The following is a 72,089-nucleotide window of genomic DNA, read 5'->3' as shown; positions in this document are numbered from 1 at the left end:
AGCCCGAGAGTCAATTTCAATTTAGTATTTATTGTCCATTTCTGGATATTCGATTTTCACTGGTGTAACATATACAGATTAACATTTACTAATGAATTTACAAAAATGTAGACTTTAACAGTAAATAAACAAGGTTTAACATATGATTAAGCACAAATTAACAGAGGATCGAATGTTGTTTTATAAACACTAATTCAGAACAATAGTTAGCATAGTAATTGAAGCAAAGCAAGAGGAGGCGTCAAACGAATTAACAGGTGAGATAAATACTGAGGAGGTTTGGTACCCATACATGTATTTGCGTCCTAAACCAATTTGGGAATTATTAATTAGATTAAATATAATATTAAGAAAGAAAAAATATATAATATTAATATTAAGGCCTTGTAATATTAATATAATATTAAGGCCTTGTCAAAAGGCTAGGAGATAACATGCTACACCACTCGAACTGTATGCACAGACTTGAGAACGAACGTTCCATACGTGCAGATACGCAGAAGGTGGAACCATTAACCTAATAAAGGTTGGATCCAGCCTGTTCAAAGTAACAATCTACCATTTTGAAAGAGTTGTCACTCCTCGGCCCTTTTAAATGGTGATTTAACATTTCAGTTTTAAGAGTGTACACATGGCATACAGTGCATGTATTATACTCTCTTGTTTCAACACTTAGTATCTACACTTGATCATACACATTAACGCAATGGCACTGTTGCAAAGTATATACACTATTCACCTAATTTGCAATTAGAGTAAGTTCTGAAAGATATATTGTAAATCTGGAAAGTACCATTGATGGTATAAGATTTACCTGTTCTTTATCAACTCTAGACAAACTTTTATATCTACATGCTCTAATACTTAATGGAGGATAAACTACCATATGTATGTATAGTTCTGTACTTCATTCTATGAGAACCTTACAGACATAAACATTCAAAGTTTATGGTTTGACATACTATTCTTTGCATCAGAAAGTTCAACCCACCATGGAACTACATAATGTTCAATTAATAATACTCTTCCAATGTACTTCTTTTCTGACATAAAAATCACAGTCAATCAACATCACTCTTCAACAATTAATACTTCTTATAACTCCTTCTACATCATATAGTCACACACATAATCAATAACTTTTAACTGGCATTAGTTAATATTCAACATCCAATCACACTCAACAATGTATAATGATTATAATAACATGAGAGATGAACCAAGCTTACCTTTAAATGAAGAGAAAAGACAGACACGTGTTATTTCTTGGTAAAAGTAACAGTAGAATGCTCTTCTCACAAAGTGTGGTCAAACTCCTGCAGTATCTGGACTCTCCGATTATGTTGAGGGGTAACCATCATCCTTACCAATAGAGGGACTGCCAGGTGTGCTAATTAAAGGCCTGTATGTACCTTTGTGTACTTTGTGGGCCTGCCCACATTATAATGATGTAACAAGCGGCAGTCTTTCGCTATAGAAATAGACTTCAGCTTTCGACTGTAAATTGTTTTAAATATTTTACGCGCGCTAGCTTTTTAGCTAGTTTGAATAAACGCTTAAAAAATGTATACGTATTGTTTCCATTTTGTTTAAAGCCCCAATGTTCTCTCGTGAATCACAGTAAAAAAAAAAGTCAAGACTTAGATTTTGGGATGTTTGTCACAGGCGCGGATCCAGGATTTCTTAGGGGAGGGGGCCCAACTTTTTTTTTTTGTTGCTTTGATCCTCAAAAAAATTTCAATTTGCACCCCCCCCCCCCTTGAGCGCCAGGGGGGGGGCCCAACCCCCAAAAAAGGTAAAAATCACGTGATTTTACATGATTTTTTTCTCAAGGGGGGGGGGGCCGGGCCCCCCGGCCCCCCCCCCCTGGATCCGCCACTGGTTTGTCATAATGATCAACATGATTGTGTTGTCTTTTGTTAACAGTTGTTAATGGCACTGGCCGACGGACACAAAACGTATGCATAAAGGACACAGCGGACGAGCAAAATTTCGGGGATGGCTCCATCCGTTTTCATCCGCTCCAGAAATGGACAAAATTTGCGAAAATTTGCGAAAACAGAACGGAAAATAACGGACGTGGGTAGTATGTAGCGGGGATGTTAAACGGATGTTCATCGGAGGCCTAGCGGATGAAAGCGGATGGAAGTGGATGACAGCTTTGAATCCTTTATAATATACGAGATGCATACGCTTACATCCTTTCTATTTCCGTGCTACTAACGATGTATATACGTTCCATGTACCTTATCTTTCCTCCCTCTTTCCGTTTTCAGCTGCAGCGGATGTGAGTTGCGAGGATGCCCAGAGGATGCAGAGAGGATACAGCGGACGTTTAACGGATGATAACGGACATAGAACGTTTGTTGCTCGTATTTGTCGCGGATTTACATCGTACACGGCGGAAGTTCATCCGTTCTAAAAGTTTTGTGCAGCTCAAAACTTTTTGCGCGGATGAAATCACAGTGGACGGATGCTCGACGGATAGAGCGTATGAAACACGTATGTAATGAGTACACAACGGATGCATAGCGTTTTCCAACGGATGGCAAGATTTTTTTACGTTTTACATCCTCTTTGCATCCGTAAGTGCAGTGGGACCGGGCCTTTACGAGAGAAGTGGCTGAACCTCGAGAAAATGGATAATTGTGTTGGAAGTGAACTTCATGCCAGTCATTTTTGTTTCTACTTTGATCAGCATGCTCTTTCAAAGTTAAATAATCAAGGCAGATTTTGTGAGGAATACTGTGTTGAAAATGATTAAGGTAGTAGATTTTTAAATGATAACAACAAAAAATCAATCACGCAATGTAATCAATACTCAACAACAGGTCAGAATAGAGCTCCAACTCAACGTCAAATGTCCTATGCCGATGCCGTTGCAGGGGCGGATCTAGCTTTTTGCTAAGGGGGGGGGGGGTTGACCAAAATAATGACGATGCGGAGCATCGTCCACGAGCCGCAAAGCGGCGAGCCGATTTTTTTGGAGGGTGTTTATTTGAACCCCGTAAGTGATGTTTTCCTGGCATCTATTAACACAATGGAGACCATAAAAAGCAGTGCATGATAACGTCTTTTTAAATCAAGTAACAGTTAAATACACAGTTATATCCAGAGTTATCATGTGTTTGGTTAAGTTACCAGATGAGTTGAAAATCTTCTCACAATATTTGCACTTGAAAGGGTTTCTCTCCAGCGTGCGTTCTTTTTTCTTTCTTTTTTTTTCTCACTTCGGCGGTGGCCCGTGTCCTCAAAAAAGCTGATGGGGGGGGGGGGGGAAAGGGACTCTGTGACATTTGTTCGCCCAACCCCCCCCCCCTCCCCCAAAAAAGAAATAATAATAATAATAATAATAATAATAATAATAATAATAATAATAATAATAATAATAATAATAATAATAATAATAATAATAATAATAAATGAAATAAATACATAGAAATAGAATAAAATAAAATTACAAGTTTAAAAAAAAAGATAAGATTTTAAAAAATGGTCCCCGGATTTTTTTTTTTTGGGGGGGGTTGCAACCCCCCAAATTCGAATTCGACATCAGACTATTTTGAGAAGCTTGATATAATGCCTTGCAAAATCAATGTCTGAAAACATCAGCTGTGCTATTTTTGGAGACTTTAACTGTAACTTCATGAGTGTTAACAGAGATACAAATGTAGATAAATTACACTTCCTATTCGAGTTATATGGTCTTAAGCAATTGGTTAACCTGCCTACTCGTATCACTCAAAATACATGCTCAATTATTGACTTGGTTTTTGTCACTGATCCAGAGTTGTACTCTGAGACTGGCGTCTTTAAGACTAGCATTGGTGACCATTACCTAATTTATACTGTGAGAGGTTTCAATAACAACCAAAAATCCGCTACGGGCAAATCTACTAAATTTCGTTCATTTAAAAACCTCGTTGTGAATGACTTTTTATTAGATCTACAAAGAATTCCACGGAGATCATGCATAAATTGTAATGATATTGACAGAGCATGGGAGACGTGGCTTAGATTATTCATGGCGTTGTCGCTCTGTGAGAAAAGAATTCGAAATAATGCGTGCACCTGGACTAATGAGGAGATTATTGAAACGATGCGCGAAGGAGATCATGCCCACGATGTGGCGTTGAAGAGAGTTGACGATGCATCATGGAATTGAATTAATAATGGTTTTATTGAGAATAAAAGAACAATGCATCGCGGCCTACAAGGCCGAATTGGGCAATGTTTTACAAATGTAAAATACAATATATATTCATATTAAATGCTATCAAATTAATGAACTGAACTTGAATGAGTAATTGTTAAAAATAATCTTTAACTTTAAAATTCTTATTTCTTTTTATTATTTGATCTCCCTAACTCATTTTTATATAAAAAGGAGATAAAGAAAAGTGAAGAAGAACATGATGGTGTTGTAGAGTAAAGAAAGCAAAGAAAAGAGGATGGTAAGATTAAGAAGAGGGAGAAGAAGAGAAAAGTAGAAGAGAAGGAGGAAAAAGAAGAAGATTCAAGTGGGGATAGTAAGATGATAGACAGCGGGTATTGCGAATAATAACACTATCATAATGTATCGATATCAAAATTCAAGCATTACACATTATCAAACTACTAATGAAAGAGGCGAAGTTATGTAGAAAATAAATACTTAGTATATGAAAAATTGTACGAATTAAAAATTTACTCTAGGTAATAGCTACTCTAAGTAACAGGTAATAATGTTTCAACCAGACTATAAAAAAGGAGAACAATAAGAAGAAGCAAAAGCAGAAGGAGAAAGAGGGAAAAGAGGATTGAGCAGGAAGGACAAGGGTGAGATGAAGAGAGGAGATGGGAAAGTAGAAGTGGTAGAGGAAGAAGAGACAACTGTGACATTGGCCATGGAAGATTATTTCAGTCATTTAAACAATTGAAAATAAATGGTTAACACAGATTTTTAACTTTGGTACAGCAAATGTAGTGATTCTATTATACAGGTACAAAGATTAGACACCAGTATAAATATAAAATTGGTATATGTGCATGTATAAGTATTTTTAAAAATCTGCTTAAAAACTTGATTTCATACATTGTGTGTATCAGTAATTGTAACCATAGTTTGGCTTCAAGTATTGCACTTTAATATGGGATTAAATCACAACTATAATATTGGTATTATTACAAAATAAATAAAAAATTCTTGTTAAGTAGAATTGTAGATGCGTATAAGTGATGGTATGAGGCTGTTTTTCACTCTGTTTGTTTGGCAACGTAGTTGAGGTAATTTCTTAGTATGTCTAAGGACTCTTTTCTGGGGTAAGATGTTTATTGATTGGTTCCTGGAAACACTTTTTCCAAGAAAGATGGAGAAGGTACAAAGAACTAAAGAACAAGGTAAATCATCTTTTGAGAAAAGAAAAAAGAAATTATCACAGTGCTCAGATAGATGACAGTAAAGGAAAAAGCAAAAAAATGTGGCAGAGTGTCAAACATAATTATTCCTAAATCTAATCAGGTCTTACCCTGCAGCATTGAAGTGAATGGGGCTAAAATTACAGATGATAAAGGTATTGCCCAATTTTTAATGAATATTTTGTTACATGTGCTCAAAATATAACAAGTGGTATCCCAAAATATTATGAAATAATTTTAGCTGACACTGAGGTTATTAATACAGAAGGCAAATTTGAGCTACAGCAAGTCACGAGCGCATTTGTTTTAAAAGAAATTGAAAACATGAGTGATGATAAAGCAACCGGGGATGATGGAATAAGTTGCCGTCTTTTAAAAATGTCAAAGCAAATCATTGTGGACTCCTCAACACAGGCGCGGGTCCAGGATTTATTAAGGGTGGGGGCCCAAATTTGAAATCAATTGAGTGTGCTGAAATTTGAAAATCGTGCCGGCCAATATTTCGCTCAGTGGGGGGGGGGGGGGGGGGGGGGGTAGTGAGCACTAATACAAAAATTTAGCCCCTCGAAAATTTGAAAAATCGCACCTTCTCCCCGTTAAGCGCCAGGGGGGGGGGGCTATCTCCAAAAGAAAAGGTAAAATTAACGTGTTTTTACACGTTTTTTCCAAGGGCGGGGCCCTCAGAAGCTCAGGGGTTTTATACATCAAATTATTGTCAAATGAGCATAATTTTATACCTTATTTGTGACACTGGCAGGTCACGAATTGGCGTGGGGTCCAGGGGGCGGAGCCCCCGGAAGCTCAGGGGTTTGGGGAAATAAATAACAGTCAGATGAGCTTATTTTTATACCTTATTTGTGACACTGGTAGGACACAAATTGGTGTTGGGTCCAGGGTGCGGAGACCCCGAAAGCTCAGGGGTTTGGGGCAATAAAATAAGGGTCAGATGAGCATATTTTAATACCTTATTTGTGACACTGGCAGGACACAATTTGGTGTTCGGTCCAGGGGGCGGAACCCCCAGAAGCTCAGGGTTTTTTTTACATTAAATTATAGTCAGATGAGCATAATTTGATACCTTATTTGTGACACTGACAGGTCACGAATTGGCGTGGGGTCCAGGAGGCGGAGCCCCGGAAGCTCAGGGGTTTGGGGAAATAAATAACAGTCAGATGAGCTTATTTTTATACCTTATTTGTGACACTGGTAGGACACAAATTGGTGTTGGGTCCAGGGTGCGGAGACCCCGAAAGCTCAGGGGTTTTGGGCAATAAAATAAGGGTCAGATGAGCATATTTTAATACCTTATTTGTGACACTGGCAGGACACAATTTGGTGTTCGGTCCAGGGGGCGGAACCCCCAGAAGCTCAGGGTTTTTTTTACATTAAATTATAGTCAGATGAGCATAATTTGATACCTTATTTGTGACACTGACAGGTCACGAATTGGCGTGGGGTCCAGGAGGCGGAGCCCCGGAGGCTCAGGGGTGTTAGGCAATAGATTACGGTCAGATGACCATCCAGGGGCCCGCCTTAGGGCCATTGGTTGGGTTTGGGGGGAAGAGCCCCGGAAGCTCAGGGCTTTAGGCATTTAATAACGGTCAGATGAGCATATTTTGATACCTTTGATATCTTTCCCCTTTTTTTCCTTCTTTTTTTTTTGCCAGGAGGGGGGGGGGGGGGGGGCGGGCCCCCCCCCCCCCCCCCCCCCTGGATCCGCCACTGTGCTTACCTGCTACATGATATCGTAGTTTCGATTTGAAATTAATAAACAGACTTTTACTATATATTATACTCTTTACCATCATACCGAATTAGGATATACAATATGTATACTACGAATTGGCCTAAAGTTAAAGGTATAGACCACTTGTGGTCATGCGATTGCATTGTGAAAGGAACGTTGTGGAATCCATCTGAAAAGGTTGATAATCTAGCATATAAGTATTGGTGTGTACTGCAAGGTTCTGGAATCATCAAAATGATAAGAAATTTGGCCCATTCTTGGTAAAGTTACAAGCACTGTACACATTGTATATGGAACTACCCTATATCTATCCAGTCCGGATATATATAATAATCATCACGCATTAGTCAAAACATATTCTTTCACATTAATGGTATGCTTCCATTTCATTTGTTGAGAGGGGGGGGGGGGGGTGTTTCCAAAACTGGTCTTTCCTTTAACATCAAGTTTATCACAAAGTTTTCTTATTCTTCAATATAATAATCTAGGCCTTTATTAATATCTATTTGCTCATGAAAGTAATTATAGAATAAGTTTTCAATAATTTTTCAAAAAACTCGAATCTTATTACATTTTAACAAGTAGTTTGTGTTTCTTTACATAATTATATCATTGTCCATTATACGCGTTCATATCCCCTAAAGATACAGCTGGTAGCATAAATGACAAATGCCTCACACGAAATTCTTGAAAAAATAAACGAGGGGAGGAGGGAGCAAGGGGAAGCAAGGGGAAGCAAGATAAAGAAGTGGGCGTGGTTCCCAGCTGGATCTCTGGTCCGACATCGGGCTGCGAGGCAGATAGGCCAGCTCGTAAACCATCATTCAATATTTTGATAATTTTATATAATTTATCATTAGTACTATTCGATGAATCTTTGAATAGATCAGTATACCATTAAAAAAAAGGCCTAAATGCACCACTTGTGTTCTCTTTAATACCAGTGTTAGCTAGCTAGCTCAGCGCCATCTCGCTGCAGCACCGGTGTGACGGCGTTTAGTGTGACTGGCGGATCGTGTTCGCGGAACAAAATCCGCCGGCAGATATTGTTCCCGTCACAAAATCTGCCGGCAGATATTGTAACCCACCACGCAGAGTGGCTGGCAGATAGTGTTCCGTTTTGCAGCTATCGTTCCATTCTGAAGGTATCGTTTTATGAGTGGTATACGGTCTCCGCTTGCTGCATGCATGCATGCTGGCTAGGCTGCGTGCGATTGCAATTGCATGTGTACCGTAGTACTATACTGTATACCACCATGGATGCTGAGTGCGAGTACGAGTTCGAGCAAGAGGCCGCTCTTATTAAGAGTTTTCTCTTAAAAGAGGAATTAAGCCACCTAAGCGTAGTGTTTTCTTTGCTTTTTATGGATGGAGTGAGGGCCAAACAAAGTGCCTATCTTAAAGCAACCTATTTCTCCATTGTTGTGTAAAATTGCTTGGAGGACCCCTTCGACCATTGATCGAGTAGTATTAATAACCTTCCACAACAGGCATGTGTTTAAGTGTGTTTGCACCCGTTTGTTGTGGACTTGTGTAGTGAAAGAATGTGTGACTTCAAGTTTTAGTTAAGAGGTGTTGTACGGGAAGTTAAGCACCAACACTAGGTTTAACACCGTATTTAAAGGTAATATCTTAGTTAAGGGAAAGGAATATATCATCTCTAGTTATACTTATTTCATTCAAGCACTATTTATTTTCATTGTATTTATCACCAGGATCTTCATTGTAACAGTATATTCCAGACAATGATGATATTTGTTATCACTATTTCAAAAAGTCAATCTATATATGAATAAAAAATATCTCTGGATATAAAAACAAGCGTTCTATGACGAAGTTTAAAAAAAAAATCCAGATCACTCGCTTGCTCACAAAGTATGTTCTCGATTATTATCATAATCCAAGTTCCTTTCTGATAAAGATGGTAATCCATTGTGATAGAAAGGCGACCAACATGTATATTACACTTTGTGTCTTATGAAGGAAAGTAAACAATAATCCTCCTCCATAATCGCCAATTTGTACACCCCTCCTTGACAATAGAATTATGCTGGATGAAAAAGAAGAAAAAACATTTCTGTGAAAAAAACTTCATTATTTTGGCTTGCTCGCTCGCTCGCAAATATTTTTCTCTTTCTGTATCAGAATTGCTATATCTTCACTATTTGTGCTGATAGAAAGCGAGGGCAGGTGTACCAGAATTTCAAGGTTTATTTTCCCAAAACGCTACACCGTTAGTTTTAATGAAAGGACGATGACTGTGAGGGAATTTGCGCTATAATTATTTTGAAATAAAAATTCCAATGATTCCAAAAATTCGCTATCCACATCAGCTCGCCCGTGTCCTACACTGTCTTTACAGTATTGAACAATAACTATACTGATGAAACCCATTACAATTAAGAAAATAGTTTATGATATTTAAAATCTGTTTTTCTATCATGTAGAGTGACCTTAAAGTTCACTCCCCCCCCCCAAAAAAATGAAGGGAGGATATGGGATGATGCAAAGAGCCTCGATCACCCCCCCCCCCCCCGGCCCCACAATTCAAGTTTCGTAATCAGTACAACCGAATAAAAAAAAATGTTATAAATCTGTAAGGGATGCACAGTAATGGCAAATTTTAAATTGATAAAGAAATACAATATAATCCTTTTCGTCTATTGGATGCGGACAACTTCTAAAGGTGGCAAAATAACCTGAATTATACTCTGTAAGGATTCGAGAATAGTTTGAAAATAGGGGTAAAACAAATTTAAGTTTATTAGGTCTATATTGTTTTATTAGCTTATAAATCTATTTTTAAATAAATGATCGAAGCCGTTGATAATTTCTATTTCTTGCAATTTATCATATAAAATCAAAGGAATCTGTTTTTTTTTTTTTTTTTGGGGGGGGGGGGGGGCTTACCAATGTTTAAAACGCTACTATGGGAGTCAGGTTGTTTTATTCTAAAAGGTTTTCTTGGCTAACAAATGCAGTAATACAAAAGTTTGAAAGATTCCAAACAAACACGTCAATTTGCTCTGACCAATCATGACCCTTCCCATATCTGCCTTCATTTTAGTTATAAATGAAAAGAAAGAAAATGAAAAAGCACAGAGACTGGATCACAGGAAAAATGTTTAATGAAATGAAATAAATACGTAATTAAATTATGATTTATTTTTGTTAAAACAGCAGTTGGGGAGGAGGTCTTATGTATAGGCCTCTAGAGGCCATTAGACCCACTCGGGCATAAATAAAACAAAAATGCCAAAATGTCAATTATGCTGGTTTTAACATAAAATTAGAACGATGGACAAGAAGAATGGACAAGAAGAAAGAGAGACAACAAGGCTTTGTCGCCTGTGGGCGTCAATGCAATAAAGGGGGGATGCTTTTCGGAATAGCCTACAGATTCGATGTCCAATACGAACAAATCAGACAATTTAAGTCTAGCAATCCGCCATGTTATTCACGATAGAATTATCAGACCATGTCCTGTAGCCACTAGCGTACCTATGGGGGGGGGGAAGGGGCCGGATTGCCCCCCCCCCCCGACGAAAAAGAAAGAGAAAGAAAAGAAGAAAAGAGAAAAGGGAAAAGAAAGGAAGGAAAAAGAAAAAGAAAGAAAAGAAGAAAAGAGAAAAGGGAAACGAAAGGAAAGAAAAAGAAAAAGAAAGAAAAGAAGAAAAAAGGGAAAGAAAGGAAAGAAAAAGAGAAAGAAAAAAGGAGAGAGAGAGAGAGAGAGAGAGAGAGAGAGAGAGAAAAAAATGAAAGAAGTAGGGAAGGAAAGAGGAAAAGAGTGACGCATTTGCCGACAGAAATTTTGAAGGGCTTCAGAAAACTCAGTTCGTAATGTCTCGCGCTCGCATGATTATTTTTTATCACTGATATGTGGATTCAGATACAAAAAGGGGGCTAATTACTTTTTTGTATTTGTTTTCAGGTCGATCACGATGTAGAAACAAATTAGTTGCATGTTTCAATATTATAGGGGGTAATGATTACTTCAAAAGGTTTTTTAATTTGATAAGAGCCTAATTAAACCATGGAATAATTAACATTTAGGATAGGGAAGGACGGTGGTAGATGCTATGCATTTGTTAATCGGCAAATTTGGATGACGTCGCACCCTTAAAAGTTGGCAGCACATTTGGGTGTCACACCCCTAACCCAACCCCCCCCCCTCCCAATAAAACAATCTTTTTCGAATTATGAAGACTTTTCAAATCAACAAAACATAAGTAAGGTACGGGTATGCATGAAATCGCGCGATCGCAAACATCAAAATACCGTGGGAGGGGGGAAAACCCTCCCCCCCCAAAAAAAAAAAAACACCCTCCCCCCCCCAAACCCCCCCCCCCCCCCCCCTGACGCGGTATGCCAGGTTCGCCACAGGCGCCTGTAGCTATATAGGAACAAAATCCGCCAATGCACATTATCCGCCGTGTTCACTAACGGCAGATTTGGTTGTAGCGGGTACGATATCCGCTGCTGATCACGATATCTGCTAGGCAGATTTTGTTCCGAGAACACGATCCGCCAAGGTAACAAGATCTGCCGTCACACCGGCCGTACCAGCGCAGCGCAAAGCACCGCAATAATTCGCTTGCAGTGCTAGTAATGCATGTGTAACCTGACTGTATGTGAGGAGCCGGTAGCCAGCCCCATCTCAATCGTTTACTGGTAAGCGTGTTGAAAAACAAGATAATGTATATTATATTCTGTTCAAATATATCGTATACTTTGAATTTAATATATCTTATGTGTAATTGTATGGTTATTATTGCTTGTAATGTGTATGGAAAATTATATGAATTGTAATGCTTGGTCCCATGTACTCAAAATTTTTAGTGGTTAAAAATGTAAATCTTCATCCAGATTCTTCCACACATAGGACCATCACTATCCTGGCTGTGTAGTAAAAGCTTTGCTTTTGATTCTCAACATTTCAAATACCACTGTGCAAAACTCAACTGATTTCACTCAAAATCGGTACTTTAGTGACAATTGATGACTCCTGAATAGCAGTAAAATACATTTTTTTCAACTTACAGATGTTAAAAAGAATAATTGAAAAATTCAAAGTGTAGAAGTCTAGAAAGTCTAGTGTCAAACTTTGCTTACAGCTGCACCGACATGATTGTGTACAGTCTATGCAATGTTGTGTGGTGTGTGTATTTGTGTATAGGTCTAATAATACCTGCCTAACAGCAAGCATGCAGTGCTAGAGGTCAATACGCATCGACTCTCTATGCTTTGCTGGAGTGGATTCTTCCACACACAGATGCAGATATCATGAGTGATATTTGTCTTCCTTGTGAGTGATACACTAAACGCCTTAAAATTAAAAGTGACTATAAACATGCAGGCTTTCCATCATCCAATTGCATTCTATTACATTTTAGCCATTCAATTTGCTCCCAAACAAATCTGAGTTTACAGGTTTATAATTATATCCACTCCAGCAATGCTAAAATGCGTACTTCTTCTACTTCTAGTTCTACTTCTACGACGATACTCAGCAGGATCCATAAGTCAGGATGTAGTGCTGAGGAATCAACTTAGGTGCTCATTTGCAGTGCATGCCTGTTGGTGCATTTGAAAGGTTGTGCAAGTAAAAATCTAGTTGTTAGTCTAGATGCTGGGTGCAAGCGCTCCCTTGAAGCCCTCCAGTGAAGTAGCGTCAAGGGTGATCTTCGAAAGTGCATTCCATGCAGTAACTGTCCGAGGGAAAAATGATTTCGGTAGAGTTGGGTGCGGGATGGGATAGCCAGCAACTTCTTTGGGTGATACTGTTGTGTGTTGCTGGCAATCATGGGTGCTGTGTAATGGTGTGCATTGATGGCTACCGTGTTGTGTTGGATCTTGTACATGAGGTGGAGGCTTGCAGCATTTCTTCTCCTCTCCAGGCTCTCCCATTTCAGATGTTGAATCAAGGCCGAGACACTGGCCATACGACGATATCTCTGGAGGGCGAATCTTGCTGCTCGCCTTTGTACTACCTCGATTTGGGATATATGCTTGTTTGTGTGAGGGTTCCAGACCTCTAGCAATGCATAGGGCCTACTTGCTGATAGGCAGGTATTACACACAAGTATGCACACCACACACTATTGCATAGACTGCACACAAAAGTCAATAGGACCTACATATTGAATTTTCAAATAATTCTTTTTAATATCAGTAAGTTGAACAAATTGTATTTTACTGCTATTTAGGTGTCATCAATTGTCACTAAAGTACCAATTTTTTAGTGAAATCAGTTGAGTTTTGTACAGTGATGTTTGAAATGTTGAGAATCAATAGCACAGCTTTTAATACACAGCCAGGATGGTAATGCAGCTATGTGTGATTTAGAAGTAGAAGTAGAAAAAATGAAGAGAGGTATCTTGAATCTTCAGTCAGATTTGTATACATGTTGAGCCTGTGTAAGAATATGAAGGAAACCACCAAAGAGACAGTCAAGGTTCTTTCTGGTTATTAATCATATATATCTGAGAATGAGAGTGCTGACTCAACTGTTGTTTATTTATTTATTTGTTATTTATTCTTTACTTGGATCTCCAGGTTGCAGTATTCATGATAATAAAATGACAGAATTCTGTGATTTTTCACACTTGATTCTCAACACAATGCCCTGAATGGTTAAAATGATGATTAATCAGGAAAAATATTTATTTAAATGATAAATGAAGTAATAATCACAACAAACAAACAGAAAAAAGAGCCAAGTATTGAGGTAGCAAGCTGATTTGGAAAGTCCTTGTATTTTGATTCAAAAGTTATTGGGGCAATGGATCTATCAATTCATAATGGTTTGGGACATTTAAGATAGATGCAGATGCATTGAAGTATACACATCAGCAAGTCTGGCCAGGTTACCTAAGGCTATGCTCCAAGTTTTCATGTATCAGTCAAATTACTTGAATGATTTATTAATAATGTCTGTATGTGGAAATCATTGGCTGGCAGGTGTTGGGTAGTGGTATTGCAATACCTGCTTCATAACAGCTGCCCCTGTAACAACATTTCTGAAAATGCTAATATTTATGTACCGGTAGTTATTGAGATTTTATGCCTCCGCCCACCAAAAGTGGTTTTAGGGTTGTCCGTCCGTCCGTCCGTCCCTTTGTCCATCCTGCTTTCTCGTTAAATCGCGATACCTCAAGAAACACCAGAGATATAAGGCTCAAACTTGTTTGTAAAATGTATCACCATAGAAAGATGATCTGATTAGAGTTTAGGTTAATAGGTCAAAGGTCACAGGTCAATTTCTGAAATTCTAGGGGTCATTCCATGTCAAATCACCCAATGGTTTTAACCCGACCATTTTTGATTTTGATGAAACTTAGTGTACTTGTTGAGTGTGATCTCACAGCACCTAATCCCAAATTTTAGGTCAATCGGGTGAGGGGTTTGGGAGATACGGCCCACCAAATTTTGAGATTTTTTCAAAAATGGGGGTGGCGGGCCTACCTTTGAACCCTTGTATCTCGGGACCTAATGGGTCAATCTTCACAAAATTTGTATTGTTGGAAAGGGAATTCAATAAGGATTCCAAATCTGCCGCCATTTTGAAGATTCGTACATGTTGGGGTACTTTGACCTCTTGACCTCAGATTTGACCTTGAAATTGACCTTGTGGATCACGGAACTTTGACAACATTTTTCATGAAATGTAATCTCTGACATGTTCACTAAAACATATAAAAGTTTCAGAGATATAATATTTTTTGTTTTGGAGCAATAAGGATTGAAAGTATCCATGCTCACAGATATTCACAATAAGCCCTATTATAATGTATACAATACATGCAATATGCATGTAGTACAACATACATCTTCCACATGCTTTTTTGTTTTAGGCATATCCATCCTAAATGTCAGTAGTACTTGAATAGAAATAAAATGACAAGTTCATGTAGGCCTAAAGGGTTAACAGGATGTATGGCTTTAGGCCTCTGAGTCGGTTCTAGGATAATTACCCCCCTGGAAAATTAACCCTCAGGAAATGTCCCTCCCCCCCCCCCCCGAGGACAATTACCCCCCAAGGACTATCACACCCAGAGGATTATTACCCCCCAGAAAATTACCTCCTAGGACAATCTGTCCCCCCCCCCCAAGGACAATTAACCCCCGGACAATTTCCCCTAGGACAATTACCTCCCCCCCCCCCCCCCGGGAAAATTACCCCTCAAGAATATTATACCCCCCCCCAAAAAAAAATCTGCTTTGATTAAAACCACTTTATTATCAGGATGGACTTCCCCTTTAACAAATAGGGGGGGGGGGGTAATTGTCCTCTGGGGTAATTGTCCTTAGAGGGTAGTTTTCCGGGGGGGGGGAATTTTCCTAGAACTGACTCGGAGGTCTAAAGCCATACATCCTGTTAACCCTTTAGGCCTATATGAACTTGTCATTTTATTTCTATTCAAGTACTGCTGACATTTAGGATGGATATGACTAAAACAAAAAAGCATGTGGAAGATGTATGTTGTACTGTGCATATTGCATGTATTGTATACATTATAATAGGGCTTGTTGTGAATATCTGTGAGCATGGATACTTTCAATCCTTATTGCTCCAAAACAAAAAATATTATATCTCTGAAACTTTTATATGTTTTAGTGAACATGTCAGAGATTACATTTCATGAAAAATGTTGTCAAAGTTCCGTGATCCACAAGGTCAATTTCAAGGTCAAATCTGAGGTCAAGAGGTCAAAGTACCCCAACATGTACGAATCTTCAAAATGGCGGCAGATTTGGAATCCTTATTGAATACCCTTTCCAACAATACAAATTTTGAGAAGATTGACCCATTAGGTCCCGAGATACAAGGGTTCAAAGGTAGGCCCGCCACCCCCATTTTTGAAAAAATCTCAAAATTTGGTGGGCCGTATCTCCCAAACCCCTCACCCGATTGACCTAAAATTTGGGATTTGGTGCTGTGAGATCACACTCAACAAGTTCACCAAGTTTCATCAAAATCAAAAATGGTCGGGTTAAGATTTTCAGATTTTTTGGGTGATTTGACATGGAATGACCCCTAGATATTAGCCTTGTTATTGCCATATCTCAAGAACCACTAGAGATGTGAAGCTCAAACTCATTTATTTTGTCCTCTTTAGCTACGATTCAGGTGATGTTTCAGGAGTGCAATTTGCAAAAGTTAATGAGTTGATAGCAGAAAGAGCTTTATTAAAACAGACTTTAAGAGCAGAGATAATTAAAAGTTTCCTGCATATACTTTATAATTCTGTCACTGTTTGAATATACTTTGAACTATGTACTTTGTTAACTGTGCAAATCCTTTAATTGGTATTCAGTATTTATGGTGTGTGTTTTCTTTCAAGTTAGTTAGGTATTAGTTAATTTATTGCTGCATAGATTGTGTGCAGTGTGTAGAAGAGTTGCAGTGCTGTTCTGTTCAGTGGTTAGTCTGGGGATGTGGAGGTCATAGTCATGCTATGCCCTTAAAGGCATCGTTTAACGATGATAAATCTGAGATGCATGGCCCTTTGTGTTATCAGTGTCTGTGATATGGTGTAATATTGAAGCCCTAAAAAATTTGCTCCTCAAAATGATCATGAAGTGCCTCAAAAGGCAAAAATCTTTGAGTGGCAGGTTTTACTATGTACATTTTCCCCAATAGACTGTAGTGTTATAAAAAACGTTAGGAAAAACAAATTTTGAAATTTTGATTTCCAATCATAAATATCATGATAATCAGAGAGGGGATCGGCTTGTAAAAGTCATGGGGTTCCTGACTGACCTAAAGGTTTATAATCATCATTGTAGCATGAGCGAAATCAAGGATTTTTATTCAGAATCTGAGACAAAGATACCCAATCCTTTAGTTCAAGGTATCTTATCTACATTGCCTCTCCACACACAGGTTGTAAAACAAGCTCCTGGTATGCTGTGGAGGTAAATGTGGTTGGATTAGCATACATGTAGGTGCGTTGTAAAATAGCAACTGGCTGGAATGTACTCTCCAGTGAAGTATTCACTTCACTGCAAAGGCAGTCTCTAATTGTAGTTGAATCCAGCGATTAATGTATGTAAACTGTTTGCTCAGTTACTTGTTTAGTAAGTACTGGAAAGGTACTCTTTGAAAACGGCTGTTTCTTCTTCTTCTATTGTAGCACTAGGTAGTAGTAGTGGTGGCGGTGGTGCTGGTGGTGGTTTTGGTAGTAGCAGTTAGTAGTAGATGTAGTTGTAGTAGTAGTAGTAGTCATAATGATGATAATGATGATTATGATATTGATAATAAGAATAATGACAGGAAGCGTAGTAATTGTTATAATAGCGATTCTCATCGTGATAATGATACTACTGAATACGATCATAAGGATAATAATGGTTGTTCTTTCTTTTTTAAAACTTATTTTACATTAATTACGGTACTTCAATGAAGTATTTTTTCAGGGCATCATTTCCTTGAATTTAATTATGACTGCAATTTTGCAGTACACATTCATTTCATTTCATCTTTATTGACCCATGGTAATACACTGAAATCCTGTTTCCATTGGCTTTGTTACAAGGTTCAATAATTTTACGATTACAATGCACATGGAACATAAAACGAATCACACATTTTACAATTTTTATATATTTGCCTACATGCATATGATTATTTACTTGCACACACAATAAAGGCATTTTATGAATGCTTTACCATTATTTCTTAATGTTTTTAGTACAGTATGTACATATTGGCTTCAGAATATTGAAATAAAATAATATTTGGCTGGTGTAGTGTCATGACATGTATCCTGTTACAGGGACTACAGTATGTCCCATTTGCAGGTCCAAAATACTTATTTAGAACTAACCTCTAAACGAAAGGGTTTGAAAATGGCTTTTTGTGAGAAAATAACGACCATTAGTTGTCAAATCGACATAAGTGATTGCAATCACCTAAGTAATAGTCTGATTTTCAGACCCTTGTACCGAATGGTTGTACATTTTGTGCTGCACAAAGATTCAATCAGTTTAATTTTGGCCATTACAACTAACAAGTAATGGGTTATGAATGTAGAAAAATGCTCATGTACCTGTTACAGTCCATTTTATGTATATTATTATTACCAATGAAAAAAAGATGTCAGTCAGTTACTCAATAGTGTCTGACAGGGAAGTCTAAAAAGAAAACGGTTTTCTTGCATAATTTGAATACTAGGACACTGCTAACGTTTAATTGCACAGATAGGACATATTATACACAATTCCTGCAAAGTTCTACAGAGTTTGATGTTAGCTGCAAAAGAGACATAGTATCTTTAAAGTACTTTGATGTATATCTACATACCGGTAGTTATGAACGTTAAAATTGAGGGATATCAGATTATGAGGAACATTGAGGTGACTATAGAAGAATTAATGCAGTCATATATAATGGTGCATTTTGAAGAAAACATGCAGTCAACAACCTCTCCCATCATAAACTTTTGCAGACCAAAAAGCAACAGAAAAAAAAAAGTGTTCTATCAAAAATGTAAACAACAACTAGTACTAGTACTCAAAACTTTGCTTAAATCTGGGAAATGTAAAGTGATTTATGACTTTTCACAAGAGAGTATTCCAACTTTGAGCCAGTCTGCCATAAAAAGCTATTTTGTGCTGTTTTTCATGGATCAAAAGGGTTTGTGTGCCACAGGTCATAAATCGTTTGGTAATTTTATTCAGGAAAACTGAACAAAAGACAGGAACCATCAATCTGGAATACTGTACTCACACAGACCAAGAAGTTACACAGACGGTCATGAATGTATTGTGTCAATTTTTTTATCGGTCTCTGTCTAAGCTTTTACAGTCCACAGGAGATATTAAACGTAACATTAAATTTTTACCATCTCTTTCAATTTCAAAAGCTCTTCGGCATAGTTTTATCTTTTTTCTTAAGGAAAAATTTTTTTTATGGCAATCGGCTAGTATGCTCCAGAATATATAAAATGTACACACTGTTGTTAATAGGCATACTGGCTCAGTGGTAGAGAAGTGGTCTCTCTCATACATGGGTGGTAACATGTTCAAAACCATCCCCTCGGCTTAGAGAAGACTTTAAAGTGAACCGGTAACATTGTTGAAGATTGATGAAAAAACTGCATAATTTTTGTATGAAATGTTACTTATTACATTTGTATATATTCCTTCTACTGTACTGCACGTAGCCCTCTAACATGCAACAAATTCTCAAACCACAGAGATATTTATGGTCTTCTTTGAAGGTGTCACTGCAGTGACTGCAACACAAAGTAAATTCTCCCTACCATTTTTGAATTTTCACAACCGTTTTTGCCATGAAAAAAAGACATAAGAAGGGCTTTAAAAAAAAAAATCAACACTTAAATGTCTGGAATGATATATAGAGCCTATTCATTTCTTTGTGTCGATTTAAAATCACCTGAAATTTAATTAAATTTATATTCGGTGTTGCTATGTCAGGCAATCCCCAGACAGGCTATTAGGTTGTCAAGAATAACCTTTCTTTATTAAAATAGTATGCATACATTTTTCTTAAAAGGTATTTTAGTAAACCGGTCTATTGCTAAAAATTGATAGATGACAATTTTTGTTGGCCTGTGTCAATCACATGATATAATTTGATAACTCTTTTAATAAACCCTGTGACTGTGTCTGTCTTGCATTGACAGTATTATTGAGCAAAAGCTTGTAGAAAAAGTACCTACATGTGTATGTATAGCATATCAGAAAAAGAGATGTACCAATGTGTACCCATGTGGCATTTTAGCCCACATTTGTATGATCAATATCTACATGTAATATGCCAGAAAATTTAGTGAATCGATAATTCTATGATACAAAGCCTTATTATGCACTGCTGTTGTGTAGTGTATGTTGCGAGAGAGAGAGAGAGAGAGAGAGAGAGAGAGAGAGAGAGAGAGAAAGAGAGAAAGAGAATGGGGAAGAGAAAGAGAATGGAGACTGAGCACTGAGTGAATTATGCAAACGCTATATTTGATTATTCAATACTCCTGATTAATTCTGCAAACTGTATGAACTCTTTAATGGAATGTATTTCCTCCTGACCCAGAATGTAGCAGTTATCAGGAGCAATTAGCATTGATAAAGTGTGTCTGGTTGGGTTATAACTGTCTTGCTTGGCTTATGAAAGCACTAGTGTGTTGCATCACCTTTGTTTGTAGCTTGGGGGTGGAGCCTCAGTGTAGTATTTAGAGGCACTGGACCATGCTATTTGTGTGTATTCTGAATGGGATGCTCCCATTCCAGTGCGGCATTTACTGCGAAATAAACGTGGTCATCCTCATGTTTGATTGTGTTCTACCATTGAAATCTGATGCATATATTTGTAAGCATCAAATTGGGTCAATATTTCTCTTTCTACATGTACATGTACATGTACCAGCATTTGACTGTACGTTGCAGTGAAAGAGCATATAGCCTAGGATATTGTGTTTGATTATCTGCTGGAGTGGAATAATGCATGGTTGGATTTGGAAGGTTTAGAGGAACTACACGAAGATCATATCATCCAGTTTTCATGTAAGCAACTTCTTGATTTTTGTACCTTTTGTCTCATAGTTTCATTTAACATTGCTGAGTGATCAGAGTTGTCTTCATGTGCATTGTTATTGTACATGTATATATATACCCTGTGAAGCATTCTTTTGAGAAAACATAGAAAAGAAAATAAGAGTTTGTTTTGGCATGATATGTCTTTTTTGGAGAGTGCGCTGTCTAATGGCAGCCATGCATTTGCATTGGTTGTATTGCATAACACATAGCTATAGTGCAATCGATACCAATCATCTCTCTTGGCAAAAGTCTTCTAAATGATAACCTGATGTTCTTATTTTCTTTAAATAGACATATAATGAACACAGATACATGTAGACACAATTGCCATTATTATCTTGCTTCACATGTAAAATGATGCAAGTTAACTGAACTGATGCAGAAATGCAGGATGTTGAGTTTGGCTTCTAGAAGATATGGTAATTTGGGATATACTCTCTTGGTTTGTATTTTAGGCTATGGTTTTATTATTAAAGCTGTATCTGCTTGTAAGTTTTAATCGGTTTGATGATCAAAATAGTAAGCTCTATTGAGCATATGACATCAATGATTTCAAAGTTGGCTATATATTTCTTGGTTTCTTGATTTGTGTTTGTAGTAATTGCCAATGCTAAGAAGTCCTTGACCCCTTGACCAATATAATTTTTGCTGAAAAAAAGTTAAAGTGACCAATTAAAAGGCACTATGTATTCAGCATCAGCATCAGTGTACGGAATCGTGAGGTGATCCTGTTAAAACTTCCGGTCATTTCATCGAGTGGTGCTTCATTCTAACCTGAACTATTTTTGCTTGCATGGTGGGTGGACGCACATATTTAATTTCATGGAAGCATTTGGTGCTGAGAGGACCAGTATTAAATAAATTCCTGAAGGTTTGAACACTTTTGACCCCTAAAATCACAACCATCACTGTGTGCAAGAGGTGATTTGACCTGAACAACAATGACAACAACAAATGCAAACAAAATTGTGAAGGAGACCATTTATTGTCATATTTTGCTATTAAGGATCGTCTATGAAGCGTGTCTCTTTGATCTAGAAGGCACTTACCATTTTATTGCGTGCAAAAGAGAATTAAGTCCGGACTTTGGAGTGATAGCTATCCACTTGATCTTCACCTATAATCACGCTACCTTTCATATTTACAGCACATAGAGTGCACCATATCTGCCATACATGTGCAAAGTATTGCTCAAATTGTCAAGAAGAAATTTGAATTCACAGGAAAACAAATTAATACAAGGTTGCATTATGTAGAGGTGACGTGATCTAGTGGATACGCCACCGGACTGTGGACCACATGATTCACAGTTCGAGTCCCGCCGTGGCACCAATGTATTTTGGCCAGATATTAATCTACATTTGTCACTCTTCACCCAGGTGAAGTAAATGAGTACCTGGTAGTAAGAACTTCCTAGAATGATTTTGTGCGACATTATGGCAGCTCAGCTACATGTACAGCCGGGGTAATAATATGTATTAAGCGCAATAGAGTTAGTAGCTGTGCTATAGAAATTGAATGATTATTTGTTGTTGTTGTGTTTCTTTACTTTTTCATTTTTTTTTTCTGTCACATTATTTTTTTCTTTCTATTAAAAAACAAAAATAGTGTTAATGTCACTTGTAACAGGAATTTATATGAATCAATTTAGAATTACATGTATTAAACATAACATTTATTTTTGATACTTTCCAGTTCCCCAATTAAGTGTATGCATGTAGTGTGAGAACATACAATTGCATATGAATTTGAAGGAAGTACCGAGTACCGGTAGTGTATCCAGCTCTCTAAGTAGTGTCATAATATACTATTTTGCATAAGAAGCCCAGCTTTGTTAATTCTTAGTCGCTATCACATCCATGATCATGATATGACGTGACTAAATAAAGCAGTATGATGGTTGCATACCTGTTTGCTGCCTGAAACATTTTCTAAAAATTGTTTTGTTTGTGATACTTTATAAAGTGTAAAAAAAACCTTACCAATTTCCTTTGTCAGGGAATGACATCAACATGTGCACAGGACACATGGGTTCCCAAATTCATAAGTCCATACTCCTTACCCCCCCCCCCCCCCATCTTCACAATTTTTCTGGACCCCTTCCAAATAAGGAAGTGGGGAGCCCTGATTTGTATTTCTGTTTTGAATCGGTCGTCATATCCCCCTTCCCACATATACCCTACTTAAATAAATAGTGTATTGAACATATAGACTGATAACATGATAACAGGCAGATAAAGCTATTAAATCATTAATATGTAAACACTGTGGGGAATACATTGTGTTTTCTGCCATGTGATTCGAAAGAGTCCAAAATTCAGGAAGTAGTGCCTTGACCTAGAGTCAAAAACTTACATCAGATCAGTGGGCGGCACCTGTTGATGCCAGTAACGTGACCTTAATACTCTTTAAAACATTTTTTTTTATTGAATTAGAGTCCCTCAAGTTCAGTCTGTCTATATATCCTTTTGAGAGTAGCCCACGCCACCGTCAGGTTGTGTTCTTGACATGTAGATCTCCCATTGTGATATAAGGCCATTGAATAAGAGATGTAACTGCATAGTACCATGACCTTCTTTCTAACAATGAGACACCTTATTTACTTTTCTATTTTCTGCAGGTTTTTCCTGATTCAGCAAATATAGAGCCACCAGTATCATTCAGTGCTGTGTCTTCCCTGATAAGGACTCTTTCCTACATGTGGTGGAAGGCAACATGATCAAGAAGCTTCATGGTACCAGCACATTTTAATCACGACAGCGTTGGTGCACTCAAGTGTTTGATGAGCTTCCGGAGAGGGCTTGTTTTATTTGATGTGGAAGTTGCATTCTATTAACCTCGGTGTGCACGACCCAAAGTTTGTCTGATTGTTTGTCTGAGGGCAATCAAATCTATGTCAACCGTTCTGAGAAACTAAAGATCTGAGAGGAAATTGTTCAGGAGCTAGGAGAATACTTTTCAGCTTACTTTGGGTTTCTTAAAGGTCAGTTTGAGTACTTGGATAAATAGCTGTTACCTCGTAAATAAATGTTGAATCACTGACCAAGGATATTAAGATACAAAATAAAAGAAAAAAAACATTCAAAGAAAAAGCATTTCAAGAAGAGGTGAACTGTGAAGACAAAATGGAATTTCAAAAGAATCTTCGGAAGTTTCCAGTGGTCCTACTGGTTGTCCTGTTTGGGACAGGATCATGGGTGGCCATCAATGGTCTGTGGGTGGAGCTGCCCCTCTTGGTCTCCCTAGGGATTCCAGAGGGCTACAATCTGGCCTCCTACCTGGTCATCATCATCCAGATTGCCAATATTGGACCCATCATCTTCACAACCTTGAGCTACTTCATGAAAGGTCGACGCCTTGAAGCACCGGCCATCTACATCATACTTCCTATTGGTATAGTAGCATGCCTGCTGCTCGTGTTCTTCTGGGATGTGACATCTTACGTCGGAGGGGTCTTACGAAGCACCCCTTTGCTTTGTCTGTCCTTCTTCATAGCCATCGTAGACTGCACCTCATCCGTGGCCTTCACTCCCTTCATGTCGAGACTGAAAAGCGGATACCTAACTTGGTACTTTGTGGGAGAAGGATTCAGTGCCCTCTTGCCCAGTCTGGTCGCGTTGGGTCAGGGAGTTGGGAATGACGAGTGTGTTGCAAATAACACCTATGTGAATACCACCACAGGACAGAACTGTACTTCATGGGTCGGCCAGACCATCCCTGCTCACTTCCCTCCAGATGACTTCTTCTGGTTCCTCTTTGCTATGATGACGGTGTCTCTCATCTCTTTCTTCCTCCTCAACACGCTTCCAATCGCCAAGCAAGAGTATGCACCAGAGGCTCGTGGCCAATCGGAACCTTCCGACTCCGTTAAATCCATCTGTTCATCTGACAGCATGTCCATGAGCACCAGTGAGAAGTATGCCAAACGGGAAGAAGGCGACTCTGAGAATGCACTGGATGTTCCCGGTGAAACAATCAACGACCCGATGATTCCAAAAGAAAGAAAGTCTAAAGCAGCTTATTGGTACATTTTTATCCTACTTGGCTTCGTGAACGCTCTCAGCAATGGCATCCTTCCATCCATACAGAGTTACTCCTGCGCACCATATAGCTACAATGCTTATCTTCTAGCAGCGACCCTTGGAAACGTAGCCAATCCCGTAGCTTGTTTCGTCGTAATGCTGTTCCCTCAGAAGAGTCTGATCCTGGTAGGTGCAACCGCATTCTGTGGGACCCTGATCAGTTCCTACTGCTTGGCCACAGCTGCCCTCAGTCCTACACCCCCATTGCAGGATGAAGTGGCTGGAACCGTCGTTGTGGTAAGACCTCAACTAAATTCCTTAACAATTCTGTATTCAGTGGAAATAAACATACTGCAGCAAAGAGTCATTACATTCTGGAAAGCTTAAAAAGAGTTTTAGAATTTTGAGAAATATAAAAAAACAATTCCAAGGAAATATAACCATTTCCTAAAGAAATTGGAAAGGGAACTCATGTTAAAGAAAAAAAGCTGTGTCTAAACTGTTTTATGTAATACTGTATCATTTAGATGGCAGGATAATATCTGTCATTGGAACACCATTCTAATTTTTTTTTTAATTTTGAAGCAGATTAATACTTTGTATATTATATGCAATCCTTTTTTGTCCTCCTGAGATGCTCCAAGTTTCTAATTTAATTTCTCAATTTTCTTCCCATCATTCTCTTTGTCTTTTTCTTCTCCCAACCTACTGTTCTCTTTCCATCTCACCTCTGTGTGTCTCCCCACATTCCTCTTTCCTGTGCTGCAACCAACGACAGGTGCTTGCCTGGGTACTTGTCATGGGTCTCTTCACCTACACCAAGGCGACCATAGGCTGGATCCTCCGCAACGAACCTGACAACCGAAAGCTTCTCATCATCTTCGGAGCCGCGACGCAATTCGGTTCACTGGTCGGTGCATGCATCATGTTTCCTCTTGTCAATGTCTACTATCTCTTCACCCCGTACTATGAATCACCCTGCGATGGTTACGTGGCTTGCCCAACGTAGCAGGGCTGGTAGGTACTCTAAGACCTTGCCAGAGGAAAAGAATTCAATAGTGTATTGCACTCTAAGCATTTTGTTTTGAGTTATATCAGGTATTACATATAAGTCATGCTCATAATACACTCATTGGTTGTATTTTCTAACAATGTTCCAGGCCACATGATGGATGAGAACCATTTAAAATGGTCGGAAATCATTGTTCAAATCATGAATTTGTTACAGATTCTATTTTTTCTACCAAATGCCAGGTCATCTGTAACAAAGAAAATAATACTATTAAGAGATGGTTTTGCCTGAAACATGATTGGAACGAAATAGTGACCTATTGAACATTCCTTTGTAAATGTATGTATTCATATAGGCAATGCCGTCTTGAGCATGTATACATGTTTAAGCTAGTAAAAACACACATTTAGCAAAATTATCATGCTTCACAGTGCTATTTAATTTCATATAAGAACTGATAATTTCAGGCTCTCCTGAGTGGTGTCCTGTAGGCTGAGGTTGAAATACTAATACAAGGGAAATTCTTGACGTGGAGGTAAATTTAGTTTTATAGAATAAAAATGCATACAATATATTTCATATAAATATATGCAATCCATGCTGTCCTTTTTCTGGAGTCGTCTATCTCAATTACGATTCAGGTTGCCTCCAGTGTTAAGAGCATGCAGCCAACGCAACGCACGCAAACAGAAGATACGTGCAGAGAGACACGGATATGCAGGATGATGCCTGATACATTTGTGCCATAAAGGTTGCTATATTGCACACACCTGTGTTTAGAACCATAGAACACGTAACTGAGTGTCATGTGATTACTTTTCAGCCAAGCCCAAATAGCCTACTTTATATATTGCAAGTTATTGCATGTCCAAAGCTTATTGAGACAGGTCTGCATACATTAAAGATAGTACTATGTCCCTTTTGTAGCCAACATCAAATTCTGTAGAACATTGCAGGAATCATGTATGTCCTATCTGTGAAATTTAAATGTTAGCAATTAACATCCTAATTTTCAATTATGCAGGAAACCGTTTACTTTCTAGACTTCACTGTCAGACACTATTGAGTGAGTGAATGACGTTGATTCGTCAATTAATCGTCGTTATTTTCCCACAAAAAAAACATTTTCCAGCCCTTTCGTTTTGTTTCGTAGGAAGTTCTAAATTAGTATTATCTTTCAAATGCCATTGGAATTTAACCTTTTCATTTTTTTAGTCTGCAAATGGGACATAGTACCTTTAATATACATGAGCAAACAAACATCAGGGTATTAGTTTCCAAAGAGCAAAGAGATTTTATTGCGACATGAACATGTATGCACACGTAATAGTAACAAATAGTATAAAACTATTAATAACCATAAAGATGTTATTTTCTTTTTAGTCCAAACCAAATTAGATATATGCATACAAATCATAAACTATGGAAAATCAATTAGTGTGAGAGTCACGTCTGCAGCCATTATGCATGAGTTTTGGCAAGCCTTCAAACCTGGCATGAAAGAAACAAATCTCACGAAGGTGGCCCCAAATGATGACTGCAGTGGACAACTTTAGCTCATTCGTCAGCAGTACTATGCAATGCAAGCAAACTGAAAAAAAAAGCATGAAATATTAGACTTCAAATGTGCAATGGAAGAGGGTTCAGATCATAAAGAGTTGCCTGAAAGGTGGTGTAAACTGACAAATACATGGGAATGCCATCTACATCTCCTTTTGGACAACTGCCCGTAAACGAATGGACTTCATTAACGGTAGTCGGCGACTAAATCTCTACGTGGTCAGCGTTTGTGAAACAGATCAAAGTTCTCTTGATCTAGGTCTTCTTCTTCATCATCTTCTCTTTCCCATGGTCTCACCGTTATATCGCTTGTTCAAAGCCAGTAGGGCATTATTTATGTGTATGTGTTAAAGCCTGTCTGTACTTGTTGGGCCGGAAGGGATTAGACCACCCAGCGAGGTCACTGACAGGTGGCTAACTCATCAACTCTCAATTAACATAAGAAAAAGAGGATCATGGGGATCAACAGGCACCAATTGGGGAAGTTTTCTATATAGAGGGAGCAAGTAGATACAAGTAGTACAGTGGGGCTTTAAGGTATTAAAAGTTAACACTCTTTGCACTCCAAACAGACGATACGTTTCTTTTTCTTGACAATTTACTGAAGTGAGGAGAAATTGAAAGTTGACAGTGTCTTGTAGGCCTGTTTGACTGCTCTTGTATTTAAATAGAAATCATTGGGCATTTGGCCTTATTGGCTTTTTCCCTAACTGGTGAAATACAATATCCAGCATTTTAAATGTTTACTTTTCACATGACCCATTTGGGGATCTCAGTCAAGAAGATGATGTCACATTCTTTAATTTTTCCATGTACCACTATTGTATGCAATTGCTTTTTGTTTCGAAATAACTACCAATTTTTGTCCAGAATATAGTTGATATTCATTGCCCAGATTCTGGACTGTATCAATGTATGCAGTGGGCTGAAGACAATTAAGTGTTCTTGCAAATATTAATCGATCAGGATATTACATTCATCTCGCCTCTTCGAAACCTTGATTTTAGTATAGCTTGTTAGTAGATAATATATGATATACACTATCAAACCACATTCCTCTTTTGAGAGTAATACTCATTGCATCTTTATTTGACCTTGAATAACCTTGAACTTAACTGTGATGTGACGTGTAAATTGAGGTGTTACTATGCAAACATTATTCATGAGAAATGCCTATCTTTATTACGATATATCCAAGGGACATCTGTTCAATTCAAGATGTATATGCAAAGATGCTTTAAAGTTGTAAGGTTGATCAGATTTGTGTAATTTTCATTATTAGTACCTCGTAGATATATGGGTTATTGTACTTGGTAGAGATATTTTTGAAAAATATTGATTTATGAGAATATTTCAAACATTCATGGGGTATGTTTAGACTTTTGAACTATGCATGTACCGGTACATACAAATTCTAAAGTTTTGAGGGTTTTGCTTATTTTCTTCTTTATTTTAAGATAGAGGAATAGTGATAAGAATAGCCTTGTGAAGATGGATATTGTCACTATTTTTGCAGTGGCATCTTATATATATTTAAGGAATTTAAGGATATTGAATATAGTATATATTTTGGAATGAAATACATTTAATGTCCAAATTAGAAGCAAATCCAATGAAGTGCCTTTGCATTGAATATTAATAATCTATCATCTTTTCCCTTTTAAAAAAATGTTTGTGTCTGAAATGTAATGTGATGTACATTGTACTTTAGTTGGAGTGCAGTACTTTGATAGGATATTCCACAAAGTACTGTAAGTTTGGATTTGTCATTCTCAAATAATTATTCAATGTGTGAAGAAAAGCCATTAAAAGGGGTATATTTTCTGAGAACTATTTCTTTCCGTATTCCTTCAGTAGAAAGTTTTGGAAATGTTACTCCACAGAGTATCAAGTGTAATGTCATTTTGTATAGTCGTAAATGTAACTGGCACTGTGTTCGATCTGGTTTACTGGTTGGATCTTGAATTTCTCTGGAAGTTTTCAATTCCATCCAATGTATATACATTGTGTTGGACCTTTTCTCAGGGTTGTTGATTAATGTACGTACAATGTAATTCGTATTGTTTTTAGAACAGCCATCCTCACTTTTGTCTTGGTAAATTATTGTTCATCATGCACAGGTCAATCTAGGTCACTTGTATATCACTCATATCTGTAATGCAGTGATGCTCATGGAACCGGGGTTATTACCCATAGCTGCCAAAATTACTTGCGCTCAGGCATATCAGGTGCCCATTTGCACCTGGGTGGAGAAGGACACATAACGTCGCTGTCTTCACAAAGTGACGGTAGTGAGAAAAAAAAATCGCATTCAGTTTGCATGACGATTTTCCTCACTACCGTCACTTCGTGAAAATAGGGACGATATAGTTTAATGTCTTGCCGAAGGAAGTAAGTGACCGGCTGGGATTTGAACCCTGTACCTTGTGGTCTACATTCCAGTGACTTATCCACTAGACCAAAACTACTGTATAGCTTGATAACACAATGAAATTTTAAAAAAAGAAATAATGATTAGAAAAAATTGAGCAGGCGCCCGCCCCCCCCCCCCCCACTACGTAAACGGAGGGATACCATGCGCGTTCCCAAAATGTCCGGTAAAGGGGTACTTTACACGCACCAAAGTCCGACTCGTAGTACATACCGGACTTAGGGGGTGTTTTCAAAAGGAGGGAACCGGTACCCCAAATAACACTGAGTGGGGGGGGGGGGCGGGAGCAGGCGTCACCGTCAAGAAATAACCAGTTTCTCAATGTGTGGATGTTCACTTTCACAGTTAACACTTCATTACTTATTGCTATATCTGGAAAGCCTCCTGCAATCACTTGGACTATCCTAAGATTTATTTTGATAGAAATGCATTTCTGAATTCTGGACATACCAGTCCATACAGATATAACAAAGAGAATGAAGAACATTTAAGATCTAGTTTGTAAGAACAGGGCCAAGTTATTTTATTTTAGATAGCAAATTGTCAGAATGCTGCATGTGAAACTGAAACGAGAACACAAAAAGCTTTCAAGGATAGCACATAAACTATAGTATATATATATATATATATATATATATATATATATATATATATATATATATGGTACTCTGATTATTTTTCTTGTGCAACATTATAGAAATGTCTTGTTTATATATTTTGCAAAGTAATATATATATATATATACCAATATGCATTGGGATATATTGTTCCATTTACATTGTATATGCGTGCTTCTAATAATATTAATCGCTATGATTCCAGGTACTGTAAAGCACTATACACAAATTCTATCATCAAAATTTATATTTCATTTATGAAGAAATTGATTAATAATGAAAGATATATAAATTTATATTCAAATATTCTCTAAAGATAATTGTTTCCATTCTACTTGAACATTTTGTAATGCTTGTAATTTGATTTCAATGCAGTGGTAAGTTATTAGTTTAACTTTGTTATACCTTTTTTATAATTTTAATTGGTATTTAGATACTAAATCACATTTAAATTCAATTAGGTCAAGGAAACATTGATGTTTTGTGTTGTAGTAAGTTTTGAAAGTGATAGTTTTTGACAGAGTTTGATTGTCTTTAGTATAATGCATTGTAATGTTAAGTTTGAAGGTGCTGATGTCCATTAATGTTGATAAAATTGATGATTATGTCACAATCATGACCGGATATGTTTGATAAATGTTACTAAGAGAATCGGATTGTGATTTTTCAAAAATCTTTTAAGTTTGTTCAAGAAGGAACCGTTTGGAAAGTCTTACAAAGTAGAGTATGGAGCTTATTGTATAACTGTTGATAACATTTTATACAACTGCTATCTCTAGAAATGAGATTTGTCGTGTGCAGTTAAAAAGATACTAAAGACAAAGAATGTTAGAGAAGAGTTATTTTATTTTATATGGTTTCTATGGGTTTTCTACAGTGACTTGTTTTGAATTAGATATGAAATATATGAAATATGAGAGAGATTGATAGTCATTTGATGTACTGTGATATGTGTAACAAAATATTTTTCACTAGATATTGTGAAAATCTAAATAAAGAGAGTAATACAATGATTGCAATGTACACATTTATCAGCAGTAGTACGAGTGCTTTTATTGTAATTTTGTTCCCAATTTCTAAAATATTGGATGTTGGATAAACTAATTTCGGTTGCATATAGGGTCATTTGCTTGACCTATTATTTAAATAATTGGGTGGAGTAAGTGAATGAGTAAATTTTGTAATACTTCAGTTATTGAGTGAGTGATCTGTTGAGTGAATGTTTTATTGGCTGTTGATTTGAGCGTTTGGTTGATAGATCATGGATTGAATGATTTTGTTTGTTAAGCGATTGGCTAGTTGATAACTAATTGATTATGTGCGAGGATATTGATTGATTGATTGCTTAATGGAGTTGATTCTGAATCTATTGAATGGTTGATTCATATGTTTATTCTCATTTTGCTGATTCAATAGAGCTATGTGATTACCTTGATACATATACAAGGGTCAATCAGATGGGGGGGGGGGGGGGAGGGGGCACGTTTAATTTACACAAGCATTTAACAAAATATTAAAACATATCTGATAGGTCCTTTTCACATATTTCAGGACCATTACAGCAGTTCACAATAACATTTAAATTAATGGATGTTCCCCCAACAGTGACGGGGGGGGGGGGTGGTGTCCCCAGCAATACTAAATAATGGGAGTGTTTAAAAAAGACTAAGATTGACTTTAAGTTTAACTTGGATATGACAAGCTGTTCATGCCACTGTTTGCTCTCACCATTATAATCTTTAGATAATATGTTTTTCCTGCAATAATGAACTATCAACAAATATATACTCTGTAGATTTGTGACCATGATTTGTACGTCCCTTGAGAGACAAATGCCAGTAAACGGTGAGAGCAAACGGTGGCACGAATGGCCTGCCATAGTTAAGTCCAACTTAAAGTCGATCTTAGTCTTTGTGAAACACCTCCCTGGTGTGCCAAAAGTACAGACAATAATGATTAAAAAGCAGGCTTATCCTGCTACAATTATACCTTTAACATCTCAGGGGACGGAATCTGCATGGAATTATCTGTTGCCCTTTTGGTAAATCGTTAAAACTCTAGTTTAAAAGTAACTATAGGCCTACATGTAGTATGCAAAGAATCAGGACAAGTCTAATAACAAGTGTTACCCCTTCCCTTTTCGTTTTCATGAGCGTCAAATGTTCTCGCTATCTTGCTACATTTACATGCGGGTTTCAAACATTTTGCACCCCCCCCCCCCTCTTCCCGACCCCATTCTGACAATGCCTGATCCGCATGATTATATTGTTCCAATCACCTGCTGTAATGAGGAAGTGAATAGTTCATGTTCATGAACTACATACCACCCCTGCCCTCCGTTACCAAACCACCGATGTGTCATTACTCTAACAGGTGGTTCAGGGGTGCCCCCCCCCCCGTCAAAACAGGTTGCTGTCATTGACATTGAGAGGTTGCCTGTTGGCACAAGTTAAAGTAGCCTACTTGCACATAAAATGAAAGTTCAATTTCATCACAAACCTATCCAGAATAGAAGTTCTATCGACTACAACTTTCAATTTTCGCATCCTTTATCAAAAATCATTCTGGATATACGCCCTGAAAATGATTACATAAAACCTATTGTTCATTGTCAACACGTACGCCTATGAGACCGGTAAGAGCAGGTAGATGTGTATGAGCCTATATAATGTAATCTCAATTGCTTCCGTCCATTCTTGTCCCCGGCTAGTGTCAACAGCACTTTCATGTCTACTATAAATTAGCGGTATTTCCAATTAATCATGTACTGCATGGAATTATGTCCGTTTAGTTGGTGCTTCTCTTCTGATACTATGATCTTTGGAATATAGACCACAACGATTCGGCTTTACGACAGATTGCATCATCGAAGAGATCGAAAAATACACTTTTTGACGAAAGTTCTAACCGATAAGGTAATTCTTTTGCTATTCTTCATTCACAATTATTTTGTCAGATTATTGACTTTGAATGTTGTCGCTCAGATCATATTTTTCTTCTGTTACTTTCAACTTTTCTTGTGATAGCTTCGCGTCCCGATTTAGAGGGCCGTTTTTGTTGTAGTCAGGCCTTACTTTTGTTCTGTCATTTCGATGAGATGCGATAGCATAATATACTCTGGGATAAATAACCAGAGATACAAATTGAATTCATATTCAAATGTATTGGTTATAATCCTGACATATAGGATCATTCTCATTTGTGTTTGTTTTTTAACAAAGGATTTCTTTAATTAAAAATAGTTGAATGCAAATGTATACAAAATTAACAGAAATAGCAACAAATTACGCCACTACTACACGTTTCTTCGGTCAGAGATGATAATGGTTAAGCGAGGCAAGGATTGTGATTTTCAATCTTAAACTACAGTTTATGATTTTATAAAAATGAAGGTAGATGTTAGGCCTTTACACGATAATTGTATTTCAATCTCTTATTTCATGAAGACATTGATGTTATATGCACTGCTATGTTATAACTTATATGTAGAATGAGAAAAGTGATAAAGTGAGCTATATGCATTGCTGGCAGTTGCGGTTCGAGAGGGGGCTTTGGGGAGGGGCTCAAGTTCCCCCTACAAATTATTTAAGCCTCCCTAATTTTCGTCTTTACTATAAATAAATTTAAGAGAGGCACATATAGAAAATGAACACAAGAACCCTAGACCAGCCCTCCAATAATAACATTATTTACATCCCTTTTTAAAATTTGATTATAAATTAATTTAAGAGAGGCATGTGTAGAAAATGAACGCATAATTCCTAGCCATTCAACTCTTCCCCCCAACCCCCCCCCCCAAAAAAAACTATAACAATACGGCAGTGCACAGACATTAGTCACTGTCTGATCTGTCGTTGGTCTATAGGTTTTATGAGTGACTCACGTCCAAAGGGCGTCCTTTTCTTCCCTTTTCTCTACATCTGCAATCACAGGATCTTTGCGAAATCGAAATTCAAATTGACCTTGAAAGTCTCGATGTATCATTCAAGACCTTTTAAAACCAGATGACGGTGTAGCAAGTGAATGATTATTTTGACCAAATGATGTCCTATTAACTCGTATCATTATTACTTTTTTAATGTAAACAAAAAACACTCAGTTCTAATGATGAAGGGCACTATTAGGAAAACATGGTTTCTGTTGGGTCTCTATCATAATTGAGCTCTTAGTTGATCATGTCGACAAAATAATACAATGGGTTCGCCAGAGTGGCTGTAATGCTACTTACTACTAGAAGCTAGTAACGTAGATCCTGGGGACGAGAAGAGGGGGTGCGCTAGCCCCTTAATCGAATAGGGAGGGGGGGGGTGAGAAAATAAGAAAAAGGATAAAGAATGAATAGGGAGGAAGGAAACATAAAATTAGATTTAACAACAAATTGTCCTAGTCAATAGACTTGTTAATTTGCATGATATTCATCCACCGAGTATAAGACCGTTGCCCCCCCCCCCCCCCACCTCCAACTACATGATGCCGGCGCCCCCTCTCGGAACTCACGCTAAGCCAGTCCAGGGAGGTGATAGAGAAGGAGTGGAAACTCTTGTAATTTTATTCAAACGCAATGCCATGTGTGATTTCTAATCGTAACAATGGGATGCGTATATAACATTCTACTTGGCTTTGAAATTCCATGCTCCGAGCCGCTCTTCCACTGCGGGCAATTTCAGAGGCTTGGCACCAGTTTTAACATTTATTAAATTATCGGCAAAATTTGTGTAAATTTTAAACTTTAAATGTTTTTTTTAATTGGGAATAGTGCATCAAACAAATTTTCAAATTGAGTAATACGCCCTTCCTATAATTTGTGTGCCAGAGTTGGTAAAAGACAAATTAGATCCTGACAAAAATTCAAAATTTTAGGATAATCCGATTATTTTTACATCTTTTAATGTCCCGTCATTTAAATGCATGATTCACAATCTTCGATAGCTTTAAGTTTGCTATTGCGTGCTTTCGCGTGCTTTTTGTATTTTTGCAGTTGGACAAAAAAGTATGAAATTACAAAGTTTGTGTTCGCTTTTTCAACTCATTACACATTCAACATTATTGATGAGAAATCATTGAAAGGGACAGCGAACATTTGCTGAGATACTATTTTCTGATGTAGGAATTCTAAATCCCGCTATTTCATGCGCTCTTTATCTCACCACGTGGTCAACAGTTGCAGATTGCGCACAACTTTTTGGCGGCTTGAAGCCTCCCTGGCCAGTCCTAACCACATTGTCTAGCATAACCAGTCGTCACCATTTCAGACAATGATCGAGGTACCCCTTGTCATTATTCCCAGACATACCAAATACTGTTCGATTTCAAAGAGGGACAATGCTTTTTGTCAACATGTTTTGTATTGATTCAAAGGGAGAAGCTAGATGATATTGATTAGAATTGTAAACACTCTCTCTGAGACTCACGTGGGATATCGCATGACTGCTGTGAAAGGGCTCATCGAAATCAGCCAACTGTGGACTATAATCGAAAGTTCTTTACATTTGGAATAAAACGAGATGGACACGTCCAACAAAATTACCACCGCGATATAGCAAAGGAAAATACCGCGTACACATGTGATAAAGCATGATGATGTATGCCTATGTACAATAGAGTTATAAAGGTGCGCTGATGAACATTGTAGGCCTATAAAGACGGAGTGGAATTATATCTTGAGAACACACTGCAACTGACAAAACAGTAAACCGGACGAACTATATAGATCAAGGTCCGAATTATGTGTGTCGTTCTGTGTGGTCATTTCTCGTGTACACGGCAATAATCAAGAGATGCTTTACGTCTAAAACTACATTGTTTTTTTGTGACTCTAACATATTGCAACCCGCGATTAATGGTAAGTGAAACTGTCTTTACAAGTAAACAATGTGCATTATAATATCATTCTTATTATTAAACCAATATCATACCATAGTAATGTAATTATGTCGAAGCATTGATGACAGGTATCTTTCACCTTTCGACCCCAATGATGTCAATACCGTGATGTTGTATCTATAGGGAAGTAGATACACCAACATTCATTTGAAAGGTACCGAAATGGAATTGAAAATGATTAAGATAAGTTCTTATGCTGATTGAGCACAAGTCATTATCTCTCCCATGATATTGTTAAGGCACCCATTTTAGTCAGCAGCTCGTGAATTTTGATTGTAATTTCAATAACCAAAATATCTGAAGTAAGAGGCGACGTCTAAACATGTATGAAAGAGGAAAAAAGCATTGAACTTTGCTCACTTTACCCTCAAACCCCGAGAGGCCTACTTTTGTGAGGAGGTTAACTGTAAATAGTTGGGGTTGGTTTGGTTGTTGGATCGGTTGGTTTATTTCCCTGTATAGAACATTTACACATACTGTACAAAACAATATACACAAAAACATACAAATTCAAAAAGACGATTGCTCTGTTAATGGCTCTGTTCTTCACAGTGATCTATAGAAGCGATAGTTAACACACAATTTTATATGAATATAATACTTGACTACATTGTGACACATTTTCTACATCAGCTATCAAAATATTTTAATTGAGTCTTTAAAACAATAATATTATCAGAATTGCTCGATGGTTATGTATTCACTCTATTCATTACATTTTAACATAGAACAAAGAATGGATGTATTAAACAGATAATCAATTTCCTCTGGGCATGGCTTCTTACCAGATTGTTAGATACATAATTTACTTTCCAAGCCCCCCCCCCCCTCACACACTCGCACATCTTTTCAGTCGGTCGTCTTGTGCTGTAGACACTCTGCACTCTGTATCTGAAATGTCATTACAATCAAGGATTTAAAAGGAAAAACAGTTTTTAAATTGTAGTTCATGAATCTTTATGTTCAAGGGTTGGTGATTTGGTAATGAATTGAAGAAAAAAAATTAAAATAGCAAGCAACTTGTAATGACGACTGCAATTTCTTAAATCATTATTTTGGTTTGTTGTTCATATTTAGATAATATTATATTTTATATGTTAATATTATGTTTTTTCTTCCTGGGGGGGGGGGGTAACTAGTTACCTACAAAAGATGTCTTTCTGTCAAGTATGCGTATACACAACATTACAGCAACTCTCGTGAAATTAATATCTTGATTTAAATGTCGTCTATTAAGTCTTTGTGTGGACTAAGTGCTTCTACATCGTGAGTCTGAATTTTGACTCTTTGAACAAATGAACCTGTACAGAAATGATTATTCAAGCCTCAATAAGCTAGTTATCACAGTTTAAACAATGACTAGTCTTTATAGGCACTCGATAAATCTTCTTATTATGACGCCTCCAAGCTGGTGATCCGAATCTTATCTCATAATTGGTTTGCTGTACTTTGTATTGAGGTCAGCTATGTTAAATCCCTTGACCCCTTAGTATGTAACTAATTTTCGTTTTACAACCATGGAGGACAAATTCATTAACTCAAGTTCAGAAAATTTTCTTCATGGAAACCGTTTTGGTTTGCTCTGTCCTCTCTGTGTTTCGTATAACTTCGTCCAATATTCTGCATCCATCGCCAGGAGTTTGTTTACCCTCAACCAAGACAGTTCGAATTGAGGTTATTAATGGATATGACTGAACGTTAAGTAAATACGGTAAGTCAGTACACTTGACATGCTCATACTTCGTCTGATGTGTTATCTGATTGCTCTATATTTGTGTTCTTTGTTCAATAGATAATTGACGGCGATAAAGATTACGTGGGATTGGAGTCTGCATACCTTATCAAAAATCACAGATGAACGTTTCGCAACGCCACAAGTTATATCATTTCCTGATAACAACGACAGGACGATACTAGTATTATTTGGCTGGATCAGCTACAGTGACTCTACACAGCTATGGAGGGCAGTTTAGGAGATCAGATTCGCCAAATCTGCGTGATTATCCTCGTGGTGCTCTTCGGATCAGGATCATGGTTGGCCATCAATGGCCTTTGGGTAGAAATGCCTGTCATGGTAGCCCTTGGAATCCCCGAGGGGTACAACCTTGCCTCCTATCTGGTCATCATTATTCAGTTAGCTAACATCGGACCTCTCGCCTTCACGGCCATCAGCTACTTCGTGAAGGGAAACAAGTTGGAAGTTCCTACAATCTACCTGACCTTGTCCGCAGGAGTACTAGCGTGTCTGCTTCTTGTCTTCTTCTGGGATGCGACGACTATCTGGGGAGTGTTTGGAGAGCCTCGAAGTACTGCTCTGATATGCCTATCTTTTATCCTGGCTCTCGCCAACTGCACATCCTCAGTGACCTTCATTCCTTTCATGGTCAAACTGAAGAGCTCGTACATGACGTGGTTCTTCGTTGGTCAGGGATTCAGTGCCTTGGCGCCGAGTTTGGTTGCCCTTGGTCAGGGCGTTGGTCAGCAGGTGTGCATCGCTAATTACACCTTCACTCATCAGTCAACGGGGGAGAACTGCACATCGTGGACATCACAGACACAACCAGCTAAATTCTCACCAGAGACCTTCTTTTCGTTCCTCTCTGCGTTTATGTTCCTGTCCTTTACAGCGTTCCTGTTCCTGCACACTCTTCCGTCCTCCAAGAAGGAGTATGCTCAGCAAGATGTTGAAACAAAATCATCACCTGAAAAATACACGGAATCAAAATACGGAGCGACTGAGATCAACGAAGAGGATAAACAGAATAGTTCAGAGAAGATTGAAGAAGAACCCTCTCCCCAAAGGCAAAGCCATTCCAAGGGAGAATACGCCATTTTATTTGTCATCCTTGCCATTGCCAATGCGTTAAGCAACAGTGTCCTTCCGTCTATCCAGAGCTTCTCCTGCGGTGCCTATGGCTTCAACGCCTATCTCCTGGCAGCCACACTGTGTCAGGTGGCCAATCCTGTTGCCTGCTTCATCGTCTTGTTCTTTCCTCACACGAGCCTGGTCTTGGTCGCAGGGACATGTCTTCTAGGGTTGCTGACAGGAGGGTACTGCATGGCCACAGCCTTACTCAGTCCCACCCCACCTCTGCAGGAGGAGGTATCTGGAATCGTTCTTGTGGTAAGATACACGGTGTATTATTATTTATTCTGCAAATCAATCGCACACGCAGCACGGTCACAAGCATTTCACTAATGATTTTAATAAACATAATTATTTTTATTAAAAATCCGGTACCACCAGTTGATCAAGTCAACTACATTCCTATTAATTTGATTCCCCCCTTTGAGTATCAGATTATTATGTTGGCTTAGCTTTAAAAAATATATTGTATAGACAAAATCCCCACAGTACAACAACGATAACCTCAAGAAGTGATGGATCAAAACAAATAGTCTTTAGGCATCACCTTTGCATTAAGCTGTTATGGATACGCTTAGCTTTTTAATAATTCGATTGCTTTCGAGAACAAAAATGCAATAACAGAATGATTTGAAAATAAAGTAAAGTTTTTTTGTTTTTTTTAATGACGACGAAATATAAAGCAATCGGATAGGGTGCTTAAGCATAGTATCACAGTGCAACCTGTTCCAATGTTTTTAAATACTTATTAAAACACCCTCTCATCTCTATCTCTCCCTCTCTCTCTTTTATTCCTTCTTCTTCTTCTGCCTCTACTCCTCAGGTGATAGCTTGGATACTGGCAGGCGGTCTCTTCGCCCATGTGAAGGCGACCATCGGTTTGATTCTCCGCAACGAGCCCGACAACCACCGGCTGCTGACATGGTACGGCGTCGTCACACAGTTCGGATCGATGGCCGGCGCCCTCATCATCTTCCCCTTCGTGAACGTTCTCTCCGTGTTCGTGCCGTACTACAGCGACCCGTGCGAAGGGTATCCTGTCTGCGAGTAGTCCATTGGTCAACTTGAAGTTCGTCCCAGTTTGTTCTGACTTTAAGGAACAGCTATTGTCAGCAAGGCCTTTTTGCAGAAGAGGCGTCATTTTGCTGGCAGAGGACTACGTCGGCGACTGGCTCGATCATTAAGGACTTTTGGATTTGCACGTTGACATAGTGAACTGCTACGTGAGACATCTTTTAAGGCAATGTGACGCCCTTTCAAGGCACCGGCAGTGCCTTAAAAGGATGTCACACGTGGCAGTCCACTATGTCGGCGCGCAAATCTAAAGGTCCCCAATGACGTGCCATGTGAGAGCGTCATCATAACCAAAGAGAATGCAAGATGAACAGTTCAAAAATTGTGCTGGAATACTGGATATGGCCCTTTTGTCTTCATGGGCTCGATCAGCGCAGATAATACACATTCGAAATAAGGATAAAGCATCAATTTTAAAACTAAATAGATATGCTAGACTTTCTATTTTTGTGAGATGTTGTGAATCATGGCGATTAACCACTTAACTCTCTCTGGCTGCGTTATTTGCTTTATTTGTATGAGTATCTTTACCAAACATGATAAAGTCAGGTGTACAGTGAAGTATGATAGGATGATAAAAGATGTGACTTTAATCTAATCTCAAATAGACGGGACATCACGAACATCGGTAAAGGGATTATTCCAGAGTTTTGGGTGAGATTGAAAAGAAGGCGGGATCACCATGTCGAGTGCAGGTGTGGGTTCCTGGTGCTAGGTCAAGGTGTGCGTGAGATGTGGATCCTGTAAATTCTTGACTTTTGTGCGCATTTGCTGTCATTATAGGCAGATTATGTGTGATATACAAATCTTAAGTCTACAATTGGTGTAAACAGCCATTAAACTGTAAAAGGGGCAGGTTGCACTTTTGTGCGTTTTCTTAATTTGAGCACGGTTCGGTGTCTTACTTCTAACGAATTGATTCGATAGCCTAAAACAGCCATGCATACTTTTTACCATTTACAAATTAGACTAATTTCTTTGGCTGAACAAATTTGTTGTCCTTGTATGTATATAGATCTACAGTCGTAAAGACCTAAGATAGCGAAAGATTTTTACCAAAGTTCGACTGTTTATATGACTGTGTACATGTAAACATTTATCGATAGCTAAATAATATAAGTACACTTTTGTGTGAACGTCAATAGAGACATACATGGGCATTATTGCATTATCATGAGCATTATTAAGGCTGGTCAACGTAAACGAAGTTGATGTATGAATTATTGTTCATTAAAATAACATATGATTTCCAAACATTTGCTTCGTGTGTTATATGTGCTTTTTTGTAACGAGAAGCCGAACCATAGCCTTCCTGCACAAAACAAGTTTGACTAAATGCACCTCCGGCATCCACAAATACAAAGCAACTTAAATTTCAACCAAATGATGATTGCGAATGTATACGACTTGCGTTTTTTTGTATTTTTATTTCAATTGCGTTTAATCATTTTTTAGTTTTAAATCCAAGATCTCTCATGGACATTTATTTGCTGCAGTAAAGTGATAATTTCAATAATTTCAATTTCAGCTTCTTCATATTTATGATTTTAAAAAATGTGAAAACATGTATCTATAAAATGCACATTTTTATGTAGTACTACTCAGGCTTTATTATTTTCAGGAGCACGAAGCTTTTTGAAAAGGGGTACGTTTTCATTCAAGAAAATATGATTCAAGTAAATATAATGTAGCATGGGCCACAATCTCTATTCGAATGTGATAAAAACACATCCAAAGTTTTCTTACAAATTTAAAACAAAAACAAAACACACAGAAAATAAACAAACATACAAAGAACTACAAACAAACAAAACAAAACAAAAGATACTGAAATCAGTTAACCTTCTTATATTTATATCCAGGGGGGTTCAACTCCGCTTCTGCATCCATCTAGCCATGGGGAGATTTTGGAGGGTCAAAAGTGCACACTGCTTCCACTTTTCATGTATTAGCCTACGAAGACGACAAATTTTTAGTGCACCAGCGAAATGGGGATTCTGGACTGCGCGTCGCGCGCAAAATATTTAAATTAAAATTTGGAATATTCATGAGCTCTTTTCCACTTATTAGCATATTATCGCAATGAAAAAAAGACAATGCGCATGCGTTACTATATCGACCATATTACATTATGAATATGAATATTGAATAAGCCTTTGGTTCCCAATGACAATGACAATGACAATGACAATTTATTCTCATGTCACCCACATTGGGGTATTGGAGAAGTTTACAATCAGTTTGAATTTGTCAATTAAACACTGTGAAATATACAATACAAATAGAATTAATGTTAATCCATACAAAATAACACTATCGACAATAGTTAGAAAAATTATGATGATAATGATAACAATATTGATGATGATAATAATAATAATAATCAAAAACAAAACGATAATATTAATTAAAACGATAATTAATGACGAAATTAATGGAAGCAATTGAAAAAGAAATTTACTGGCACCAGTAAATTGATATCTGAATTAATGAACTACTGAAAATATTCTTGATATCAATTTAATAAATTGATATAAGACAAAAAAGAGAAACATAAAGTTAATATTGAACTCATAACATGTTTTTGCACATACTTAAATTAATGAAAACGAAGCATTATTTTTCGACAGAATTTTACTAAGTTTAAACGTGTTTGTATATTATTGGAGTTAAAAAGCTGATCCATTTTCAGTGTATTTGGTCTTTCAATAAAATATTTATCGATGAACAATTTTCTTTCTGAACGAAAGGTAGGGCATACAAACAAGTAATGAAACTCATCCCCAAGCGATTGCAAATTGCACAGCGTACATAGCCTCATTTCCCTTGGAGTATTTGAATATCTACCAGCTACAATCGGCAGGTAATGATTGCCACAGCGAAAACGACTTAATATTGTCCGATCTCTTTTAATGAGATCGATTAAGTATCTTTCTAAACATAAAGAATGTTTGAAGATTCGATAGTTAACACAATGCGAATTATCATACATACAAGCAGACCAATACTGAGCATGAGAATCTCTCAATCGACGATCCACAGTTTGTTTGACCCACTCATAGCTAGTATTTTCACAAATTTCCCATAAATTAGACATCCCCATATTGTCCAGAGTCAGCTTGATTTTTTTTAACCAAGGTGCCTGATATATATTCTTCTCAAAGAGTAATTTTAAGATAATATACACCTTACCAGAAAATTTATCCTGTCCACTATGTACAATCCTACACCAGAAGTTTATCATTCTGCTTTCGATATATTTCTCAAGTTTAAGCCTCCCCAATTCACCAAGTACCATACAATTTGCAGTTGTTTTGTTGACAGAAAGGGCTTGCTTACAAAATTTCATGTGGAAAATTTCAAGATCATGTAGCACTTCAAATCCCCATATCTCACTTCCATAGAGCAGAATGGGCAACACAAGTTGATCAAATAATTCCAAGAGGATATCAATAGGTAAGTGCAGTTGATAAGTTTTAGATAATAGACTATACATTGCTCGTCTAGCTTGATTAAGTTGCTTAATTTGAGCTTTACGAAATTTGTTGTTGTAGTTAAAAGTAGTTCCAAGATAGACGTATTCATCAACAACTTCTACAATATCATGATCAAATTTAAATATAGGAATTTTTCGAACTTTACCACGAGAAAATACAACAACTTTGGTTTTAGCTGTGTTAACTTGAAGAAACCATTTTTTACAGTAATCAGATACTGCATCAAGAGCAAGCTGAAGTTCACTTTCAGTTTTTGCAAGAACTATTGTATCGTCTGCATACAGTAATGTAAAAAGCCTGAGATATATACATCTATACCTTTTTGATACGCAGCTGCATCAATCTTGTCAGGAAGAATATGTATGCCTCCAAACCTTTCACAAATGAATTGTTTGAAGTCATTTAAAAAAAAGGGCAAATAGCATCGGAGACAAATTTTCTCCTGTAACACCAATGTTACAATCAAATGAAGAAGACTTTTCTGTACCAGAAATTACATATGACTTAGCCTGAGCATACATATGCTTAATTACATTGAAAAACTTTCCATCAACATTATTCTTAAGTAATTTATTCCAAAGAGAACTCCTGTCAACCAAATCAAATGCCTTCTTGTAGTCAATAAATGCACAATAAACCCTCTCTTTTGAAGAGAGATATAAATCGATCACTGAATGAAGAACAAAAATGTGATCAAGCGTTGAATGACCACTTCGAAAACCAGCCTGTTCATCACCTAGCAATTCATTATCTTCGAGATAAGACGTAAGTCGCTCATTCAAGACTGCTGTAAACAGCTTGCCAAGACAACTAAGCAATGTTATTCCTCTATAGTTGTTCGGATCATTAGGATTTCCTTTCTTCTTAAGTTATAAAGAGGGTGAATTAACCCTATTGTCCATTCAGATGGTACAATACCACTTTCTAATACAATGTTAAATAACCTAATGATTACTGATAAAAACAGACTTTGTGCTACACTTCAAAAATTCATTTAGAACTAAATCATCGCCATGTGCCTTACCGTTTTTCAGTCTATTTATTTGACGTGTTACTTCTTCCCTGCTTATAGAACGATTGATACATTGATTGCTCGAAAGAATTTGGTCAGGTTCTAATATATCTGCATTATCTCTTTGATTTTGGCTCAGACCACGAAAGTGTTGTTCAAGAGAATGAATTTCAATTGGGGTTTTTTCATTATTTAAACCGTTAGCTGAATTAATAATTTTCCAATATGCTTGTGGTTGGAATAAGCGCGCGGTAAAGACTTGGTTGCGCGCGCTGAATGGCATTGTAATATTTTCAATACGTCACAAAGCGCGCGAACCTTGAGCGCGCGCATTGAGGCTTAGCAACGCGGATGATGTAATAGGATATCAAGATAATGTGAATACCACTTGTGTACATCTACCGCTCGCATGAAAACGGTACTAAGTCATCTTTACTTTCAAATACATGTAATAGGGAAAGATCATTAAAACTATCAAATGTATCCGTGGTATGGAAATCAAGAGTCCACCCAAATCCAATAGCACAACCAATCGATTGTGCTACCAATATAACCCAAGCGAAATACCGCCAACGTTTCACTACCATCAACTTCCATCCATCGAGCTTGTGAACGAAGCAAAGCTTTCGCAAAGACAGTTTCCAATCGAACCACAAGGACCAAGAAGACACTGGGAGGCTGGCTGGAACCAGGGAATGAGCTGCAACATTAGGTATTTTATATGATATTTTGTTTTGACAGTTCAGTTATTATTATTATGAATGAGATCATCTATATTATACTTAGAGAAAGGGATCTGCATCAACTTTAAACTTTGTTTCAGTTAGCTTTTATTTCTTTATCATTGAGAATGCATGAAATATATTTAGCCTTTTTTGTGATTTCCGAATTGCATAGAATTAAATTAAACAATGAGATAATAATTGATTATTTGATAATTGATAAATAATTGAGGCTAATAATTGATTCGTTTCAAACTCTACGCGAGCAAAAAAAAAAAAAAAAATCCAAGAGAAAGAGAGAGAGAGAGCGATTACGCTGTTTGTATCTCTCTTTTAAAGATATTTTAAAAATATACAGCAAACTCTCTTGGGAAATGGATGTAAATAGTTAGTTTGATGATAGAGGAATTTGCTATTTGGCCTTCTTCATTTAGATTCTCTATTTTTGTATGTCAAATCAGCAACAAAAACAATGAAATCTTCGATGAGTGGTAAATACGGGGTGTAAATATTCAGTATTTCGTCGCACGGCTGGCAGAAGGGCGTTAGCGCGCGATCGACTCGAAAACTACTTTTCGAGTTATTCGCATTTAAAGATTTGTTTTATATTTAAACTGCTTTCCGTCCCGAAATTTGGTTTAAAACTTATAAGACTAATAGAAATGTTAAAGCAGAACACGACAAGACATTTTTTCCCGGAAATAAGTCAGTTTTATAAAAGTTTGAGGCGATTTAGTGCTAACGCCCTTCTGCTTAACGCATTATTGCGCATCTTCTTTCATGCTAAAGGGCGCAAGCCGCGTAACGCCCTTCTGCTTTGAGTAAAATAGATACGCTTCGGCGCGTAAAGCTTGTAAAAGGGCGTAACGCGCATGGTGTAGCCCGGATGGAGCGTGTTGTCATTCAGACTTTCTGAAATAAAAAGCAGACGCATGATAAAATATCAAATTTGATTTTTCGTTTGCTTTTGTTTTAGCATTAATTAATAGTATTAGGTTATGCTTTACGGATTTCGCTTCCAATATTTACAAAAAAATCATTAAATTTATCAGCAATTTATTTTAAATCATAATGTATCACGACAATTTATTGATTATTATGCAAGGGTAATTCTTAATGCATTAACCAAGTACATCGCTTATAATATCCAAGGTATTTTTCATGTTTCCTTAAACCTATTTGGAATTTCAAATAGTAATAATTACTTTATGCTGATTTCCGGAATTTATTCCCATGATTTCGAACCCTATTATATTTCCTCTTATTCGTATCTCTATACAAAGAGGTCAATATATTCAAAGAGTTAATAGAGTAAAAAATAAAATTACACTGATCACATCACTCTGCCCCATCCTGATATTTATCTTTAATCCTTCACAGAATGCAGGAAATACATCAATTTGTTACAGAATGCCCTTTATGTCTACAACTGTATACTGTACGTTGTGCTTCATATGTGACTTAAGTTTGATTGGATATTGTTGTCAATGATCAAAAGTATATTTGTATACTTTTTTTTGGGGGGGGCACACCAAGCACTATGTACAATTTCTTCTCAATTCTTTCTCTTTCTGTCTCTCTCTCTCATGCAAACAAGAACATCCCCTCACTCTCTCTCTCTCTCTCTATTTCTATCGATCTCTCTGTCTATCTCTCTTTTTCTTTCTCCATTAAACACATCTCATAATCGTTTGTTACCCCTCTTTTGCAGTTGTGTGTCTATCTTCTTGTCGCATTAGTCATTTCCATTCTAGTACATTACTCTCTCGGACACATTTTTCTCATGAACAAATGTAACTATATAAGAATAAACGCTAAATAGCACAATTAAAGCAATCAAATGTTAAGATGAACACTTCCGTCATGGTTATGACTGAATTTATTTCTTTGCAATATAACTGGAATCCTTTTTGTACAGTTCATTTTACAATTCCATGTACAATCATTCAAAATTGATCAATCATAATGAATCATGATTAAATATAAAAATTGGAACTTATCTGTAGCACATGCTCATGGCAGAAAGAACAACATGGTAGCTCTCAAAAGAAAGTTTTGTATTCTGCGTTGAATCTGTTCTAGCTCTAGTGAGCTTTTGTAGCATAGTTTTAAAAACTGTGCAGTAAGTTTACAAAAGAGAAAATACTTGAACAATATATCAGCATTACCAAAGGCAAATAAACAAAATTGTATGACAATAAGTGAAACTGTAGCACATGTTCATGGCAGAAATTACAACATGGTAGCTCTTAAAAGAACTTTGTGTATTCTGCAGTTAACGTACTGTGCAGTAAGTTAACATAAGAGAAAATACTTGAACAATATTTCAGCATTATCAAAGGCGATATAAAAAAAAAGTATGACAATAAGTGAAACTGTAGCACACGTTTATGGCAGAAAGTACAACATGGTAGCTCTTAAAAGAACTTTGTGTATTCTGCAGTTAACGTACTGTGCAGTAAGTTAACAAAAGAGAAAATACTTCAAAAATATTTCAGCATTATCAAAGGCGATACAAAAAAGTATGACAATAAGTGAAACTGTAGCAGCTGTTGGGATCTGCAATACGTTTCCTGGCTCTCTTATTCTGTATTAGAATAAAAAATATAAAAGTGGTGGACAAAGTATTAGTTTAACATATTCATGCTTTGAACTGTACAGAGTGCAAAATTATATAAAAGTAAAAGTACTGGTGAAGGATGAAGGAGTCAACACTGCAGCAAGTCAATGTAAATGACTGTAACCTTGCAATCTGACTGGCATGCTTCTCTCCTTTTGCTTCTCCTCGCTTGCCTTGATTTAATGAACCAATACATTCACTCTCTCCCCTACCCACCTTTAAACCCAGCCATCATCAAGAAATAAGGGAGTGAAAGAGAGAGAGAGAGAAAGAGAGATGGGAGGAGAAAGAAGAGAATTGCAGTACGTCTGCATGGTCATTTATCCCAGAACCCCTCCATCAGAGGGAAGCAGAGCAATTACTCCATTTACTCTGTCTAAAGAGATGTACACCAGCCATTTTCTGGTACAACAAAAATACATTTATCTTTTTCAAAGAAAATTCTCCACTCCCTGGGCAGAATTTGTAACAGGCAACCATTTTAAAGCTTCAGACTTTTACCTCACATTGTTCAGGACGTTCTCCAATATCTCTGTGTAGAAGCCATTCTCTGTAAAGTACACAAGAATAAACTTTATGACATAGAAATGTAAAACCCATTTTTGAAGTAAATATTGTAGGAGAAATAAATGGTTCAAAAGATAGCTTAAGAGGTTGTTGTTTTGATAAATGAATATTGTAGAGGTGTCTGCAACAGCATAATTCCAACAAACTGACTTATAATTCCTAAAGACAATGCCCACTGTAAACTACAACCTCAAATTGGTGACATTTGAGACATTAATATTTTTCAGTACTACCTTCACTGTCTGCTTGGATAACTTGAAACTATGTCAACTGTCTCCTGCACTTCGATTGCTAAGGGAACAACCGTCATCAATTCCAGAACTGTGTCGATCGCTGGATGATCTTCTGAAAACCTCTCCGGAATTTGAAGTAGATGCTATGGTAGTAAAAATATGTAAAGCCAGGAATAATATTATAAAGAGAGCACTGTAATATTTTGTAATATAGTTAGCATGATACCTTCATCTTTCAGCTTTGCCGCAGTCAAAACTTAAATATACCGGTACCCATAACCAGGGGAGTGCCACTTACATTCTTTTTTGAGAACTTTTTGAACATATCCTGAAATTGTCATGGCAGCAATGACTTTAAAGTTAACGGTTTTATTGTTTTTGTGATTTTAAACAATTATCAGGGGGGCAGATACTTTTAACTATTGCAACATCTTCAAAAAATGCAAGCAAACTAGCAGAAACAGCTTAAGGAATAATGTAACAATTATCATGGATTTATAACTTCTTTTTGACCATATCAATACTGTATAAGGGCTTTACGATAATTTATAAGGCATTTTTAGTGAAATCAACATAACGCTAGTTTAACTTACAGCATAGTTATTGTGGTTTGCACATGGGTTGTCCTCTTTGAAGTGGTGTTCACACAGGGAAACAAGACACTGGGAGCATGTACTAAACACTTCATGTAAACATATGAAATGTTGACACATTTGAACTTCAATGAGGCATGTCTATGAATAAAAAGAGAACGTTACAAAAATATAGAAAACAAAGAAAAACTTGAATATCACTTCATCAACTATCTCAGTCTGGTTTATTAATAGGACTAAATAACTAATATCATCGGTGGGGTGACAAAACCTTGTATCTCAAAAATCATGAATTTTCAGAAGAGCGAAAAAACTTTCCTGTCTCAACAAATTTAGTGCTGTGACACCGTCTTTTCTTTTTAAAACTGGAATATTTATACAATTTTTAATGTGATTGTTGAAATACAGTAAAATAATAGGTTTTATATTTAAAAGTAAGTTACAAGGTTTTTGCGTTTATCTACATCGAGATACAAGTTTTTAGTTTTTATTCAAATTGAGATACGAGTTCTTACTTTCAACTCTGAATGAGTTACGAGTATTTGGTTGAATAAGTTACGAGGATTTGAATACACTAACTTCGGTACTGTTAGGCTGTGTGTGAGTTACGAGAAAAAGGGATTACGTATCTTATGTTACGAGGTTTTGTCAGTGCAGCTTCAAAGGGGGTTAAAGTTACGAGGTTTAGTTCAAGGGTGTTTGTGTGGAATTTGTAAAAAAACAGAGAAGGCGTTCCATGGATTTATCAGGTGGTGTCGTAGGCCATTAGGTACACAAATTAAGATACAAGGTTTTGTCACCCCACTGACGATATATTTAACTTTACTAAATTGAAAATTTGATGAAAACTTTTTTTTTAAATGACACTTACTGTATATGAATAAAAGCTAACAATGATCATCAAATAATTTTGGAAAGTATGTAAGCCAACAATGTTTCTTCGTGAAATTACTTTTCATTGCTTTACATCTCCATCATAAAGCCTACCGACACTCGGTTGATCTCGTATAGGTCCATGATGTACAATGAAAATTGTTCAGAAATATTCATTTAGAAATCATGATACTGTATAGCATTTCAGTTCCATGATTGCTGTCATATTGTTATCAAACCAAACAGAATAGTATGTAGGCCAACATTGTTTCATCAATAGTATCATACATTACCTGTCATTGTGACCCGACATCTCCAACGTCAAGCCTTGGTTGATCTGGTAGAGGTCCATGGTCTACAATGAAAATAATTCAGAAATATTCATTTAGAAATCATGATACTGTCAGGGGAGTCGCTAGACCTTCTTCGGTGGGGGGGGGGGGGGGGGGGGGGGGGTGTAGAGGCCAACGATTACCGACAAAACTAGCCACCAATTACCGACAAAATTAAATGTCCCAATATCTACAAATTTAACCCTATAAACCTGGGGTCAAAATCTAAATTGTTTTTCATATGAACTATCTATAGTACTTGTGTATGCGCAAATGGTCATTTTCCTCGACGACATAAATATACGAATTATTTCGTCAACTAATTCGGTGGTCACATCCCGCCATACATGCAAGTGCGTGCTGTCTACGTGCAAAAACGTGTGCAAAATTTGGGTATCGGTACGTGGTGAGTACAGCCTCCGTACGGATTTGGGAGCACGCAGACACACCGTAGCACTTTTTAGGGAGGGGCGGTAGTGGGCAAGCGTATCATTTTTAATTGGGGGTGGGTGATACGCCTTAGAAAGCTTAGACGTTTCCTTAAATTATTAAGAAAATATAACAATTTATTGTACCATCCTCGACTGTTAATCCGTGTCTGAATTCAGTTTCTCCACCTTCCGCGGAAGCTTTGACGTTTCATTAAATTATGAGAAAAGCAGACGATTCGGTGTACTGTTCTCGACTCTTAATCCTTATCTGAATTCAGTTCTCCCCCTCCCGCGCGAAGCGCCGAAGTTTTGATGTTTCATTTAATTATTAGAGAAAGTAGACGATTCGTTGATATGCTCGACTCTTAATCCTAGTTTGAATGAAGTTTCCCCTGCTCGCGTGAAGCTTGGTAGTTTTGAAGTTTCATTAAATTATTAGAGAAAGAAGACGAATAGTTGGGCGTTTTTTACTCTTAATAAGCCCTAATTGTCTGAATTCAGCGCGAAAGCTTTGACATTTCCTTAAATTAATAGAGAAAGCAGACGATTTGTTGTACCCGGCGTTTGCGACTCTTAATCCTTATCTGAATTCAGTTTTCCTCTCTCGCGCGAAGCGCGGAAGCTTAGACGTTCCCTTAAATTATTCGAGAAAACAGACGATTAGTTGTACCGTTTTCGACTCTTAATAAGCCCTATTTGTCTGAATTCAGTTTCCCCCTCTCGCGCAAAGCGCGGAAGCTTTGAAGTGTCCTTTAATTTTTAGAGAAAGCAGATGATTTGTTGTACCGTTTTCTACTCTTTATAAGCCCTATTTGTCTGAATTCAGTTTCCCACTCTCGCGCAAAGCGCGGAAGCTTTGACATTTCCTTAAAGACCGTCAATACTACTGGGCCAGAAGGGATTAGACCACACAGCGAGGTCACTGAGAGGTGGCTATTTCATTAACTCTCAACTAACATAAGAAAAAGAGGATCATGGGGGACCAACAGGCACCGATTGGGGAAGTTTTCTATAAAGAGGGAGCAAGTAGCTACAGGTAGGACAGTGGGGCTTTACATTATTAGATAAAGCAGACAATTTGTTGTACCGTTCACGACTCTTAACCCTAATTTGTCTGAAATCAGTTTCCCTCCTCCTGCGCTTTCGCGCGGAAGTTTTGACGTTTCCTTAAATTATGAGAAAAGCAGACGATTCGTTGTACTATTCTCGACTCTTAATCCTTTTCTAAATTCGGTTGTCCCCCCTCCCGCGCAAATCGCGGAAGCTGAGACGTTTCCTTAAATTATTAGATAAAGAGGACGATTCGTTCTACCGTTCTCGACTCGTCTAAATTAAGTTTTCCCTCTCGCGAAAAGCGCAGAATTTTTGGCGTTTCATCAAAATATAGAGAAAGGAAGACAATTCGTTGTACTATTGCTGACTCTTTATCCTTGTTTGAATTTAGTTTCCCCGAAAATTTTAAACCTCTGATTTCTTTAGCTGATATTATAGGAAAGTGAAACTTCTAGAAAATACAAGTTTTGTAGTCGTAGTCACTCTCGAAGTCATCGCAGCGGATAAAAAGTCACATTTCGTAGGGAAAAAAACTTGTAGCCGACCGGCAATATAAACCTCACCGACTTCAAACTTCTGCATTGATATAGTACACGAGGATCGAGCAAGAATACCGACACAGCTGACCCGACACAGTAACATATTTACTTGTGTCTTTCTTGCTCCCTCGACGAGACGACTCCACCCTAAAACCCCCCCTTTCTTTTACTCCCACTCCTCCTCTCCCAGGCTCTTACCTCCCCTCTCTCTCCTCTCTTTCACCCGCGTTTCTTTTGTTTCCCCCTTTTTTGTTTGTTTCTGTCTTCTCCTTCTTTTCTCTTTTTTCCTCTCCTCCCTCTTTTTCTTTTTTCTCTTTCTTTCTTCTCTTTTTTTCCCTTTCTTTCCTCTCTTTTCCTTTTCTTGTTTTTCTTTTCTTTTCCTCACTTTTTTCCCCTCCCACTTTTCTCTTTTTTTCACGAGGGCAGCGCAATTTACCGACAATATCCTGACAGGTGGGGGGGGGGGGGGGTGTCGCGTCCCCCCCCCCCCTTTGGAGACGCCCCTGGATACTGTATAGCATTTCAGTTCAATGATTGCTGTCATATTGTTATCAAACCAAACAGAATAGTATGTAGGCCAACACTGTTTCATCAATAGTATCATACATTACCTGTCATTCTGACACCGACACCGACATCTCCAACGTCAAGCCTTGGTTGATCTGGTATGCTGTCATCATCACTTTCCTCAGACTCATCATCCACTGACAGGACAACTCCCTCCCATCTCCTGCCTTTCCAAGGCATGAAGACTTTTGTCCCTTTTATTGGAATACAGGGACATTGAATATATCTCCATACACTACCACATTTTTTGGAGCCATCTTTGTTCCACTGAACAAGCAATTCTCTTGTTGGCTCCATGCTGCAGCCTACCTGTGCAAATCCTGACAAAGTGAGGGAAACAAAAGGGTTACATTAATTTTGACTGAAAATAGATCTAATCCAACTTACAAGCTACTTTACAATTGACCGTCCCCAATACTTGTAGCGGAAAGTAGAAACTTGAGTTCTAGACATGCAACTATCATTTGAGATTGCCCTTGATTAAATTTGAACAAAGCCACTAAAAGACAAAGGTATCAAAATTCAAACCATTCTCCTTTCATATCTGTAGACTACTATCATTTTTGCAAATTTAATTTGAACAATAAGAAGTATTAGACCTCTAGAGTCTATAATCTGCTTGCACTGTTGCAATTGGTATAATAATACCTGAATACGGTATACTACTAACAATCTGGCATTTATTTAACTAATTTTGTAGATCTACGCTAAGCATGCTTTCAAATTTCAATCCGTACCACTGTCTTTACAAATTGTTGTCTTGTCTCGTCTTTCCATGAGCGAAAAAACAGTGAAATGATTATCACGGCACATAGATCTATAGATTGACGACTACTCCTACATACTGTACATGTATCTTGATCTAACTGAACAACCTCACACAAACAACATCACATCCCGCACCCAACTCTACCGGAACTGACGTTTTCCCTCGGGACAGCTAGTAACTGCGTGGAACGCACTTTCGAAAATCACCCTTGACTTGGGGCTTGATGCTAGTTGCTAGACCTAGATCTACTTCATATTTGGAGGCCTTCAACTTCAAGGGAGCGCTTCCATTGCAACCCACTCCAGCAAAGCATAGAGTCAATGCCACTCAACATCCACCCCAGCACAGCTCACAGAGAGTCAATGATAATGCGTAATGACTCTACTTGCCCGTGATACCATATAAATCAATACATGGGGCAACGTATTAATTATCATCATTATACATCGCATTTTTACCCGATAAAATCAAAATATTCTAACGATCCTAATCATAATGTAATCAGTGTGACCAAATATATCAAATCTTCCAGATAATTTGACATTTACAACACGTTATTTAAAAGAAGAAGCAGTTATTTTGCTTACCACAGGCCTAGCAGACGTCAGCTTCGCGATAACGCCCTTCTGCTTTGATCAAAATTTACGCTCGCGCCTAATATGCAAAGGGCGTAGAGGGCTTACGCCCTTCTGCTTAGCGCGATATCTGACAGTTTGTGCTAACGCCCTTTTACTATTGTCGATTACGTAATCATTTACTTCGTTTTATGCCATCTCGATCACATCATTTGAAAGAGCTTTGAAAACTCTATTAAATGACATGAAATATCAAAAATCGATTTTTGACCTGAAATTCGAGCTAACGCCCTTCTGCCAGCCGTGCGACGATTTGTTTTGGTATCTATTATTGTTCATAAAACTTTGGATATCACCTTCCTTACGCACGGGTTTTTCACCAACGACTGTTGAACCGAAATCTTCACATTTTGGTACAAGTTGTATAACACTTTAGATTGATTTTTCATCATTGGTTTTAATAGCCTACCCCTATTTTTTTTAAACCAAAAGAAATAGATCTACACTGTGTTTCATAACCTTCATTTTGCCATCAAAGCCTGATTCACGACTGTCCTTTTTTTCCCCGTAGGTTCTTTGTTGACAAGCCGATAGTAAGATCCGAACCACCACATTTGACCAACACCTCGTTCCAACTAATACCAGCCTCTGAAAGCAGGGGCATAGCGTCATCATATCATAAGAACACATGTGCTAGAACGGATGACCCAGAGGAACAGAACGATTTAAAAGAAGAAGAAAGAGAAGGAAAGTCGACTAGCCAAGAAGAAGAAGAGAAGAAGAAGGGAGGTCAAGAGGAAGAAGGAGAAGAGAAGAGAGTTGACGTAGACTCAGAAGAGGGTCCCTTGAAGGGACTAAGTCCTGAAGAAATCAATCAGCTTGCTATCAGGGCTTTCTATACATCCACCACTCGAAGGATGACGGAATCGGCTTGTCTACCGTTACCTAAGGTAGACTATACTTTCACTTATCTACTTTTGCATTTCCTATCATCACAAGGAAGGTTGTTACATCTCTGTTTCCTTTCGACAGCTATGGTGTTTTGGGTATTTGCTCATCGAATAAAACAAATAAAAATCAGGAAAAAATTAAACCATGCACTTACTTCCTTACGTTTAGCGTATGATGACTCATGTGAGATATTACTTAATGTGATATTATAGATTCAAAAAACATTTGCTTAAATCCTATTGACAACAACTCAAACCAAAATTAATGAACCACAATTGGGCGAGCCCCCTTGCTGTTTCTCCACCAGTACATGTTAACAAATCAATGAATAGAGCTGCAAGTAGTCGGTGCCTATAATATAAGAAACATTGCAAGGAAATGGCTCTGTTTTTTTTGGGGGGGGGAGGGGGGGCCTGATTATGACCGTTGGTGCTACAAATGTCACGTATATGCCCCTCCCAATTTTTCATTTCCTGGATACGCCTCTGCAGTGTATGTGGGTGCAAAATGATCATAATTATCACCTTGAAATTTCAAGCATGAAATAAATGTTGTTTTTACTTTAAACAAATAATTTTTCAGTTCCGACCTCCAAGCTCAACACTGGAGCGTAACGCAGACATGGTGAGGTACCGTCCTTGGCGATACGACAGCGGTCCAGCCCTATGGCAGGAGATCACCCCTCCAGTATGGGATCGGATCCAGGAGCGGGCTAGGATCAGGCCTAGACAATCCTATCCCAGACCAACGCCTGTCATCAACACAACGGCGTTCTGCCCCATGCCCCCCTCCATCAATAGGCCAAGATCAGGAAAGTGAGTTTTAGAGAAGTGACCTTTCAGTTTTTATTGCCCTTTGATTTAAGAAAAAATATAATAATAATAATAATAGCCTAATAGTCCACTCCAAATTTTATTAAACCGAAACGGAAATTCTTTTTGCCCAATTAATTGATCGTGAGCCCGGCAGCCACTGAGCAGCGCCAGATCGACGTTGCTCTATCCCTTATTGTTGAACGCCAAACAAGGTAGCAACAACCCCCGTATACAGGGCAGATTTGTTTTTTTCTAAAAAAAAGTAGAATCAATACTGATATTTCCATGTACAACCAGAACAGAAGTCCTATTTCTCACACGTTATGACATCATAGAGAACTTTTTTCCCGTTAAATTGTTCGGGGGTACTTTTCCTCGAAAAATATGTTACTTTAGTTGAACTTGTCTGGTTGAATGTCGGTACAGAGGTAATTATTAAAACAGAATAGTTGTATAATCTGTAATATTTTTTATTTTCCTTTTTCCATTAACAGGTCAAAAGTGAAAGAGGGTGTTACATTTTCCGTGGACGAAAAGATTACCGATCTCATCAAACGTGAAAGGCTCATCTCAACCTAGTAAGTATGGAAATGAATTGTGTACAAGATTGGACGATGTGATTAGATGATAATTACTTTTTAAAATCCTATCCTCCGCTTTTTCCTTTCACAGTTTGTGTCCTCTTTTAAAAGTTAACTTCCTGTCATTTTTTTGGTAATCTTTTTCTTTTACCATCATTATTCTTTATCGTTGGGCTTTCCACCGATTTTTGTATTTCATTTTGTATATTTTACTATGTATAATATTTGTATCTGATTTCGGATATAAAAACAACAACAACAACAACATTATTCTGAACCCATCCTTTTCCTCATCTTTTCGTCTCCCCTCCCCACTCCTGCCATGGTTTCCTTTTGTTAATTTTTTACTCCTCCTATTTATCCCCCTGAATTTCTCTAAAACTATGTCTCTCGCTCTCAAATCTGCTTACTTGTAGTGTCCGCCAGTGTCCTGGGTATGCGGGCTATCGTCCCAGGTCCCCGCTTCGAATCCCCATGGAGAATCTGAATGAGCCCAATCTTAGAATGATGACCACGATGAAGGCCAGTTATAGGTGAGTTTTACTCTCTTTTCTTCTTCTTTTATCCTTTTTCTTCTTTTTCATATTCATCTTCTTATTTTGCTCTCTGCTTCTGCTGCTCCTCCTCCTACCTCTTCTTCTTTTTTACTCGTTTTTCTTCTTCTTCTTCTTCTTCTTCTTCTTCTTCTTCTTCTTCTTATCTTCTTCTCCTTCTTCTTGTTCTTTCTTTCTTCTTCTTCTTCCTCTTCTTCTTCGTCTTCCTCTTCTTCTCCTTCTCCATGTTCTCCTTCTCCTCCTTGACAAATTGATACTTCAAACTAATGGACACTTTCTGTACTGGATGAGTTATAAAAATACAAATATACCACCTCACCCTCCGAATAAGAGTTGACAGTTGCTTGAATACTGGTAATTTAAAAATCTTAGGGGGGGGGCAGCCTCAGCAACCCGCACCTATGTTTGTGTTTATAGATATAGCCTTCGATACATTTCGTCTAAGGAAGAAACATTTTCAATTTTATACCACTACCTTCATGACGTTCTTTTCCTTTTCTTTCCTTTGCATCAGACCTTTGATGTGTCCTTTGACGAAAATGGACCAATTTTCTCACCAGGGGCCGCTGTCTCGTACCGTCACTCTCACGTACCCTTACAATCCTTTTAACGAGAAAATACGCCGCTTTGGAAAAAACGATGATTAGTAACCCCTTAAACCTACATCTTTATCCAAAACGTATACCCAAAACACTTTCATGAAACATCACCCATCCTTTTTGTGTATGGGTATGAGCAGGGGAAACACTGCCCCAAATTTCATGAGAACGAACTGTGCCCTTTTTAAGAAAAATAATCATGCTCGTTTTCAGAGCCATCAAATGTCATTTCTCTACAACAGGTGTGCCTTTCTACACTAAAACATTTCCCCCTAGGCATATTTCAACTTATCATTCTTTAAACCCCATTTCCTTTTGAACTTCATAGAATGTTATCTCATTAAGTCATATTGAAGGTCTTTTTTCATATTTGTTTTGAAATACAAGGTAGTGATATTCAGCTTTAACAAATTGAGATATCAACTTTCCATCGTAAAAGCAATTAATCGAACTTTGTGCTCATTAATTTGTAATGATATTTTAAAACGACTTTTTCGTAGTTACTAATGGACCAATTTATTCATGATTTCCTTTCCGACATTGCCGATTCGACTGTTCATAAAACGCCCCGACCACCCCTCCACCTCTCCCGCTATCTCTCTTTTGTCTGTTTGTCCGTCTCTCTGTCTGTCTCCCTTTCTATCTATGTCAATCTTTCTCTAATCTTGTCTACGTATGTACTTGCATCATGATGGTAGAAAATTTGGGCATGACATTTTAGAACAGGGGTCTCGTTAAAAGTTAAAGCATAATTGTCTTAAAGAAGTTATCTATGGGGTATTCTTTATGCCAAAACTTTCCCATTTTAATTCAAGACACTATATACATGCTCCTGAAAGATGAATCAGACTTTTGCCCCTCTCTCTCTCTCTCCATCCCCCCTCTCTCTCTCTCTCCATCGCCCTCTCTCTCTCTCTCTCTCTACCCCCCCTCTCTCTCTCTACCTCTCTCTCTCTCTCTCTCTCTCCATCTCTCTCTCTCACCCTCTTCCTGTCCATTTTATATCCACCTCCTCTCTCTAACAAATTTAACACATACATGTATGCCAGCATGCACAGATAATTTTATGACGTCATCGTAATTTCCATAAAACAACCACTGCATCAGACATATCAATTATTTGCTTTTATGGAGCACTTTATTGAAACTTATTTTCGTTTTCAATCTTCTACTATACTTGAAAAACAAACAACACAAATTACATCAATATCATACTTTCATTTTTTTAAGGCTTGCGCAGTTTACGTCGCAAATCTGCTTCACACACATAACATAAAATTTTACCATCATCTACGACTTTAACCACACTAAAAAACAACCAATAATTATTTTCCTTGGAAATTAGGTCTTATTATACTGAACAATAATTATGTAACGTTTCCAGTTTCATTATTTTGCTGAAATATTATTTTACCAGAGGTTCTGAAGAAACTGGTTCCGAGGAACCATATACCTCCTGGACAAGTAATGTATCATCTGTATAATTACCATGAAAGATTGCCGACTGGACCGGACAACTACCCCCTTGGACAGTCATCCGTGTAGCGTGACTACACACAAATGTAGACAATAACTACCCGGAGAATTACACATCAAAGGTAATAAATCTCCGGACAACAACTACTCTCTCAATTAATATACGGACAATTACCCTATAGGAAATGATTGTCTAGAATGGCGGTTATTTTTTTTGATCGAGTAGATATCCCAAGGGGGTAATTTTCCGGGGTAATGATTTTCCCTAATGAGATGTCCAAGGGGATAATTGTCCACGGGTAGTCGTCCTGGTAATTATATATCCTTGATGGTAATTGTCTAGTGGGCATCATCATTTAAGGACAGTTGTCCATGTGTGAATAATCATAAAGGGGGTATTAGTATAGTCGTTACTGCATGAGTATGAAATGCATGCCGTAAACATCATTGTAACGGCACCGATTTACAGAATAGGCCGATGATGAATTTCACATGGCTAATTGTTGTTCTTTGTTTCATGACTGTGCATGGGACGCCCCCCCCCCCCCAATCTTTAAGATGGGGGGGGGGGAGGTGGTAAATACAACAATAGGAAAGAAGTATGCTCCATAACCGGAATATACGACCAATTCCGAAATAATTGATAGAAAGTGCCCCGAATCAACACCCTGAAGATGACTATTATCGCGTTACACTCAGCTTACATCAAGTACATGGAGTAGTTTTAACACACTGCAGCTAGTTTGACATATTATTACAGCAATGGCCACAAAACTATAAACACGATATTGAACATAATATACAAGAGTCTATACAATGAATGGTGGGCATTTACTTCATTTCGCATTTCTCTATGGAAGATGATTGTAATTTGCATTTTAGTAAACTTTCACTTGCAGCAGTAAGAGCTCCAGCAGCGTGCACTAAAATCAATTGTAGTTGTTCAATGAAGACCCTTTTTATTCTGCTTTACATTAAATTGCAATTCGAAAAGAAAAAAACAACAGCACATTATTGTCGGAATTAACACGTTTAAAAAAAATCTAATACAATATACAATCCATCAATAGTTATTACATAATATTGTGACAATCTACATCAAGGCTATTAAATTTGTATTTCAAAAGAATATCGAGAAAGCTTGTTTTTACGTCAACATTAAACATCGTCACACTGCTTTTATAATTCCCTTCATGACTTACCCATCAAACAATCAGCTCGTTACTTTATCTAGACCAGTACATGTAATTCACGGATTTGATGTCACTAAACGTAGCCTATTTGGTCAGTTTATTGAAATGCAGTTTAAGCTTAATTTGACTGAATGACAAGTACTTTTTGAACGTTTAAAGAATATTATTCTACGTAAGCCTGTCGAATTTGGTCATACCAATTAATTCAAGAACTTTGTAAAATGATCTGTAATTTTCAAGCTCTCATTTAATCCGAAGAGAGCCCAACAATAATTGATAGTCGTTTGTTTTCGTAAGCGTACGGGGCAAGATAAGGAGGGGACTTGGGGAGAGAGTAGCCACCCCCCCCCCCCCACCCCCCATCGCGATTTTTTAAAGTTCCAATACTCGGGCAACCGTTACCTCATATTTGCGCAGTGAGATTCCCTAATAGCTTTGACGACACGAGGTGCCCGGATGTGATTTTTTTGTAATATTCACTGCAAATAGTGTCGAAAAATTCGTTCGCATGCAGACAATTTGGAAACGAAAGTGTTGATACTCGGGCAAGGGGTATCAGCTCCCCTCGCGAAAATGTACCCGTAAGCCCAAGCCTGTTCTTGTTTGAGATTTATCCGTGATACCAGCAATTCAATGAATTGTTTTGGAACATAACATGTGACGGTCGTTACTAAAAGTGATAAAAGCATGGATCTTACAAAATACTAATTTAACACATCTTACATATTCTTACAATATGTATTTCTTCAAACGTTCCTCTACTTTTAAGTCTTAGATCTGATGCATGACACATCTCTTGTTCAATCACATAGTCTTACACTATACATATATATTTCTTCAAATTTTCCTCTACTTTTTAGTCTTAGATCTTGTTCCATTCTACATAAATTCTTTGGATATCGCACAATACTGTTTGACAGGACTGATACGATGCACACACACTTTCATTTAAATAATCCAGTACTCAGCATTTTCACACACATTGTTGCCATCCGCACACGGCCGTATAAGTAGGTCATAAGCAGTGGCGTAGCCAAAGGGGGGGGGGCACCAGGGGCACGTGCCCCCCAATCGAGTGGTGGTGAAAAAAAGATAAAGAGAGGGAGAGGGCGAGAAAAGAAGACACCCGGATCACCTCCCGCAACCCCCCCCCCCAGTAGCCTTGAAGAAGAAAAAAAGAGGGGAAAAAGAAAGAAAAAAAGGGGGAAAAATCATTTTCAGATTGGTGCCCCAAGTGCCCACTTAAGGAATGAACCCATGCTACGCCACTGGTGATAAATGAAGAACTTCAACCATAACAAGACACCAAAATCCAGCTTCTTAATAATATTATAAAGAATACAATTTTTGTTACCGTGCATGGTCATTGTGTCTGGTGAATTAATATACAGAGAATCGTTTAAATAATTCAGAGAGAGAGAGAGAGAGAGAGAGAAAGAAAGCAACTACTCAACTCATAAATACAGAAATGTAATCGATTTTTTTTCTTCTTCTGAAAGAGAAGTTATATAAAATCTTTATATCGGTATGCTTAACCAATGTGGATTAAGAGTTGGATCTTTTGCTTGTATACAGTTAAAGTTCTTCATCTTCATGTATTCTCCTTCTGTTACATCTTTGACCATAACATATCCTATTCTTTCAAATATAGAAATATGATTGTCAAAAAGAAAGTATTGTTCATTCTGAAATGGTAATTTGCACTACAATTTGTAAAGCGCTTAGAGACATTTGTATTAAGCGCTATATAAAAGCTAAATATTATTATTATTATTATTATTACAATTTAAACTACGATTTTAAACCCATCTGTCTAATTTCATACAATAGTTAATCCTCATTTAATAGATACTATGTGATCTTTGATTAAAAACTCCTGTCTTGCGTCAAAATACTACTTTAATATTACGACGGTTTCACATTAAAACTATACATTAGAAGCAGTGACTATAAGGGACGAATAATTAACTTTTAGCGTGCAATTTTTGTGTCCATATTCGTCGAGTAAAAGGTGGAGTTAAGTGCAAGCATTAATTAAAAGGGACGATCGAGCAAAAAGACAATTCTTCGATGGTAACAATTACACTAATAATGATTGTTATGATGATTATGTGCATGGGAATTTTTTTTTAACAGTGTGAAAATATATTCCACCAGTCATCGATTCCTTGACATCACAATCAAACACAAATTGTGGCCAGATTCCATCACCAACAACAATCTTACAAAATACAAATGATTCTTAAAAATCATTTCCATGACAACGAATCCCGTCTATATATATACAGGCATCATAACACGTGATTGAACGAAAAGCATGGTATTAATAGTGTATAATTACAAAAGCTTCCTAAAAAAATGATACACTACAAAAAGCATCCACTCTCCTCATTGTAGTCCCACCTAGTCATTCAACAGTTTCATGATATCTATATTTCAAAAACATCTGTGTATTTCAATTAAAAAAAACAATGATAATACTAATACCTAAGTGTGTTTCATTTCAGTTCCAAGGCATTCTCTTGTAGTACAAACATCCAGAAAACATTCAATTTGCATCGCTTTTTTTTGAGTCAGTGAAGTAGTAAACAATCGTCCTGAGTTCCGAGTGAGTTTTTTTGTCTCTCTTTCTAATACACATCAACACGTCTTTCTCGAGATCCCATGCATGGTATTCATAAAAATAAATAGATTTGTCGGCATTTGAGCCCCTGTACAGATTAAAAGAAAGCGCATCCGCATATTTGATAGACAACCATTCCCGAAAGAAAAACAACAAGCAAATGAAAGATAAAATCCGAGTACATGTTATATTAAAATGTATCAGCGCTTTTTTATAAATGCTAAAAAGACGTATAGAAAGGAAAACTAAGTCTAGTTGGGATCGAAACGCGATGGAATGCTAAAAGACGAAAAATTTCAAAATGTCTGTTCTAAGCACCAACATTTGATCCAAGAAAAGCATTTCACAAGTTAAAATTATGAGTTAAACCTCAACAGCAAATGTAAAATAACGGGTTACATATAATAGCGGCTGCAGATCTTACGGAAAGCTATTTGTCGGCATTCGAACCCCTGTACAGTTTTACAACCAGCCTCCACTAATATAACATTACAGATAAAGATATGTATATGCAGATATGAATATGCAGATTTAAAGAAAGCAGCATGCTGTGTGTACTTTGTGACATGTATTTCTCTACAATCATTCTTGAAAAACTGACGCCCATACAGAATACACCACATCAAAGAGGCAATGACTTATGTACACCCAAGTAATAAACAGTTGGATAAATATATTCCTCTTGTAGGTATTCAAAGATTGGAGAATGTTGAAACATCAAAATACAAAATGCCATGAATAGAATAGATTCATATATTAGCACATCTGTGGAATATATTAATTCTTGTATGATACACACAACCACATAGACACATTTAAGACTGGCTATTCACATCAAAACGTGGCAATGGTATAGACAGTGTATGGTATGAAGAGTGACATTACAAATTTAGATCCAAAAACGGCACCACTAATACATGAACTACAGCTGGTATGGTTTTATAAGCTCTTATAGTTTGGTGACAAAAGGCGCAACTTTTACATCGTTAAAACTAAAGAGAGTCGTTTAGTGGAATCACTTGCAATTAAATGATTTTAATCGAATTGTACTCTTTAAAGTTCATATTGTTCACCTTTATTGGTCATAACTGGCAATTGAAATTGTGTTATCTAATTGGTGAAGGTAGTTTCAAAACGGGTGACGAGTGATATGTTTTGCATCATTTTATAATATGTTCGCGTTTTTTCCTCATAACGTATGCTCTGTAAGAGTACGAAAAATCACTGATAATATTTTGATCATTAATAATGCATTGGTTTATACAATACACATGCATATTTCAAGACCAGACAATTTGTGTGTTTAAAAGAAAAGGCTATTGTCAATTTTGACATTATGGAATTTGAAAGTTGTATTTTACACCGAGACAGTGAACACTTCACAATTTCTAAATACAATTTGATATCAAACAAGCTCACTGCAAAATGTACAGCATCAGCGAAAGAGACGCGAGAGTATTATGCAACAGTCCACTTGTAGTGCTAACATTAAATAACATACAGTTTTCAAAAAATTATATAAGGCTCCTTGTAAAATGACCCCACAGTTTCTTTGGCTTGTAAAATAGATTAGGCTTGAATTTTACATACTACATTCTAAAGTGATAAGAGGGAACCAGCTGTATCAAAATGATGAACAGTGACACAAATACTCCGTCAGGTAGATTAACGTGATAGACGCAACAATATTACGAATTCATTGATATGATATATCAAACAGAGAACAAATTTCAGACAGAGAATTCTCATTTTCAACTTTGAAATGAGCATAATGATGATTGGTGATGTTTTTCAAATATATATATATATATATATATATATATCCACGATATTCCAGAAGACACCATATATTACCAACCAGCTCTTAAATTCAAATTGTTCACACAATCATGAACCAATCATGAACCGCCGAAATATGCGGGAAATACAATTTCCAGAATGCCAGCTTTTGGCATCCTTTGCGTTCGGCTTAACATCAAATCGTGTGCGTATAGCATCCATTGTTAGTTAATTCAAAACAGTTTGATATGTATCCGTTTCTTGAACAGTGCACTGGTTACAATCCAATTCGACACCAAAGACACTGTCACGCATCGATTTTACAGAATAAATTCTGATAAAAAATAAAGGAAATAAAACCACTTTCACCAATTTGACTGACATTTCATCATATACCGATATACAAGCGAAACGGTGCATTATACCTCACTCACTGTTGCAATACTGATCAATGTTCTACGTATAGAATATACAACATCATATTTATTGTAGTTGATATCATACTTTCAAAAATCGAATACAGTTCGCTAGAAGACCTCGTTTGTATCTTGCCTTATCAATGTGTACCTTGATTTAGTTTCCCAAGCTGTGACGTCAGGATTTAACATAATTATTTTGGCGGGAAAGTTGGAGACTGATTCGGTGACCTCAGACTAACTTTCTTTGCTTGACCCGATTTCGAACAGAAACTTACGCCGAGCGTCGGATTAAAGTTTGAGTATAGAATACGGCGTTAGAGTTTGGAGGGATTTGATTGCAGCACCTTGGATTTTCTCTACGTCACAGCCTGATACCCGTTCACATCGACGAGACTGATAACAGACAGTTGATTGGTGAATTTCTTTAGTATATTTCCTGGAATGGCCCAAAATAAATCGGTTTGAAGTCGGTGTGGTGGTGTGACTGTGGAATGATTATCATCCATGTGTGAGTAAATGCATTGATCCATCTTCAGCATTTAGCGGAGGATTAATCGGATAGTACGATTCCTATAATACGCAGATGATTCTTGAATTATTGGAGGCAACGACCCATCCCTCCTTCCTCCCACACCCCGAAATCGACGACCCTACTAACAGCGCACCACCTCATCGTGTGAAACCCGTCATCAGCAAAGCTTAGCTAATATCGTTACAAATCCCTGAAAGATTTCAGTTTGAAAATAATTTGTGATAAATGCTTATTCGTAATATGGCTGGAAAAAACCATACCCATAATATGGGGCTATATTGTCACTTTGACAGTGGCGTTGATCCATTGTCATGATAGGGGAGGGGAGCGAACGCATACGTAGGAAGTATTAGCAGCATAGAATATACAAGTTAAGCCGAAATTATTATTTCTAATTACTGCCCCCTGCCCTCTCTCGCTCCCTCCAAGGATCGACACCCTTGCAGGGGCGAATTGATTTTGTGACATCATCGTAATATTGTTTTCGTGCGTGGAGTAATCTATAAGGGAAGAGAGTAAGTGAGAGAAAGTAACGTCAACCATCTGTTCTATAAATATCTTTATACCCAATCATTTCCTACAAGAGTAAACATACTTGAAATAAAAGTTACCCTCATAGAGTAGGTCCCTTTATTTAGGGAGGAGGTTAAAAATATGACAAAGATCAACCAATTTCAGTTGTATTTTGGCAAGGGGAGCAAGCGTCGCAATAAATCAACACCTTCTGTATTTACTGGTTTCCAGCTCAAAAAGCGATTTATCAATATTTCAGTTTTTATATTCTGCAGATTAAACGTCGATATGGACATTAACAGAACCATAGAAGGCTCGTACAGGGGAACCCATGTATCGAAGCCCTACAGCACATCAACATCATCTCCAACCAAGTTTCCAACCAAGACATAGTTTCCATCATGATCTGGAAATCGGGTTTCTCAGAATTCACGACCGTGACTGTCTGGTATTTCCATATTAATTCGTAAAAATCTACATTACCTTTAAAAAATCTATTCACTTGTTGCTCCCTTTACTTTCGAAGCCGCATAAATATTCCATCACTTTTGGATTTGCCAGTGAATCTTATAAATAACTGTTACTGTTATTCCGAGTGGTTGGGTAATGATTGTGGTCCCAAAGTAATCGCTTTTACTTGGCATGTGTTGCTTCTTCTGAGTTACGCCCTATCGGCTGAACCTAATTTTATTAGAACTAAAGCTTAATACTACCAAGTGCCTTTTAGTGCATTTCTAATCTCTATAATCCGTAAAATACCATTCTTAAAAGGACGGGACCATCCTAATCGCATCGATTTCAATTATCGGCGTTCCCAACATTAAAATCTTTGAGAATCATCTGCCATTTTTATATAAGACGCCGAACAAAGCCACGTTCTTAAACCCTACACCCAGGGCAGCACCCTTCCAGAACTATTATAATTGATTGTTTGATAGGGAAAATATCTTATAATCTTACTTTCCTTATTCAGTTGTTAAATTTTAAGTGAATTGTATGAAATGAACAACTTTTGGCACCCTTCATCTTGACTACATAGCTGACTAATCCAAGTCGATACCCGTCAATATTTTGGCCTTTTCTGACCCCTTATGGGTCTTCCTGATTTTCGACAACCCCTTGAGCACCGTTTTCCACCTCCTCCTCTTCCTCCTCCTCCACCTCCTCGCCGCCGTCACCTTCTCCTTCCTCTGCGCCATCACCGACGGAGGCTACGCCATCATTCTCCTCTTCCTCGTCCTCTTCATTCTCGTCCTCTTCCTCTTCTTCTTCTTCGGCTTTTTCTTCGTCCGATTCGGGTGTGCCCGAAGTCTCGCCGCTGGTGTTCGGGTCACTTCGGCTGCTCACAGTCATGCCTTCCGAAGGCTCTACTCTGCTTTCGGGCAGCCAATAGTGTACCGTGCTGTCAATCACGTGACGAAAGTGCCTCATGACTCGGTTTCCAATGGACTCGTATGGTTCCGCCATAATCTACAAAATGAAAATATGGGATGATAGAAAAAAATGTATTAGATTAAAAAGAGTATCATACGATAGAAAAGAGTATTAGTATTAAAAAGAGTATCTGTATTAAAAAGATGCGAGTTGGTTTAGAGGTATCGTCAGCTGCTCTGTCTTCGCCTACAAACCGAAAAGTTAAGTGAAGTTTTCCCGATGGTGAGTGATAGGCACACATCTGAAGATAAAACAAAAATCAAAATCACACACTCCCACATGAATACAGATGTTACTGAATACCTACCTATCTGTTCAATTTTTTTGAGAAATATCATCAAAATGCTTGATATATCAACCTTGTATGTAAATTTATCTTATGAGGAATGTAAAAAATTTAACATTCTCGTTATTATGATTTTCTAATAAAAAAGAAAAACATTTGTTGTGTATTTATATGATGTATTCATTGGAAATTGTTTGAAAAGAGGCACTTTATCGGCAGACAAAATGTGAGTGGGCAATTAATAGTTTAAACTTGTTTTTATTACCTCGATCTCAACCTCATGATTGCCTATGACTAGCATGGCTTTATAGAGTTGTTTCTCGACGGTTGTATGTACTCCTCTGCTCTGGATTGTACCGATCAGTTCCAGATCTAACCGGTTCAAGATCTCTTGACGCGCTGTCACTACGTCACTCCCAGAATCCACCATAAAAACTAAATGGAAGAGTGTGTATAAGAACACAATTCATGCGGATAAATATATGAATGAAACATGACAAAATAAATAGCTTATAGTAATTTATAAAATGTAATTACTTTTATGTTATATATTCCATTTTTTCTGGAAAAGAAATCTTTTCACAGGCCTATCTAATTTTTTCATGGATACACTAGTCGATACTAGATTTTTAAAAGTAAATAAAAAACATATAAAACAATAAGCCCTTTTCAACAGAATTAAACCGTGTAGGCTGTTATTTTTCCTTTTGAGGATATATATTTCAGAGGCTGTGCCTTGAAACAAGAAATGGGCACTTTTATACTTTTACATTTCAATTTAAATTCATTTATGTTTCCAACAAATCAATTATAAGCATGTACAACAATTTAGGAATACACTAAAAGCAATGATTGTACAATTGTGTACCCCTCAAATGATACTTAGAAATAATGAGTATTAATTGAATTAACAAGTTCGTAACTACAAACTTAGTCGTTTGCTAATATCATATTCGAATCCATGATCTTTTGTTTTAAGAGGCAGAAGCATCATATCATTGAGAAGAAAAGTAATCAGTGTAACATCACCTATTAAATTTTGCCGCCAAATCACTCACCCTCTTTGAACGTGGGTCCATCTGGTTTGAGCGACCGTAGAGTCGCATGGATGCAGAGGAAATCGAATTTGGCGCCCTCTAGTGTTGGTGGTTTGCCCCAGTATCCGATAGCCAATGGCGTGGCAGACTCGGCGTCTTCAATTCTTCTTCTCTTACGTAATTTGGGTACTACAAGAAAGAAAGGATAGATAAAAATAGATAAAATAGATAAAATCATACAGTGGTAACCAAGACTACAAAAATATTAATTGATCGCAGTAAATGGGCAAAGCTAAAGTATTTGGGCATTTGGTGTCCCATAGATTGCGAAATATAATGGCATTGTTAAAATAGATAATTGACATCAAAAGTGCTGTTGCTTAATTTTGTATGTGATCCAAACTCCATGGAAAATATCAACTCAATATAATTATCAGACATTAATTGTAGATTTGGTTGATAACGTATGGGATAAAGTAGTGTCAACTTGCCCATAATATATCACATGCTTCTTAAAACATTCTTAAACGAAATCGGTTCATCAATATTTTTAAATTTTAGTTGCTGCTTAACAAACTAATATCATGAACGTTTGTATAATTTTTTCTCCTTATAAAGTACATTAAAAGGTAAAGAAGATGTGTATATTATTTGGGTCACATGGCTAATATTGTCTTAAACAAAGAGAATCACAAATACAATCAGTACTTGAAAGAGAAATGGTATGTTTCGGAGATACACGTAATACAACATTATTTTACCGCTATGGATGGAGTAACACTAGTTTAAAAGAAGAAAAAAAATTCGGTTGAATCAGTAATATATATATTTTTTCTTTCTCTCCTGTAACTTTAGTAACCCAAATTAAATGTTCACACAGTGTTTACGTTTTAAACGTATTTTTTTTAGAAGATATCGTATACAATTTTTAAATATTTGTTTTTCCTTACTCTTTTCGTTACATCATATCATCGTTAAGTTATATTTTTAAACTTTTCATTTGTCTACGTCCTGATTTTTATGTTCTACTTCATCTTTTAAGATCTGCAAGATATCATTCTGTATTAAAATGGTGTGTTAAATTCGATATAAAAACACTCTATACGTGGAACGCGCACTTGCTCTATTCATCCAAAACAGTGATAACATCTAGCTGCCATAGCAACAGCCTTCTACCTTCAAGAGAACGACGTCATCATTCAATAGGTGACGTCATTATTAATACAATAAAAAAAAAGTGTAATTCACTGCCAGAATGGAAATCGATCCACGCCATGCCAAAGATAGCACGTAATTGTGAATTGGAAGAAAAATGTATGTGAATACCTTTAAAAAAGGTAACATATTGACAGACAACTTTTTCTTAGTAAATGTAGTAGTATATATATATATATATATATATGCTTATATAGATACATATATATACATGTATGTCCATAAGCAGTTGTGTATTAGAGGAACTAGATAAATTCGACACAAATGTCCCTGTGGGAGTTATCAAAATGGTTTTTATTTAATTTTACTTCATTTTTATTCTAATATCAATAATAGTTTTTAAATGTTTACATCCTTTGTAAAGTATTCCGTGCTTCCTCATCATCAATTGATAAGATAAATGTGATAATAAACCCCCAAAAAGCACGCAAAAAGCAACACAAAAACAACAAGTCAACGCAAAGCGTAGCATCCCCTCGCAGGGTACAAATGGCCTATATACATCAGAACATTGGACTATACTATATATTACTAGGCAAGGAAGTTAACCACATTTTCACATATATGATTCGGTGGTTTTGCATATTTAATGACCTTCATATCAAATTTCATTAAAATCCGACTAACAATACTCAAGTTATGGATCGGAAACCAGATTCACATATTTAATGAGCTATGACCTTTGACCTACATACTCGTAAATTGAACTTAGGCTGTGTTTTGATTTCATGTACCTTCATATCAAATTTCATTAAAATTTGTCAAACATTACTCAACCAGATTCGCATATTTAATGAGCTATGACCTAAATACTGCGAAATCAAACTTAGGTTGTGTTTTGATACCATGAACCTTCATATATAATGTCATTAAAATCCGTCAAACATTACTAAAGTTATCGATCGGAAACCAGATGTGTATTTTTTCAGTGAGCTATGACCTTTGACCTACGTACTCCAAAATCGAGCTTAGCCTGTATTTTGATATCACGTACCTTCATATCAAATATCATTAAAATCCATCAAACATTACTGAAGTTATCGATCGGAAACCAGATGTGTATTTTTTCGCCTATTTAATGAGCTATGACCTTTGAGCTATGTACTCCAAAATCGAACTTAGCCTGTATTTTGATATCATGTACCTTCATATCAAATTTCATTAAAATCCGTCCAACATTACTGAAGTTATCGATCGGAAACCAAATTTATTACGGACGCACACACGGAAGGACGGACGGCGGCTTTACTATATCCCCTCCGACTTCGTCGGCGAGGGGATAACAACAAATATTAACGCAATAATCATTGATTTTCTCCAATTAGTTGATATAGTGCTCATGTAATATTGAGGATTTTTGCCAAAATATATAGGAAACATCACATCAAAGCCACGGCTTAGCATTTGCGCGACAAAATATGCGACTTATTGCGAATTTCACAACAAAGTTCATGATTCCCGATGTCCCTTCTGGGCCACTTTAGCTTTCATTCTCCACGCATGCAACACATCAATCGTAGACTAATGAAACTCGCG

General features: G+C 37.2%; 3 protein-coding genes and 2 long non-coding RNA genes across 6 annotated transcripts; 2 read left to right on the top strand and 3 right to left on the bottom strand.

Moving 5' to 3' along the window:
- The first annotated feature begins 11,732 nt into the window (after positions 1–11,732).
- LOC594357 (solute carrier family 52, riboflavin transporter, member 3-A) lies at positions 11,733–27,718 on the top strand. Of its 2 annotated transcripts, none has more exons than XM_030975435.1 (3): positions 11,733–11,815; positions 23,319–25,017; positions 25,499–27,718. In XM_030975435.1, the coding sequence occupies exons 2-3, from the start codon at positions 23,824–23,826 to the stop codon at positions 25,727–25,729; spliced, it is 1,425 nt and encodes a 474-aa protein (XP_030831295.1). In that variant the 5' UTR covers positions 11,733–11,815; positions 23,319–23,823; the 3' UTR covers positions 25,730–27,718. The 2 variants fall into 2 exon arrangements, with proteins under 2 accessions (XP_030831295.1, XP_030831294.1); XM_030975434.1 differs by lacking the exon at positions 11,733–11,815 and adding an exon at positions 20,311–20,665.
- Positions 27,719–35,852: 8,134 nt separating this feature from the next.
- LOC594363 (solute carrier family 52, riboflavin transporter, member 3-A) lies at positions 35,853–41,417 on the top strand. The gene is made up of 3 exons (XM_003727731.3): positions 35,853–36,182; positions 38,016–39,347; positions 39,913–41,417. The coding sequence occupies exons 2-3, from the start codon at positions 38,181–38,183 to the stop codon at positions 40,138–40,140; spliced, it is 1,395 nt and encodes a 464-aa protein (XP_003727779.2). The 5' UTR covers positions 35,853–36,182; positions 38,016–38,180; the 3' UTR covers positions 40,141–41,417.
- A 5,820-nt stretch (positions 41,418–47,237) lies between these two features.
- LOC115920355 lies at positions 47,238–48,560 on the bottom strand. The gene is made up of 2 exons (XR_004062362.1): positions 48,516–48,560; positions 47,238–47,981 (listed from the first exon to the last, which is right to left on the bottom strand). It is a non-coding gene; the product is annotated as an uncharacterized LOC115920355 (long non-coding RNA).
- Positions 48,561–48,562: 2 nt separating this feature from the next.
- Positions 48,563–54,851, bottom strand: LOC115920354. The gene is made up of 5 exons (XR_004062361.1): positions 54,559–54,851; positions 53,247–53,522; positions 50,574–50,635; positions 49,408–49,548; positions 48,563–48,957 (listed from the first exon to the last, which is right to left on the bottom strand). It is a non-coding gene; the product is annotated as an uncharacterized LOC115920354 (long non-coding RNA).
- Positions 54,852–59,162: 4,311 nt separating this feature from the next.
- LOC100892466 (acidic leucine-rich nuclear phosphoprotein 32 family member E) lies at positions 59,163–69,591 on the bottom strand. Its single transcript, XM_030976003.1, has 3 exons — positions 69,360–69,591; positions 68,567–68,736; positions 59,163–68,051 (listed from the first exon to the last, which is right to left on the bottom strand). The coding sequence occupies exons 1-3, from the start codon at positions 69,574–69,576 to the stop codon at positions 67,671–67,673; spliced, it is 768 nt and encodes a 255-aa protein (XP_030831863.1). The 5' UTR covers positions 69,577–69,591; the 3' UTR covers positions 59,163–67,670.
- Positions 69,592–72,089: the final 2,498 nt, after the last annotated feature.

The sequence above is a fragment of the Strongylocentrotus purpuratus genome, unplaced genomic scaffold (genome assembly GCF_000002235.5).
Source record: "Strongylocentrotus purpuratus isolate Spur 01 unplaced genomic scaffold, Spur_5.0 spur5_scaffold_8, whole genome shotgun sequence".
NCBI lineage: Eukaryota > Metazoa > Echinodermata > Echinoidea > Camarodonta > Strongylocentrotidae > Strongylocentrotus > Strongylocentrotus purpuratus.
The sequence above is the reverse complement of the archived record's forward strand: the minus strand, read 5'-3'. Positions and strand labels throughout refer to the sequence as shown.

What these genes read in the sequence shown, in the direction of transcription:
- LOC594357 (XM_030975435.1), top strand. Translation starts at nt 23,824, where the DNA reads ATGGAATTTCAAAAGAATCTTCGGAAGTTTCCAGTGGTCCTACTGGTT. An exon ending in TGGCTGGAACCGTCGTTGTG is followed by an intron (nt 25,018 to 25,498) that starts GTAAGACCTCAA and finishes AACCAACGACAG; the next exon opens with GTGCTTGCCTGGGTACTTGT.
- LOC594363 (XM_003727731.3), top strand. Translation starts at nt 38,181, where the DNA reads ATGGAGGGCAGTTTAGGAGATCAGATTCGCCAAATCTGCGTGATTATC. An exon ending in TATCTGGAATCGTTCTTGTG is followed by an intron (nt 39,348 to 39,912) that starts GTAAGATACACG and finishes TCTACTCCTCAG; the next exon opens with GTGATAGCTTGGATACTGGC.
- LOC100892466 (XM_030976003.1), bottom strand. Translation starts at nt 69,576, where the DNA reads ATGATTTTATCTATTTTATCTATTTTTATCTATCCTTTCTTTCTTGTA. An exon ending in TGGACCCACGTTCAAAGAGG is followed by an intron (nt 68,737 to 69,359) that starts GTGAGTGATTTG and finishes TCTTCCATTTAG; the next exon opens with TTTTTATGGTGGATTCTGGG. An exon ending in ATCATGAGGTTGAGATCGAG is followed by an intron (nt 68,052 to 68,566) that starts GTAATAAAAACA and finishes TTCATTTTGTAG; the next exon opens with ATTATGGCGGAACCATACGA.